This window comes from Passer montanus, unplaced genomic scaffold, assembly GCF_014805655.1.
Source record: "Passer montanus isolate IOZ18808 unplaced genomic scaffold, ASM1480565v1 scaffold5, whole genome shotgun sequence".
Classification (NCBI taxonomy): domain Eukaryota; kingdom Metazoa; phylum Chordata; class Aves; order Passeriformes; family Passeridae; genus Passer; species Passer montanus.
The window spans coordinates 6,488,487-6,542,651 of record NW_024369929.1 but is presented as its reverse complement, the minus strand read 5'-3'; the positions used below and the strand labels follow the sequence as shown (position 1 = coordinate 6,542,651).

Below are 54,165 nucleotides of genomic sequence, written 5' to 3'. Positions count from 1 at the left end.
TTGCTCTGAGGGACGTTTCATGTCAGTTCAACCTCTCTCAACTGCAGTCTATAATGATGCAGCTCTGGCTTCTTAAGCAGAACACTTATTAAATCAAATAATCAATTAGATGTTGGGAAAAAATCCCAACATGTGTTTTTTACATCGTTAGCACAGCAAAAACTTATGAAATTCATAAACAAAATTTATGGTTCGCAGCTTAGAGGTGTTTGTACAGGTTTGATTCACAACTTCACTTTAGCTGAAAGGGAGCAGTAAATAGCTAAGGAATGCCTTTTTTCTAGAAAACTACTATTTTAGTGATCGGTTTGTATTGTTGAAGGTGATAGAAGGCTTTAGTAGATCTTGCAGACCAAGAGAAGGAAAAGAAGCCACTCCAGTCAGAACCTAATAGTTGGACACTACACTGTAGCTCTTCTAGAAGGAGCCCAGCTGGAAGGTGCTGTTTGCAGCTGATGTCCAAGTGGCACTGACGGTACCAGTGCCACACTCATCAGCTGCTCAGCCCTGAGCAATTTTCTGTGTTGGGACTACTGAAGCTGCACACTGGAATATGGGCCCCATGGAAGGGGGAATGAAGCAGAGTGGGTCAGCACAGCAAAAACTTATGAAATTCATAAACAAAATTTATGGTTCGCAGCTTAGAGGTGTTTGTACAGGTTTGATTCACAACTTCACTTTAGCTGAAAGGGAGCAGTAAATAGCTAAGGAATGCCTTTTTTCTAGAAAACTACTATTGTAGTGATCGGTTTGTATTGTTGAAGGTGGTAGAAGGTTTTAGTAGATCTTGCAGACCAAGAGGAGGAAAAGAAGCCACTCCAGTCAGAACCTAATAGTTGGACACTACACTGTAGCTCTTCTAGAAGGAGCCCAGCTGGAAGGTGCTGTTTGCAGCTGATGTCCAAGTGGCACTGACAGTACCAGTGCCACACTCATCAGCTGCTCAGCCCTGAGCAATTTTCTGTGTTGGGACTACTGAAGCTGCACACTGGAATACGGGCTCCACGTAAGTGGGAATGAAGCAGGGTGGGTGATTCCTGCTCCATCTGGAATGGAAGTAGAAGGGCCTGCTGGAAGAATTTACTGGACTCTGCATGTCCTAGGCTGGCGTAAGACTTTCAACGTTTTTCTCAGAAATGAACTTTCTTTCTCCCTAGAAAGTGAGGAGAAAAGCAGCAACACTTTCAATCAGCGGTATATGTATTTCACCTCTGGACTGGCAGGCAGAGCACAACGGAACGATGCTTAGCCCTGAAGCTACTGGAAGAAATTCCTTCTCTTGAAGCCTGTGTGTCAAGCTCAAAATAATGCTTTTTTAAGGGTAAGTTTGATTACCCTGATCTCCGTTTTTAGCCAGCAGTGAGTGTAGCAGTGCACAGCGGTGTGAGTACAGGGTCATGGTGGAGCAGCTGAGCGCTTCCCCAGGCGCCCTGCCCAGCCCGGGCACCAGCGCTGCGTGCTGACCCCTAAATGCTGAAACTAAAACCAACACCGCACCCACACCGTTCCCTGCCCTGTGTGTAGGCAATGCCCTGTGGGGGCATTCTTGCTGTCACTCTGGCCCAGCTGTCCCCGCTGTCGGGGCTGTATTCTCCAGGCTATGGAGGAGATGCTGTGGCTGCCCCATCCCTGCAGGTGTCCAAGGCCAGGCTGGAAGCCCCGCCCGGCGCGGAGAGGCCGCATGCGCGGGGAGCGCCCGCCCCGCGCCGCCGGCGGCCTGGGGAGAGCCGGGCCGGGCCCTCAGGAGCTCCGAGCAGCCCTCAGCAGCTCTGAGCCGCGCTCAGCAGCCCTGAGCTGGGGGCATTCTTGCTGTCACTCTGGCCCAGCTGTCCCCGCTGTCGGGGCTGTATTCTCCAGGCTATGGAGGAGATGCTGTGGCTGCCCCATCCCTGCAGGTGTCCAAGGCCAGGCTGGATGGAGCTCTGAGCAGCCTGGTCTAGTGGCACGGGGTTTGGAACCGGGTGATCTTTACGGTCTCTTCCAGCCCAGGCCACTCTCCGGCTCCAAGCGCCGCTCCCGGCCCCGCCGGCGGTGCTCCCTTACCGTGACGCCGTACTTGAGGGCGATGCCCTGCAGCGTGTCCCCGGCGCTCAGCCGGTGCTCCACGTAGCGCTCGGCCAGCGGCGCGGCCACGCTCGCCGTGCTGCCGTACGAGCGGGCCTTGGTGCGGGCGAGCCGCTGCGACAGCTCGGCCTCCGACTCGGGCCCGCCCGCCGGCTCCTGGCGCAGCGCCTCGGCCATAGCCGTTCTCAGCAGCCCTGAGCAGCCCTCAGAGCCCGGCGCGGAGCGCACGATTGCCCTGTGGCCGCTGCCGAGAGCCGGCGCTCAGTGCCCATGGCTGGTCGGGCTCCAGCGCGTTTGCCAGCGGCAGGCTCGCTGGTGCGGTCCGTCAGAGTGTAAAAAGGAGTGATTCGGGCATAAGTGCACAAATATGAAAGTCTAATTATGCCAGATTTATTGAAACAGTAAGAATGGGAAAACTCATTCGGAGGAAATTAACTTGTGACTTGGAATCATAGAACCCCTAACGTGTTTTGGGTTGGAAGGGACCTTAAAGATCACCTAGTTCAAACCTCTCACTGTCCACTAGACCACGATGATCAAAGCCCCATCCAACCTGGCCTTGAATACCTCCAGGGGTGGAGTGTCCACAACTTACCTGGGAATCTCTTCCAGTGCCTCACTAGCATCACAGTAAAAAAATTCTGCTCATATCTAATATAAACCTACCTTCTTACAGTTTGAACCCATTCCCCATTGTCCTGTCACTACAAGCTCTTGGCAGATAGTCTTGCCCCAGAAGTTCCCTTCAGGTATTGGAGTTCCATGTTACATCTAATTAATTGTAATGTGTTCTTAAGTGAGTACTTCTCACCAAGAAACCTGGCAGTGGGCTTGGAAAGCTGATCCAGTATTGCTGAACTGGAGCTTTCTAACAAAACCTGTATGTCACAAATAGATGGTGCACATGTGCACCCTGTACAGACATAAAACGTACCAAAATACCAACAAGTGTCCAGAGCAGCGTGCCCTGGGTGCCCGTGCTGGAGCAGGGCTGTTGGAAAAGATACCTCTCAAAGGTCACTTCCAACCTCAGCCAGGCTAGGAATCTGGGTAGTGTGTGCATGTAACACCAGCATGGTGTAATTTTTTTTCCTGTGAAAAATAGATCTCTATCTTAAACCTAAGCAAAAAAGTCATGCATGTCATAACCTCAGCATTCCTCAGTCCAGTATGTAGTCACACAAGTATCTTAAAAAAAAAACAAACCTGACATAATACCTAGTTGTAACTTTCAGATTTTGTTCAGTGGTGGTCATGGAGTCTCTTTAAGGAATACGGTGTAAAAATCAAGACAGATCTCAGAAACATTGTTAATCTGGGCTCAAGTTTCCAGATGTAAGTTAGGAAAATACAAAAGTTGTCCTGCAAGCACACAAGTTGCTGGTAAGGACTGACACATCAGCACCTCACCATCACAGGAGGAGCCAGTGTGACAATCCTGAACGGGGACTGTAGGCAATGCACAGACAGACCAGAGCAGTACAAGAGACTCTAAACTGATGGCAAGAAAAGGTTCAGTTTCATTTTTCTGCAGTCTACAATGTATTTGGGAAGTTGAAGGCTCCCCTAGGGATGTCAGTAGAGTTTATCCCAGCTTTAGAAAGTGAGCACCAGATTGTGACATCTCAGTGCTTTCAAGTCCTTGTGAAACAACCTGATCTGCAGAGCTGCATCAGCACTTCAGCCATGACCCACCTAGCAAAGAGCTGAACTGCAGGTCAGCACTTATTGAAAGTGTCTTCTGTGTGTGCAGTGTGGAGCCAGAGATCAGCTTCAGCCTCTTCAGGCTGATTAATGGAAGTTACAAACATCTGGATGCCTGCCTGGAGCTGGAATCACGCAGACCAGTTACTTCAGCTAAAATGGCTCTTAGTAAAGGGGAGCTGCAATTTGAGAAAATGGAAATGTTGTTTTACATTAGTGATACAATCAGCTGAACATGCAATATCAATTAGTTTGGAAATGTGCTCGACAGGTACACTAATATTAGACAGTATTATTCCCTCTAATGTTATCTTAAACTCTGTTTGTATGAAGGAGTGTGCAATACACTTTAAATCAGCTGTCACAATTCTGACAACAGCAGAAGCATCCCTTGTGATAGTATAAAGATACCACAGGTATTTTAATATTGAAAACTTTATTTTAGTAATAAACCTTTGCAAGGGTAGATGAGGGTGTTTTTTTTTCCCTGGAGTTTCTGGATTGTCCTTTGTGTCAGCAATTTGTGTAAATGTTTGTCTCTTATCTCAAAATCCATATTATAGCCAGAGGAACATTTGCATCTGGGATGTTGCCAAGATACTTGATCTGATTAGCTGACTGCTTCTTTTTCTACATGAAGTGAATACCCTCTAAACAAAAATTGAGTTAGAAATTTGAGCAAGATCTTCATTTAGGCAACCCGTTTTTACCTGTATCTTCTAATTTGCATTCCAAGTTACAGAAGAAACTAGAAGTGTCTTGCTAATGACACTTCATTTTAAAAATTGTGTCTGACCTCACACAAGTGGAGATCCTCTAGCAGGGACGTGTTCCGACCTAGATAATATTGGTTTTGCATTCTTACATGAAATCTTTGAACAGGAATTGGTTAAGGCCAGAAAATATATATTTCAATATTTACTCATGCAGTAGTAGTTAATGGTAGTTCTAGTGAATATTAAGTAACTTTCTGCCTCTTCTGTCATTCTGAATTTCTGAGTATGAGGTTTTTCTTTTTAGTAACGCTTCATGATGAATCTTCTAAATAACCAACCGTATTTAAGTCTGTGTTACTTCCAGTGAGTATTGGATATCTAGCTGCCATTTTATCATTGGGAACCATTCATATCTAGATCACTAAGTGCACAGTGATCATGATTTTTAAAAAATATGACATGGATCAGCAGACTACAGTCAGCAATCTTCTAAAACAGAAATCAGTATCAGCTCAGTCTAGTTATGGTGGCCATATAATTTAATGATAAAGTAAGTAGAGAAGAGAAGAGAATGCCTTCTGGCTAATTAATCACTCTGTTAGTGGTCAGCTATTCATCACCTACTTTGCCAGTAAAGAAGCTCAAGCTTGCTTAGTAAAGGATAAATGGAAGCTGAGCATTTCCTAGCTTTGATGTTTATGATGATGCAAGCCAGGAACATTACCATTTATAATAGTTGCACTGATATAGGACAGAGAACAATGAAAAACCCCATCCTTGTGGGCTATTTGTGTGGGCAGATTCGCACTAATTAGGACAGTACAGAGGAAAAGAAGGCTGCCCTCTGGTAATGAGTCGTGTATCAAGCTAAACCGTCCACCTCTGCTCATGTTGTAACCTCTGACAGAAAAAATAGGACAAAGATCAGAGACAAATCCTGCCTTTTAAGAATAATAGCCCTGGGTTCTTCAATTAATTGCAGCGAGGAGAGAGGGTCTTGCATGAATTTCAAAAGGAAAGTAGGATCATCTGAACTGGTGAACATTACTTAAGATGTGCACATCTTCCTCATCAAAATAAGCCCATTATGTAGCTGTAGCAGCTGGGAGCCATTATTAATATTTAATGCTCTTAGCAGGGGTTACTGTGGGTTTCTCTATTAAGGTTACAGGACAAAGTTGCAATATCATATGCTATGCGTTTGCATTCTTTGAGCTTTTTTGGCTTTGTATAAAGTTCTAGTGAAGTTTTATTAATTCCCCTTCCTTACCCTTTGCAGAACCTGAATATTTTTCTAAGCTGGACTGTGGTGCATGATTATTTATTCTTCATTGCCTCCAGCTTTACTAGTCCATCATCTGCCACTTAGCCATGTGAGCATTGCAAGTCCCATTATAGTAGGAGCAATCTTGCACAGGAAAGGATGAAACCAGTTTGGGTCCCATGGCAAGGGATAGCTCCTGCTAGATGTTGTGTTTCCTCCAGTATCATTGCAGGGCGTCCCCGAACTGGTCATAATTAGCAGTGACTCCATGATTCTCAGAAGGCTGATCAATAATCTTTATTATATTATATTATTAAGAAACCAATTGCTTTTTATAGACAGCTGCGATTTGCTGGGGAAATTTGCGACATACCTGGACCCAATTGGTCCTTCAATCTAAACACCATCACCAGTGGCCAATTAAGAAACCACCCTTTGGTAAACAAATCTCCATAACACATTCCACATGTTCACAACAACAGGTGCAGCAAGTGAAGATAAGAATTGTATCTCATTCTTTTTTTTTTATCTTCTCATGGACTTTTCCCCAGGGCAATGCCTGGGAAAGTTGTTTATCTCTGTGGCCAGAGAGCTACTGCCACGCTCCAGCCATGTGGTTTTTGGTGTGACTTCCAGGAAAATGATGATACCGCTCAGCCTCTCCTTCTTAACTACATCCTTTGACTGATATTTGCTTTTTACTTGTGCATGTTGAAAGGACAGACAGTTCTTGGAAATTTCATAGTTGTTTTCACTGAAAACAGGTGGGCTGAATATATAGGATGGAATCCCCATGTTCTGCACATCTCAGTCTAAGAGGACACCATCCATGGCTGCACTAGCCCTGGGACTTGGGGCCAGCAGGCAGTACTCAGTACAGCCTGAGGCACTTGGCAGCCAGGGAGCTCCTGCTCACAGTGCTTTGGAGGAGGGTGGGACAAGCTCTCCACTGGCTCTTCAGGGACCCTCTCTGGCCTTCAGGGGGTTTTTTTGCTCATATTTTGTTTATACCTTTTTTACAGTTTATCAACTTTTTCCTTGAAGTCATAAAATCCTTGAAATCCAATTGTTTACAGCTTTTTCTGGTTTATAAGTTATCAGGCAATGAAGCCAACAGTACAGAAGGGGGGAACATTTGGAGCAGCATCATCATCCTGTATGTCCTTTAACATCATAAACTACATAAATCACTGCTCTACATTAAGAAGCGATTGTTAGGAAGGTGCCCTGGGACAGTATCTGCTGTCCTTCAATGACTACTGGATTAAATGTACTCAATTTAGAACTAAAATGTCAGGCTAGAGCCTTCTTTACATTCATGCCTCGCTGATGACGTGCAGCCTGAGATTATGTGTAGCAGATGGCTCAATGTTGACTAACTTCACAATGCCTCAGTAGCACATTTCCTTTTGCTCTGGGTAGCACATTAGTGACAGGAGACATTGGCAGTGCACCTTTTATCTCCTGAGCTGCCTCAGAGATTTGCTGGGAAAATTGCCTTATGTTACTAATCTGTTGCTGTCCATGTAAACCCTGCTGCAGGATGGCAGGACATCATGCTCATTTTGGAAGGGGAGGAGGGCAAAAATAGTGCTGAAAACATGGAAGTAAGTGTGTGTGAAGAACAGTGAACCTTCTGAATCATTCCATTATCATTGGACCTCATGATGGGATATTTGATTTCAGTTTCTGGAGTGAAATGAATGTCAAATTACCAATTACCATTGAAGAATACTTCTGGGTTCCAACATGTTTTTAATTTAGCTTCTGTGTGTTTCTGTTCACATTGCCTGGGCTGCTTCCCATAAGCGTGCTCTCTTCACATGCACCTACAACACAGGTACAGCTGGGATCCTCACAGGATCCTCACCATGATGCCACCCTGCCATCACTGCTGAGCCTGCTGGTGCCAAGTGAGCAACGGTGTCTTCCTTTTCCTGCTGAATTCAAATTCAGTGCAATTAACCCCCACTTTAGACTCTTTTGATTAAAAAACAACAAACACAGTAAATCTGGATGTAATACAGATATTAATGGCAGCTTCATTGATGTGCTGTGAGTCACTTCTGAAATCACCTGTATTTATTGAGTGCAGAGGATGCCTCAGACTACAGCACCCCAGGCTGAAGGTGGTGGCCCTTGTGACACTCCTCTGAGAGCAGAGTCCTTGTGTGAAGGAAAGCTTCTCTGGAATAAGAAGGCAAAACAATTACATGAGTGCATATGAAGCTGTGTAACAAGTTTCTATTCTAAGAGCTCTCTTTGCCTTCCATACAAAGTTTACCAGTGTTTATTTTCTTTCTGTTGGTATATTTTAATTTTATCTAATTGGTCTTGTAGCCCATGTTTTCATTCAATGTCCAAAACTGGAGTATGTTTTTGGCCTCTGACTATTTTTAGCTGGTGTAAGTAGAGCACTAAACCAGCAGCATTCATGCATTTTTTTTACAGGCTTCTTGCTTCAGCAGTGGGCCCTGGAAGTGCCATGGCATTATTGAAGTGAAAAGGTGGTGATGGTCCAAGTGGGTCATTGTTTTGTATCCTGACTGTTACTGGGTGCTGCTCCTTAGCTTTTAAAGTCACTGTTGTACAAGAACTTCCTCAGATCTGGTCAAAAGAGAGTTGGCTGCTCGGAGTGAAAACTTTTTCTTGGATAAAATGTTTCTGTTGGAGGAGGGAGGGAGACTGGGGTGTCAGTGCATCCGCTTTTCCTTTAGGTAGCTAAGCCATATGTAAACTACCGTGCCTGTACAGTCTCTACTCAGATTTATCTGGTATTGACCTCATATTCCTTCACTGCTTGCACTTCAGGTCTCTGCTCATGTTGCCTCCCTGTTTAAATAGCTACAGAAAGCTTGGAGATCAGTCTGCAAGCAAAATCCTCATTTGAGCTAACACAGTCCGGCAGTTTGGTGTCCTTCATTTTTGTTCCCATGTCTTTTTTATTTTACTGAAATGCTGCCCTCGAGTGGCGACCAGCTGATTGATCCCAACGGGAGACCGAGCTGTTCCTGCTGCCTGGCCGGTGCCCTGCTGCCCTTTGGGAGGTAAATGTTCCTGCTGGCCCGAGCACAGTGGGGCTGCAGGGTCAGCATCCAGCAGGAGCAGCTGCTCAGCCTGCTCTGTGCAGGAACCGGCTGGAGGTTACCCAGCAGTGCTATGGCACAGCAGCTGGAGCTCCCTGACACCAACGGTGTCCTCAGCTTTTACAAGAAGATGGAGAACTGTAATTCTGAAGGAAATGTAATGTTTTGAAGTGTTTATCTGATCACAAGCCCTCTAAATTTAATTTATATGATTATTTCTTGCAACCTGTTGCACTGTTTCTTTACATGAGTTCAATGTTTTAACATAGAAACTGTTTGCAGAAGAGTATTTTTCTGTGTGAGGGTAAAGATCTCTGAGCCTGTCTAAGCAGTACCTCCACTGTGCTCTCTGGGTCTTAGGGGGGAATGTCATGTAGCAAAGGTCCTGAATGAGCTTCAGAGCACCTCAACAGTACATTAAGTTAGAATACAACATCAGGAGTTAATAAAAGGATAAAGGTGGTTTGTGGTAAAGCAACTTGAGGCGTTACTGCTTTGAGCTTTATTCCGTGTCTCTGTGCCACAGGCTGCAGCCTTTGCAGCAGTGTTGCTGAAGCTTAAGGACGCCGGCTCCTCAGCCAGTAGGTCATGGCTTAGTGTACTGGTTTTACTCAGATGGTTGTTTTTCTGGGCCACTGAAAACTGTGTCAGCATGTGACTTGTTTTACCTGCAAGGTAAAAAGCAAAAACAAAAAGGAGGAAGGGTTTTTATGTGAAGGGAGAGGTGTCTTTTGGGAGGACTTTGTTCTTAGCATTCCCAGGGTATTTGAAGAGCACTCCATGTTTCTGTGCTTCACTGAAGACCAGTTGTCCAAAGGGATGTATAATCCTACCTGTATGTAATTAACTCTTCTGGCAGGTACCTAAGTGTGTCCTGTTGGGAATATTCTCATGTTTTTATCTTTCCATAAAGACAGAAGATAATGCTTTTCCTATGTACTGTAAACCTCTGTCATCCTGCACAATATGCAAATACCATCATTTCTTCCTGCATTAACACACTTAATTAGGGATAGGCTTGTTTGTTCAAGTATCACTATGGTTTGTGAACTCAGATAAAGTGAAGACAGAAAGTGAGAGATAATTTCAGATGCAGAGTCTGGGAGTCCCTCTTCTAGGGAGTCTTTCAGGACTGGTTATTTAGGTGCTTGCTGTAATGACCAGCTAATTCTTGCTCACCACCCTTTGGGTGATTGTTCTTGGCAATTGTTCTACCTATATGTGTATTAATATATGGCATGTATGAGTGTATGAATGCCTATGAGAGGCTGTGTGAAATATCTCTGTCAAATACTGCCAGTTAAATAATTTCCATGATGATTTGGCTCAGCTAAAGCCTTCTTGTACTTAAAAGCTCTCTCAGAAATTATTTACATCTCTATTTCGAGTTGCTGAGAGCTCCTTAATTAACATGTTGATGCTAGGCATAAAATGGGTTTTTTTCAAATGGCCCTGTTAGCACCTCATCCTTTTTACCAGCACTTCTGAAATTCCATGAAAACACTATGAAGTATGGGAAGACTGTCTGGGGCATTATTACCAGAGGGAAAAATATAGAAAGGAAATGCCCAGACTATTCCAGTCGAAACCAGGCATACGTATTAGTTAATGCTCTGAAGTTTCAAACATGAGTTCCAGACTTGCAAGGTGATGTTACAGGCAGCTAATTCTGCACTGGAAGTTAGTCACTTGGAGTGCCTGAAGCAGTGGTTATGTCTAACATTAAACCAGAGATAGGTGAGATGCTAATGTCAGTGCCTAGGCTGCAGGTATGTAGAGGTCTGCACAATGGTAGCTCCTGGTAGTCACTTTTCACTGGACTTGTAAATGAAGGAATTAACCAGCCAGAGCTGCAACAGGAGGCAGACTCTCTTTCAGCTGGGCTGTACTGGTTACATTATATCTCATATTTCTTTATAATAAACATGAATACATTTTGATACATTTAATCCCTTCAGGTGAAACCGGAATTGAATAGGGACCCATTGATTTGCTTGCTGCTTACATCAAATCCTCTCTACTTCCCTTGAATTTCAAATTTTGTCTTGTGTCTTTAAAAACATGATTAAATAAATTTAAGTGAGGAAAATTGAGAATATCAGTAAAATAGGAATGTTTGCTCCCTGCAATTTAGTGCAGAAAAGCTTTTTTTTCCCCTTCCTTTTTCTGGCTGAAATACTCCATATACTTTTGGCTTTAGTTTCCAAGCTCAGTCCAACATCCATTTGTTACTGTGCAGTGAATCTCTGTATGATACTAACTAGACATGGCAGCTCTTTTTTAAAATAGACCATTCCAATCTGTCGCTTTATTCTTTGGCACCAGGATTTTCACTTTCCTGAGATGAACTCCACTGCTGGCCATCAGCCTGACGGAGTGGAAGAACTGCAGAACAAACTGCTGCTATCAGCTAATTCACCTGAGCAGAGCTGTGTGTGAGACCTACCTTGTCCTGTGAGAGTCCTGTCAGTTGTAGCAGCTGAACAAATATTTCCAAGGTGGCAAGTGAGCCAATTACCTGACAGAGCCCAAACAGTTTATGCAAATACCTGCGCTGTTCTGAGTCACACAAATTTGCTGGAACTTGCCTCACATCTTCTTTCCTGTTAAGCAGTTCTTTCAAGGTGCTCTGAATAATTTCCTAACCCCATGCATGTGAAAAGCCTGAAAAGGTACCCTCACCTTCTCAGGATCAATCTTCTGCTGCTTCCTGGTGAGAATCCCAAGTAGATTTTTCATTAGGAAGCAATCAGGGAATTAATTAGCACGTAGTTTCAAGATTGACTTTGTTGTAAAATCATATAAAACCCTGCAGCATGTTTGTTTGTTACACTGGGTACAGCTGCCAAGATGCATTTTTCCATCACAAAATGCAGTGTGATCACTGACATTGCACCACTAAGTGATGCCTTTATTACATATTGCTCAGTACCTTGCTTCTAGAGAAGCATGCCACATTAAAAAAAGGCGGGGGGGAAAGGTGAAAGAGACAAAAAAAGGGGTAAAGGAATCCCATCAGAAGAGAAATATATCAAGGGCTGTGTCTTGACCTTGTATGTACAAAACCTGAAGCTCCCTCACCTGCCCAGCTCCATAGCTGGGATCAGAAGCTCAAGGACTTCAAGCATGTCAGGAGTAGAGTCAGAGCAGCCCTCTGGAGCCAGGGTCTCTCTAAAGCTGTGTCTGTGCCTCTCCAATGACTTTGTAAAGAAAAAAATAATTGTTATTATCAAGATTTGGGCCTCATTGTGCATGGGACCCTACAGAGCAGCCCTCTGGAGCCAGGGTCTCTCTAAAGCTGTGTCTGTGCCTCTCCAATGACTTTGTAAATTAAAAAATAATTGTTATTATCAAGATTTGGGCCTCGTGCATAGGTCCCCGGGAATTAGGATGACACTGTGGGATGGGTATTCAGACCCTTTTGTTGCCTCTGTCCCCTTCAGCATAATGTGAGGTAATGTGGAGCTGCAAAAAGAGCTGGCTGGCCTTCTTTCCTCCTCACCCCACTTCCATGTATTTAGTGGTACAGATTAAACTTGGCAAGCAGTATTTAATGCATGAATTGAGGAACAAGAAGTACTGAATGTATTACTCTCTTAAGCAATGTGACATAGTTGCCATCTGCTTTCATTACTTACTGGTTTAATTGTCTGTCAGGGTAAGAGGTTAATTTTCCTTCATTAAAAGTAGCATTTCATAATATCAGTATATTTCTGCTCTCTCAGGCAATGCCTGAATTTGAAATGTAAAGAGCAAAATGCAAGAAAAGAAAGAACTTCCTTGGAGATGAATATTACAGATTGATTGCTCTTTTGCTTGATGGAGATGTCTGTTCATGTCCAAGTTAGTGCTGAGAAATAAATGAAAGCTAAGAAAAAACAAGGGAAGTCTGCTTAAAACCATGTTTCTTACAGAAAGATATAATTGTGGCTATCAAGTGGCTCTGAGGGCATAATTTCTGGGAAGTTGCAGGCTTTTCACATATCAAGTGCAGTCACTCATCACGTTGAGTATTTGTACAAATGGCTGGAGCAGCAGGGAACTCTCATAGTAAACAATTATCTGCCTCCTAGGGCAATAATGAATGCTTGAAATTAACAAGATAATGTTCAGCAGTAGTTTTGAGATGCTGGCTCTGAAGTAGATACTAAAATCGGAATCTTATTTCACAGTTTTGAGTTTGAAAAAGAACTAGGTTTTTTTTGTTTTAATTGGCACCTTGAATGATAAGGTTGTGTGAACTACACTTCAGCTAGCTTGGATATACAAAGATTCCTAAGCTGATTTTACAGCAATAAATTAATGTGTTTAATCATCCTGTGAATTCAGATAATTATTTTAGTGTAGCCATAACTAAAAGGAAAATGTTAATCACTGAGATTGGATTATGCAGTGACCTTTTAAATCTATGGTTGTTTGCAGCTATTAGACTTGTTTCAAAGTAGGAGTCAGAGAGCACTTTTAGTTGTGGACCTTTTGGAAATAGTTGCAATGTTTCTGTCCAAAAAATAACTACTTTTCCCCAAAAAAGCTAATTTCTAGTTACTGATTTCTTAATTCTTTGCATAATCCAGACCATCAACATATATGATGTTCTCCAGTGCCTTGGTGTCCTGAAAAAACAGCAGTTTTCATCTTTTGTTTAAAAACTCATAAACTTCCTTTTCTTTCTTCTTGAAGAAAAGGATCTAGTGCTTTTCTGTGGTATTTACCTGAAACCTGAAAGTGGAAATAAGAAACTCAAATTATTATGGGCAGATCTTTCTCCCCAGTTGTATTTCAGTGGCTGTGCTGGTACTGGTCACCCAGAAGGAATTTCTGAGAGGGGAACCCTGGCAAACAAGGGGAGTTTCTGTGGAGAGCAGAGGGTGGAAGCCCAGGAGATGAGGAGTCCTTGCTCTGCTGCAGAAACTGAGTGGGGTCTCTGGGCACCCAGTCATGCCTGGGCTGGTCCAGTCTGGCTTTCAGAGGCACCTTGGCTTGAGGTCACTGGAGAGACCAGAATAGGTGAAGTTAAATGCAGCTGGGCTTCTAGGTGCAGTGGAGCCAGATGTGTGTTTGTAATTTTGAACTCTAAAATAGAAATAATAATCCTGCTGGTTTAGTTTTTAATCTTTTTGCAATAGTAACTATGCATTTTCTAGATATGTGATCTCTGCATGGCACTGTAATTTCAAACTCTAAAATAGAAATAATAATCCTGCTGGTTTAGTTTCTAATCTTTTTTGCAATAGTAACTATGCATTTGCTAGATATGTGATCTCTGCATGGCACACTGGGGCCTCCCACTCAGCTGAGGCTGCTAAGCTCTGTAAATTACAAATAGCTGTCACAAATGCACATGCATCTTTAGTGCTAGTTTTGTAGCTTTTAATTGACCCAAGTGATTATCTAAGCTACAGAGTGAAAGCACCACATCAGCTGTTCCTGTGCAGGGCTTAGACTCATCTTCTTAAAAGCCTTTTTATGAATCATAACTCTCTCTGTCCTTGAATAACTTAAAATCTAACAACACTGAAAATCTTAACAGTCCAAACCTCTTAATGATGGTTGGTTTTGACGCACATCTGAAGAGGCAGGTACCATTACTCATCCTCACTTGGACTATATCCCAAGGTCCCTTTTGTAACATCCTGTAGTCCTGTGACCAGCTCCTGACCTGGTTCTGTAAACAGGCAGGCTCTGTTGTTGAATGTTAAATCTAGCACACAAGTAACTCAAGTAGAATATGTACTCAGAGATGACATTTCGAAGGTGAAACCTGTGAGGATTAGCTCAGAAGTGAATTTATTTTTCCAAAACTGATTACCCCAATACCTATTTCCAGTGGACAACATCATGTTAATTTAGTATCATCCTGGTAATTTAGTCCCATCCTGGTAATTTAGTCCCTTTCCTAGCTGCAACCACTAATTAGGAATTCTCTTAGCAAATGTTTTTTGCTTGCAAGGATTTCTCCTCATCATCCCTATTGCCAGCATATCATCTGTGTATGAAATCTGCCTTAGCTTCCCTGACAGTCTGTAAAGTTCCATTTTAGGGTGTCAGCTATTACATCAGTATATCCATGTTGATCTTTTGTGTTGTCTGTATTCTCAGGCTCTCTAGTCCTCATAAACCCAGATCTTGGCAAAGTAGCAGCATTTTTGTACAGAGATTTCAGTCTTCCCTGCTTGTGGGTTTCCTTTGGGGGATTACATCTGGTTTGGGGATGAGGCTGCTGTTATTTCAGCTGTGCCATTACACAGAGCAGTGTAGGTGCTCCTGAATGGCAATTTCTGTTCCACACTGAGCTTCAGGAGACTCAGGCCAATCTGTGGCCACAAACAGTACCAATTCATGCTTATTTTACTATTTCATCCCCTAACAAGAGCATGAACCTGATTAGTCTGTGGTGTGACACTTAAATCTTTCAAGTCAGTCTGAAGTGTGTTCAAATTAAAACCATTATTCTCCTCCCAGTTTACATGTGTAAATGGGATTAGGTCAACAAAACAAAAGCTCCACTTTCTTTATTACAACTGCACTGGTCATTTTGAAATGAGGTTTGCTCTTCCCTGTGTCCGCCTGGGAGCAATCCCTGTAAATAGGTTAGTTGTTAGCATCAAACCTCTCTGTGTCTCAGGTAGGAAGCGCAGGGCAAGAAATTGTCTTCTAATTGGAGAACGCATTTTGTAAGTCATGTTTCTTCTCTGTACTTAGGTTTTTGTCTAGAGCTTATTAAAGAGAAAATGATGTTCTAGAGAAAAAAAATGTGTCCTGCTTCTCCCTGAGCCAAAATAAGTCCTCAGCTCTTTAAACCTCTTATCCTCAGGAATTTCTTCTGGTTAGTGCAGTAATTTTTCCCTTATAAGGCAAGTTCATCAGGAACCTGAACCCTGGGTGTCTTCTGAGACAGGGTTAATGGCATCTGAGGAGTGGGGTTGGTGGGGGGAAGCATTTCAGAATATCAGTGCTAAAATTTACCAGCATGCATGTTAGCCTTCCTATTGTCTTTTGCTTTGAACCTTTTTTCCTGGGTGATTACTATTATAGACTTTCACCTAATACTGAAACAGTAGAAAAACCTCAACATTGTGTTCTCAGTTTTGAACTGATTTCTAGCCTATAGTCTTTGGATTCCTAAAGGCCACTGACTTACTGTCCATCTTCCAGAAGACATTTACCTATTTGTTGTAGGTGTCAGTCATCCCTTTGTGAGGAGAGGGGACAAACCTTGGCCTCTTCCTCCCATGACCAGCATGAGGGCATGCTTGGAAGCTTCTAATTCCAAGTGTGTTTTGCTTCCTTGCTCTGATGCTGAAGGGGCTTTCTCAGTGTTAATGCTGACAGGTGCTGGCAGTGAATCTCAGTTCTTCCATGAGGATACAGGCTCCAGGCAGATCCAGCTGGTGTCCCTTGCCTTGGTACTGCCCTTCCTTGAGGCAGCCAGCAGCTGTACCCAGCCCTGATTCATCAAGGAGATCTGGGCTCTCTCCCATGTGCTGGTTGGCCCAGCTGTAGCCTCTGCCCTCTGCTGTGTTTGGAGTGTTCCAGTGACGTGCAGTAAATATTACACGTGGAAGAAAGGAGGGAGCAACAATCAAGCCATTAATTAAAGGCTGCCTGGTCTGACCAAGCCAGTGCTTAAAGCACAGTTGCCATGGCATCACTGCCCCTGGATGATGCTCCAGCCTGAGTCATGCTCCTCATGCTCCCCTCTGCTGTCTGGGATGCCTGGCTGTCCCTGTGCACAGAGGGTGACACCAATGGCTTTGGTGACTCAAGCCCTCTGCAGCCCCAGTGAGCTCCACAGGAAAACAAATGCATGGCCAGCAGATAAACCTCCACTGACAGACCAGTGCATCAGTAGGAACTCCTACAACCAATATCAAGGGCACATCTAGTGTTAATATTTTGTTGGGTGAATGAGAAAAAAAGCATTGAATGTATCTGTACCTCAGTTTCCTCCTCAGTGGTGTGTGAAGGATATATGCAGCAGTCTTTGTTTGAGTACTTTTTAAAACTTACACCAAAAGTGCTTGGCAAAATGCAGTAAACTATGATTTATTAATGATTTGTAGATGGTTCAGAAACTGAAATGTCACCTGTACCAATTACAAGGCAAATGCCATTGACAGCCACCCCTTCTATGTACCCTTGTGGTATCTAAACTTTTTCTTTAATTCAGGGCAGCTTTAGCCAGGGGAAGGAGATTCAAAGGGTCATCCAGAGGGCTGATCAGCTTGGCATGGGTTTAAACATTTTCAAGTAAATTAGCCTGCTGAGATTTCTTTGTCACGTTCCAAGCAGAGCAAATGTTTGGGCTCAATCTGAACATCCGGAAAAGGATGCAGAATTTTGGTGCCAATGCTTTTTTAGTTTTTCTGGCAGATCTTGTGTGCCAAACTACTCATGTGTCCAGAGGTAAACTTAATCACCAACTCTGAGAATTCTCTCCACTCAGCTGATGGAGACATCAGGCTTTTCACTTCCTCTGTAGCAGGTGGCTTTCACCTTCAGCTCATGAAAATGTCTTCATATGTCACACCTAATTCATTCCTGCCATTGCATCACTTACTCTCTGGAGCACAGTTCTTGTGTCAACATTTTTCTTTTATTCTATATGATGCAAGTATTTGGCCTGATTAAATTATAGGCTGGGTGCTGGCACACAATTTAGGGATGTCAGATACACAAGAGGCCAGACTAGGCAGCCCCAATAGTCCCTCTCATGGAAAAATGAGACCAAATGGAATCATTACAAAGCACCACATAATTTCAAAGCAGCAGGCACTGACAGCAACTCACAGGCAGAGCTGTGACCTGTGCCACTAGGTGATTGAGGTACCCACCTGGCCGTTGACTTCTCTGACACTGCTGTGATGGCACAGCTGGGTGCTGCAGTGACTGTGTGCACCAGTGGACAAACAACAAGCAAAACCTTGTGCAAGTCTCCTCCTGAACACCCAGACCTCCTTGGGTGCTCTTGCAGTGATTCATTCTGACTCCAAGCTGTCCAGACAGCCCAGTGAGTCCTCCACAGGAGCAGCCTGAGGTGCCTCAGTCACTGTGTCTGGGGACTGCTGCCCTTGCAGCACTGGCTGTGTGCAGGCTGGAGTCTCTGCTGACTTCTCAGCATGCAAGATCCTGCTGCTTCTCCTTGGAAACAGCACTTTCCGTTGTGCAAATATTAAAATAACTTGTTATGACTTGTTCATTTAATTATGGAGTCAGTTTGAAAGCTTCAGAAGAGTGAAAGGAAATAATATTTCAATTGGATTTTTCTCATTGGTACAGAAATAGAATAGGAAATATCTAGAAAATTAAGTACATTAAGTACAGCTGTCTCATTTTAATGAAAAATGTATATGAAATGAAAGAAAATGCATTTTTATGTAAATGTCATCACATGTCTTTGTTTAAGCCTTCAGTCTTTCTCATCATGGAGATGATCTCTCACACCCCATGAATCTCTAGTGCTGGAAAGGACCCCAGCTCTTGGCAGGTGGCATAACCACTCCTGCTGGCTGGCTTTGTCACAGCTGCTGAGCACTTCTGTCTGCCCATGACAATCAAACTTCCATTCCCCGTCTGTCAGGCACTTCAGACTTTTCCACAAGTGCATATGAGATCAGTGCTCTGCAAAAAAGGAGGGCAACTTAAACAGGAGGTAACCAGGCCCAGGTTCAGTAAAAGTGCTCTTGACTTTATTCCAGGCTCAGAGAGATGCCATAAACTTCCCTGTGGTGCATTTAAGATGTCCCAGTAGTTCACCTGGATGAACCAGCACATTTGGATTGTGAAGGCAGAGAGAGCTTAACTGGAGCTTTCATCAGCAGCCACAGAGCAATTGGTTCTGCAGAACAGTATTTTAAGGAGACTCTTTTGAGGGCTTATTCTTATGTTCAAACGAGTTAACACATTAATGACACTTTTATTTCTTCTTGTTCTTCTTTTTTTTTTATTATTTTTTTTCCCCTCAAGCAGTGTAAAAGCATGCAGGGAAAATGCAGGGAGGCAATAGAGTGACTGTGCTGCCTGGCATTGCCCACCAGCCAAAGGGTGGGGGGAGCCTCCACAGCAGCTCCTGCCAATGTCTCTGTTTTTCCTGCTCCTGAATGCAGCGTCCCGTGAACTGTTATAGCACAAAACCACATCAGATCTCTAAGCAATCTGCTTCATGCGGGTGATGAACAGCAGTGTGTGCAGGGTGCCAGCACTGCTGAGTACAAACTAACCGTGAATGCCAATGCCCTGGTTCACCAGACCCTGGGCACAGTGACCTCCTTCTCACCATCATCATCTGGAAGCTTTTAAAGCTGATTGGATGAATGATGAGTATACAACATTTTCATGGACAAGTGGCAGAATTAATGCAAGATTCTCAGGCCTGGGGAATTCTTTAGTGTTCACCAACAGATTGAGATCTAAGCAGATTTTAGGTGACCTGCATCTGTGGTGACAGCTGAGAAATAAACAATTCTGCAACTAGGAAATATTGCTTCCAGATTCTCTTCAATTTATTATCAATGCAGTCATTATCAGAAAAGATTGACTGTGAAAAAATACATGCAATTGCTTTATCTGACTGCCTTGTTTCCTCCTCTCTTGCTCACTGAATGAGTCTACCTAATGTCAGGCTCAATAAAGTCAGACAGCTGGCTGTAGGAAACAAACAGACCCTCATTAAGGGAGGCCCTTTGTGTTGCTTTTGTTTGTGCTCATCTGCTTTACGGGAATAGCCAGGAAAAACATGAATATTTAAAGCACTTTGCTGTGGCTGGGAACCAGCTGAACACAATTTCTCTGGTGTTTTGCCCCTGTGCCACCTCCTCCAGAAGGAAGCCTCAAAGCCCACTGACCACTCTGCTCCATTCTGACAGAAGTACATTTGCTGTGGCTGAAACAGACTGTTGGGTTTCATGTGCAAATGCTGTCCTCTATTAAAATATCCAAAATTGATTTGAGAACTGCTTGGTTCCGTGATTCCTGCCCAGCAGCCCATCCCCAGCAGAGCACTTGCCCTGTGGTGCCTGTCAGGGCTCTCCTTGCCCTGCATGTGGGTGCCAGCCTGCTGCAGGGCACAGAGGTGCAGAGGGCACAGAGCTCCTGCCTGTGCCTGGGAAACACACCAGCCAACAGAGCAGAGCTCCTGCAGCAGGGCACAGGATTTAGTCAGCTTGCACCCCACCCTTTGATATTGTGTTTAAACTCCCTCGAGTCTCTGTTTCATTCAAAATCGAGATTTTTCTTTTGGGTAGCTGCATTAAAAGAACACAAGCAAGGGACCTTCTGCACGGCAACATTGGGGGATGGATGGGCAGTGGGAAATGCAGCTTCCTGCAGTTCAGGCTGTCACTCCATATCGTATTCATGGGGAAAATGACCTGGCATTCCTTGTAGAATATGAAGCACTGGGGTTTGCACTGTTGTTGCTCAGTCTTGGGAGAGGATTGACTGATTGGAATATGAAAGATATAAAGATACATGCTCAGAGACTAAGAATAGTATCGATCCTCCCTTTGTAAAGTCATTATTTTTCAACAGTATATGAAACTTCTGTTCTGAAAAAGACAAGTGTAAGGGAAGAAGCCGATTCCTAAAATAAAGGTGCAGAGTGATAAGGTGGGATACAGTATCTGTGCTCTTTGGTATATACTGCACTTAAATTCAAAATCCCAAAGGGAATTGAACACAACCCCTGTAATGAAAGGGATCCAGGACCAAAACTGGTCTTTTGGTAAAAGCTATGAATTATGTAGAAATAAAACTCTGAGAGATAGGAAATGGAGTGCATGACCTCATGAGCTTCTCTGCAGCTGTATTCTCTGATTCCCTTATGACTGAGGATCTGGGAATTGTGCTGCATAGTTCCCATGAGCACTCTTCTGATTTAGGCTCTGCAAATCCCAGCAGAACCACATACTGGGACACAGATACCTCCTCTTCCTTCAGTATGAGATTTCCTCATTTTCTTGAAGAGTCTCATCCACTTATTTACATTGAGATGAGAAGAAGAAAGATACTGTGAGATTTCACAGTTAAAGTACTATGAAAGGTGGTCTTAAAATAGGTAGAGAAGATGTTTTGTTTCTCTGTGGGTTAGCTGTGGAGTTCTCTGGGATTGTGGAGAGCAAATTGTCTGTGGGGAAATGACATTTCCTTTCCAATTGTGCTTATGCACTGTGCAGTTATGGGTATTTGGCAGCTCTTTTATCATCAGCACAGGTTCTAAGGGCCACGTTAACCATGCCATTAATTCAGTCCAGGCCTTTAGGCACTCTGCAATGCGCTTGAGCCCCTTGAACCTTAGAACTGGGGATAATGTGGAAGAAATTGGTGCGTCTTGGTGTCAAATTCTAATGAGGTGCCACATGGAAATTTCTGAGACACGGTGGAGAACAGAGGACAGGAAATACCACCAGTCTCTCCACCTGAGAAGGTGCAATCCAGGAGAGTGAAAGCTGCAAGAGCCTCAGAGGAGAAAGCAGTTTAAGCTGATGTCAGAGCACCAACGAGGCTCAATTCAAATCACAAACCCATGAAAAATTGCAAAATCCAAATCCTTTGTGAAGGTTTATTTAGAAAAACCACAACGCTGGGGAGTCACTGTTACATAGCGTGGTAATTCTCTTCCTCTTGAGTAATATGCACCACACCGTGCGCATGCAATTACTTTTGTTCCAGAGCTAACATCGTCATTTATTTATACATGTACACATATGGCCCTCAGTGCACACTACACTTCACATGGATGTTAGGACACGCACAAAGTTGAGCTTTTCCATGAAAAACCTGTATAAAAAATACAAACCAAACTGAAGCAGTCAACACGAGAAGCAATGTGCAAAAATAGTTACTCCTGAATGTTTGCTTAAGAAAAAGGGACTCTTCTGTCCTTGTTCCCCATTCAGCATTGACAATGCCAGATGTTGTCTGAAAGTAGGATATGAATTAACTGGTCACATCCTGCCCCCCTTCATGTTAGTTGCAGAGATTTTTAACCAGCTAAATAATCCTGTATTAGTATGAAAATATGCCTCCAAGCATCACCACTGTGTGCTGTTGTTGCATCCAAGAGATTTTATATTGTTGTGATGTCTGACCTGTGACACTCAGGGCTGGTGACAACCAAGGCCTTGTGTGGAGCACACAGAAGAGGCAGAACAAAGACATCTCTGGTCACTGAGCCCCATGGCAGGGGAGCTGCCTGCAGAAAACAGCCAGGGACTGGAGCTCTCCCCACACATGCTGGAAGGAGCCAGGCTCCCAGGTCCTGGCCATGGGGTGCACAGCTCTGGCCCTGTCTGCTTGCCCGTGGTGGGGCTGGTGCTGGAGATGACCCCTCCAGGCTGGGGCTCCTCCTGCAGAGGAACCGTGGCTGTGCAGAGGGCATGGCAGATGGAGGGATGGAGAGCCCACAGGGCCTTCCCCAGCCAGGTACCTCGGTCCTGGTGCAAACTGGGGCTGCAAAACTCACCTGACTGGGTCAGCACGTGTGTGGCTCTGAGCAAAGCTATACAGGACATGCTGCAGACACCATCAAGCAGTCAGACCAGCCCATCCTTGTGAGACTGCTGCATGCAAATACCAACACTGTCAATGGCAGCTAAGACTAGAAATGGATTGCACTTGTTTCCCTTGAACACAGATACGTACCATTCATTAATAAAGAAAAAACAATCATTAAAAAATCTTCAAACAATTGACGGATAATTGGGATTCCCTTGGCTGGATCAAAGGAAAAAAACCAAGAAATTAGGGGAGAGTGATTTCTGTCACTGGAGGTTATCAGTAACATAATCTTTAGGTGTTGTGGATGAGGATTCTTCCCACCCATGAAACTTCATGGTGTAAAGCCCAGTATTCCCCTGGTAATCCAAATGCTTTTAAGGATTCTATTTAAGCCCATGCAGAGTTATGACTGTATTACAGAACTTGTAATTTTTTTTAAAATGGGAGATCAAAGTTTTTTCACAGCAAATCCTGCACGGATCCAGGGAAAACCTTAGCAAGACTCCCCTGTGTGTTTTGTTTTTTACTTGCAAAGCAAAAGTTTCTGTTTATTGAGGAAGAGAAGAAGTGGAAATTGTAAAGACTGGGAGGAAGATAAATTGTAGAGACTTCTTGGGGAAGTAAACTGTGGCTACTGCACTTCATATCCCAGCTCAGCAGACTGCTTTAGCCAAGTATTTTAAGTGGGATTTCAGTGAGTGTTATTCACTTTGGACCCCATACAAAGACCAGTATCCAACAGGAAGAGCATTGCCTTGGACCTTCTCATTTCCTTACAAAAGGCACAGAGGGAGGGTTCATCCTGTTAGCTCACAGCTCAGCAAGGTGAAAACATCGCTCAGGGAGCCGTGCCAGGCATCCCCAGGTCTCTGCTCCCAGAGCCCCACAGCAGTCCCTGCTGGCTCAGGAGCATCCTGCAGTGGCTGTGGTGTCCGGCACTGCCCGAGCCAGCAGTGCTTCATCCCTGTCTCAGAGGGGCCAGTGTGCCTCGGGTGACAGTGCTGGCTGCAGGAGCATTTCTGCAGCTTCCTGAAAGCTTGGGGTGTGTGACACATCTGACCTGAGCGTCCCTTGACTCTCACAGCACGTGCACGTGGAGCCAAATGAACCTCTGGCTGTCAGTCAGCTGTTGGCAGTGATACAACTCTGGTAGAGAGTAGTTTTAGATGGTGAAATACACAAGATGAAACATCAGACTGAATTCTTACTGAAATTTCAACGCTGTTGAGCATTGGGTTTAGCTGCTGCTTTGTGAGTGCTTGTAAGTTAAGGCCAGGATTTAGCAAAGCATTTGTGCATGTGCTTAAATCTGCCCTTATTCAGATAAACACTGGCACGAATACTCATGTGCCTTGTGATACAGGAACAAACCTCAGCTGCAGCATATAAATGTCAGTCATGTAGCTGTCAAAACTACCCCTTTAATGTCTTTCCCTGGTAGCACAGTGGCTCTCCTGGATAAAGTATTTAATTAATATTCATCTAAAAGATCCTGAGAACATGCTAACAAAGGTACATAAATACAGAACTAAAAAAAGTCAAACTCATGGCTCAAAGCAAAACAAATATTGCTCAGAATACTTGTTTAGGTTAAGATCACTGGCTGTAAACTGTGCATTCTAGTAGCAAACAAAAACTTGTTGGCCTAGGAAAAAAACCCAAAACATTCAACGTCTACAGGATTGGCAACACTAATATTATTTTACAATGTGGAGTAAGAATAAAAAACATCAGTGTAACATTGCAAAATGATCCACCTAACCTAAGCTTATGTAAACAAGTACGCTTTGACAAAGTTTATACGTCTAGGCGTGATCCTGCACAGGGAGCTGGACGGGTGGAGACCCAACAAGGGAGACAGGAGCTGTTCCAAGGTGGTTCCAGCTGCCCAGATCCCTGCAGGAGAGAGGCTCAGGGGTGTGAACCTGCAAACCTGTACTGGCATCACTAGTTCTACTCCTGGGAGCAGCCCATTGCAGGATTCAGTTCAGCAGGACTATACACATAAGTAAGGATTATTCACAAACATAAGGCATTGCAGAACTTGGCCCTAAAGTTTCTATTTTCAGCAGAGAATCCCTTATCCATATACAAGGTCATATTTTTACATATCAAAAAGTGTCTAAAATAAGGGTCAGAGTCACTATATGTTATGCTCAGTAACACAGTTAAGATGCATATTGGCTTCAGATACTGCAAACCATTTTCTTCATTAAAATCAAACCACCTCTGAACCTTTCTCATAAGAATTAAATTAACCGTGAAAATTAAAAATGAGCAGGCTCTGTTTTCAAGGTTAAAAGGAGACATTAACAGAAATCAGCAACTCCCATGGTAACAGTTTTCCAGTGCCATCCCTCCTGAGCAGTGAGCACTCTGGGACTGCAGTGGTGGTGGCTCCAGTGCTGCCTGGTGTCCTGGTGCTGTGGCTACTGCCGCTCCCCTTCCACCCGCTTCTTCCGAACTGTGGAACAAGGAGAGAGTCATTGCTGCCTTCCTGACAGCCCCAACACCCCCTCCCACAGCATGGAACAGCACAGAAGGGAGGAGCTTCTGGGAAATGCTCAGAAGAATTATGCCCGCAAATGCCATAATCAATATACACCATAATGCTCAACAAAATAATTCTACCTAAACTGCATTGTTTGTATCGCAGACTGTAGAATTTCACCAAGTGCTCACATCAGTACATTTTCCACAAAAATCACATTCTGAGCTAAAGGTTTTAGATTATTAAAAATGTCACCACTTCCTGCACTTCCTTCCAGTGATTCCATTTAGATTTTATTACAGTTTTATTGTTCTTTCAAAAGATACAGTGTTCCAGCTAAATTGATACTGGTCTGCTCCAGTCTGCAATGCTCTGGATTACTTAAGCTTTAGGCATCAAAAATTAATAACTTCTGTAATTGCACAGTGTATACTATAGGTAAGAAGTAGTCACTTTTTTTTTTAAATAATTTGAAGTACTATGAAGAACTGATATCCATTACTATTCACAAAAAATATCATACCCTTCTGGGACACTGTCAGGAAAAATAGTATATAGTTGGAATGCTTAGGTATTGCTAAAAATTAAAATTTCAACCCCCTAAAAGCATGTATGAAAGAAAAAGATTTTAGCTCAACTTATATCTTAGTTCCCACAGAGAGAAACCCAAACTGAAACCCACAAAGACATCATGGTTTGATACCCCAGTCTCAAGCAGAACTGATAAAAAATACTAAGTTTAATTTCTTTTTTTCCTCTTCTCATTCCAAATTTCTCCTGCCCAGACATCTCCTTTGTATTCTGTGTACTGAGCACACAGGGCAGAGCGTGTCACACTCAGGTGACACTCGCAGGGTTTTATTGTCTTTGCCTGTACTTGGCCACAAAAGCAGGAGGGTCTGGTTTGCTCCCTTGGCTGGGCAGGCCTGGTCCATCATGGGCTGGACAACAAACTCAGGACTTCTGTGTCCTCTGAGAAAACAGGATGGGTTTGACTCCCCATCTACTGGCCAGAACAGCTGATAGAGCAATGAGAAATCTAGGACACTCCGTAGAAAAGGCTGAAATAACTCCCCTTCCCAGAAGGAGCAGGAGAAAAATAGTGGCTCCTAATCCCAGTAAGATCTTTGCTGTTTTCTGCTCTAGAGCCTGAGGAGCTTTGCATGTCCCATCACACGGAGCAGCGTGAATGCTGTGGTCAAAATTCCATCTGAATGTACAGACAGGGAGAGCTGTGCCTGGGAAGGTCAGGGCTTGGCTCACACAAAGAAACGATGAGTAAATGTAGCGGCATCTTACCCAGATCATTGTTTTTAGTGATAGCTGCTGCTACCCTGGTTCTTGGACCTTGTTTTGTGAACTGGTATCCAAACTTGAGAATCCTGGAGTTCTCCTCCAGCATCTTGGCAATCTCCATCTCTACAGCTGTCCCAAGCTGCTGCCTCTGTTGGGGATGTGGTGAAGTGTCCCCAAAAGAAAAGGAAACATTTGCTTTCATGAGAGAGAAGTAAGTGGTTGCATTTAAGTACTGAGCTGCAAACTACAAAGAGAATCCCATCCCTGCAGATTTTGCCCTGGGTTTTGTATTTGGCTTTGAGTATTTTATTGAAAAGTTTTCCACTCTTTGGTTGCACTGACTGGGGACATGAGCTACAGAATGACTGAGCCAGAGAGGCTGCCTTGACTCTGCCAGAGGCCCCTGGTAGAACCCTCTGGGAATCCATATAAAAGAGAAACAAAAGTGAACTTCCCCAATGGTCTCTCTTTACCTGGTTGTCAATTTTAATCTCTGTTAGGGATTCATTCTTTTTCAGTGCATCAATCAGTGCCAAAATCCCTGTCCCAGTGATGAAGTTGGATTCTACATTCAGACTCTTCAGTGTTTTGTTCACTTTCAACATATCTGCAAATGCCTGAAGGGCCAAAAAGAGGGAACATGAGATAACATCTAGAAAGTTTCAGGGAAGAACAGGGAATCTGCAAAACATAGCTTAGTACCAACAAGAAATAAAACATGAATACGCTTAGAAGAATGGAGAGGTAGATCAGAAGAGATTAAATTTCTACTTTTCATAGCCATAGGGAATTCCTGCAAGGGAAAATAAAGAATGTATCCTAAAGCAGACATGGACCTACTTAAAATTAGTTGCGTTTTTTTTTTTTTTTCCCAGTGATGTTAAAACTTACAATTGCTACGGGGTCATTGCTTCGAGTAGCTGCAAGACTGAATGTCTTCACATGTGTGTTGGATTCCAGAGCTTTTGCAAATTCTTTCAGTGTTGGAATAGGAATATTCTAGGGTAAAAAGACAAATCCAGTAATTAGGAAAGCCAATCACACTGCTGATTTTAATTGATTGATGAACTGATTGATGAACAAGCACAGTGAACACCCCTGCAGCTTTTAGGAGTGTGTCAGGGTGGGCACAGTGGCCCCAGAGGCTGGTGCTGCCCGCGATGCCAGCACTGCCCAGAACTGGGTCACACCAAGGCCAGCACAGGACCCTTGCTGAGCCACTTGCTACTCCTCTGCCAGTTCTTCAGTCTCCAGTGCCAGCTCCTCCTCCTCCTGCCTGTGAGGGCTAATTGAATTTGGCCAGTGATGAGTACATAGTACCCATGGGATATCTTCCTTCACAATCTGCTGAGAAAGGCAGCCAAAGGGAGTCACCCCCTGGGCACTTAATCAGCATTTAATTCAGTATCGGGAATTGATGACCTTGGAGACACTACAACAGTCCTTTCCCCACCCCTTCCCTGAGCGTCCTGCTTTTTCTGAACAGTAAGAGAGACAAAATTTGAGGATAAAAGGCACAGGCTTTAGAAGTAGTTGAATAAATCTTCCTATGATGACATGGACAAAACCACAGCATCTACCTTTATGTTGTTGAGATTAACTTCTGTGAGACCAGGATCATTTGCCTTTATCCTTTGTAAACTTGCTTCCACATTGGTTGGATTAGGTGGCTCCTCAAAGATGGGCTTGACCTTTTCACCTTTCACCACATCTGCAACACAAAATCTCATGAGATGTCAGCCAAGGAACAGGCACCATCACTCTGGCTGTTCCATTCCCACTTAGGTTTGTACAGCAGCAATCCAGGAAGGGTTTATGAGAACCACAAAACCTGCAAGCAGGAGTATTATCCCCCTTATCCCTGCCATGCTCTGTGCACCCAGAGCTGCCACTGGAGGCTGAGGTCAGGGAGGATGGGCAGCATTATCAAGGGCAAACTCCTCCTTTATATACAAAACCCCTGTACAATTAATTGGAGCCAAAGCAGCTTTGAAGAGTATTGTTTGGGATGTGATCTAGTGCAAGGGCTGCTTTGTACTTTGTCTAACATCTGTAAAGAAATGTGTGCTCAGAACTTGCCCACTATATTAGTGAGAAAATGTCCCTGCACCTCTGAATAGACTGTGCTACATAAAGCAGCATGAGCAAGAGGCCCCTCAGTTTCCTCCTCTCAGCTGATACTATCAGCCTTACTATAAATTCAATTAGCTCTTGTAAAATTGCAACATCTGCACTTTTAAAATAATAAAACTATCAAAGCATGAAAAGTAAGTCTATCTGCCAGCACCAAGATTTATGAAATCTTTGAGTAGTCATGTTCCAAAGAACTATGGTATTTAGTGCTGGAAGCTATGAGCTATAAATATTCTCAGAGAGGCATAAAAATCATAGCTTAGAACACAATTAGTACTTCTAATTCCCATGCACAGAGTTATGGAGATTAATTTATTAACCCTGACTGCCCAAGCCACTAGAAGCAAGAAAGGAATATGTGACCACAAGTATGTTTGAATCCTTTTATTTTATGCTGCAGACAGGGAGAGGTCTTGAAGACTTGTGTTCAAATCTCAGTGTACTACACATTTCTGTTCCTTGCAATGGGTAAAAGTTCATGCCATATCATGGGCCAAAAGAAAACCACATCTTATTTAGAACTCATACTCATAGTAGAGATGGTCACAGACAAGTCTTGAGCTGGTTTTCACTCTGCTGCCTTTGATGCCAAGCCTTTTTTTTTATACTAATTCCCTGAGAGACCTCAGATATCCCTGATGACACTTCAGCCTTTCTAGGGAGCTGGGAATTGAAAACTACCTTTAGAGAATCACCTTGGATGCAAGGATAGAAAGTAAATTTAAAAAGCAAATAGTTTTTTGCACTTGTGGCAGCACCCTGCCAGACTGGGAGCAGGGGAGACACAAGCATCCTGTCCTCAGGTTAGACATCACAGTGTACTCAGTCTAGAGCTAGGAGGAATTTTCATTTTCTGCTTCTTGTTGCTTTCCATGAGTTTTTCTTGTTTCTTTAATCATGGTGTTGTTTTGCCACATTGATGAGCAGACTTTTACTGAAGCATTTCACTTGGCTAAGGAAAGGTATTGCTTTTGGACCAAAGAATACAGTGATTTTCTGGTTGTAGGTCTGTGATTGGAGCATAGTTTAGCTGACTCACATAGCTGACTTTTTGACTTCGTACAACAAAAATATTCTGAAATCTATGAGGATTAGTAATGCATGCAGTTGCCTGTTATGAGATAAATGGCAGCTCACACAGGGCCCCACTGGGAAGGCTTGCAGGGCAGCTGTATCCTGAGAAAAATGAAGTGACATGGTGTCCTGTCTACTTCCCACCTCCCCTTTAGCAATGGAAGATGGAAAGGAAAGCCCTTGGTAAAGATAGCTGCTGTTCTCATGGCCTGAGAAGAAGAAACATTTTTTTACTACTGTTTCCCTAGGAAAAGGCATTCCACAGTTTTGTCTTAAAAAGTAAAGTTTAGCCCACTAGATATCCCAGGGCCTGGAGGTGACAAGCTCTGGATCAAGGCTTGGCAGGTCTCAAGAAAAGCTTGGAATTCAGATGCACCCATTTGTCCCATCCAGCCTCCTGTGGGCTGCTGAGCTAAGATCAGATCCACCAAAGGTCTGTTTACTTAGTGCAAACATTTCTGGATTTGTTTTTAGTAACTACAGCTGTTTCTCTTGGGGGATTTCCAGAATGATTCCATTTCCTGTGTCCCTGGGGAGCCACAGAACAGGCACTCTGCACCACTGCCACAGGAGCCAGGTGCAGGTGGGAGATCACAGGGAGTGCCTGGGGCAGGAGCACATCCAGGCAGCCTTTGCCTCCCTGTGAATTCAGGGATTCTGTCACGTTTGAGCCCAGTGGTTGCAAGTAATTTTTCAGGTGTGTAAATGCAGGAACCTGGGACAGGATGGCCTGGCCTGAACTGTGGCCAATTCTTAGCTATAGCTCACTCTGTCTTCTGCCTGATGCCTAAACTGAAATGGAATGGAAATTTATATGTTTTGGCCTCTTAAATACTCCCACTCCTTCAAACACCTCTGCAGAGCCAGATACTGCTCTCTACAAAAACAAATTTCCTTAGGAATGATCTGTTTGTATACTACTGTTGTTATTACAATGAATTTTAAGATCATATTTACTTTTAAAAAGTCACCTTTCATGGTGAATTAGATCAATCAAAGTTAGCTCCAGTTACACGACACTAAATTAGACCAACAGACCCCACCTACAGCTGTAGGAGTCCCCAAAGACAACATGCAGCCCACAAGAGAAATCTGCTGGCTTACTTCTCACAATTCCTTTTCCATCTTTGCCACGGGCTCCTGCTTCATCGAATTTTGGGTTGTTGACCATGTTGTGCACTCCAAGAACAGCTGAAATGTGTAAGCACCAGCAAGAGGATACAATGTTAGTGACAGGAACACAGACTGCAGGAAAGTATCTGCTACAAACTGTAGTTTAGTTCCCCAAACAAAACCCCCTTTATAAAATGTTAACTGTGTGCGTCATGCCTGCTTGTAGGGAGAGTCTTTTGGGCTCCAAATTCTGGAGATACAGACACTTTCAGTATAGATTTTTGAACAATTGAGTCAATGTAGAATGCATATCCCAGCAGTGCCAGCTGGAAGGAACCACTGTGGGTCATCTTGTCCAGCCTCTCCCCCAGGCAGGAGTGCTGCCAGCATTAATGAGGTCAGCCATGGCTTTGTCTGCTGGGATCTGAAACACCCAGGGATGGAAACCCCACAACTCTTTGGGAAAATTGTTCCAGTGCTACACTCCTAATCACTTTTCTTCCCCAATGCACAATCTGAACTTCTTATTACTTATATGTTCTGTTGTTTGGTGTATCTGAGAATTTCACTGCACATGTGATGAGCTGAATGCATTGGCATTCCCACCAGGGTTTCCAGTGGAAGCACATTGATACTAATGGGCTTGGAAAATAACCAGAAGTGGTGAAGATACCCAGGTCTAATCACCTGGCAACCAATTTTCTCATTCAAGGAGTTAGATTCCAAATTTCCTCATGGATTCAGGATCTTTATACACTGCATGCTGTAACAAGTTCATCTGGCTATTGGGATGTCAGAGCTGAGAGGAGGTAGCTGTAGTATGCTACAAACAATGTGGATACAGTGGGATCAGTCACTTCCATTGCAGTGCCAGCTCCCCAGCCTGCAGTCCAGTGCCCACCCTTCCCTTCCCCAAATCACATGAGCTGCTCCCTCCTCCCCCCTGGCCTGACACATCAGCTTTAAGCAGAGAAGTCAGAAATGCAGCAGCTGTCGAGTCACTTCAATCACCCTGGGCAACGTGTGGCCCACGGCATGGCCACCCATCAGAGCAGCACCAGGGGCTTGAGGGGTCATCATGAGACACTCCTGGTGGCAGGTGTGGCCAGAGAAGAGCTGGGCATGTGGGAGATCATATCTGCATGTTTTCTAACCTGCAAGGTCATAGAGCTCGGTGTCGGAAGCACTGGCCAGGGCCTCTTCTAGCTCTGGATCCAGGGTCACCTTCTCTTCTGTGCGGGTCTCTACAGGCTTTTCTTTAGGGATAAATATTTTTCCTAAGATAAGGAAAAAAGCCAGAGTGAGTAATGAATTATTGGAACAACTTCTTTGCCTCCTGGCAGCAGAGGAATAGGTCTGTGACAGTGGAACTGCTTGGAAATATTATCACATGTGTGTTTTTCTCTTTCTCACTTGATGTTATCCTCCATACCAGGATCTTAATAAGTCTAAAAATAAAAGGTGCAGATTACTGCTCTGTGTTGGTGATTGTTATTTTAGGAATTTTCTCTCAGGAGGAGTCCCAGCTGGGATTTTTCTGAAGGTCCTGTGTCCTTAAATAGGCAGAATCAGGCCTACACAAAAAGCTTGCAGAAATTTCATCCTTATATTTAAATGAGGCACTAGGAGCAGTTAAAACCATCCTACTGCAAGAATCCTTCAGTTTATGAACTTCCATACATGATCCTGAAAGCTCAGCAACCCTGTTCTCTTCCAGTAACTCAGTTTAATTCCCAGCCTCTCCAGAGTATTTTCCCTCTGTGTCTCCTGATGATCATTCACATAAATAGCCTTATCCTGATCATTTGTGCCTGAAAGGTCTGAACTGAACCACATGTTGCCCCAGAAAGACTCCTGGCATATTTGTTTCTCTCTGTATCCTACTGATACCTTTGGGTTTGCAGATATGTTTCCATGCAATATTCCCCCAAGACTGAGGTCACTGGCCTGTCTGCTGAAATGAGGAAAATGCAGGATAAATCCAGGAACAACACAAGTTCCAGTACTCCTTCAGGCTGCTATGATGGTTAACCTCAGTTACTGATGATGTAACTGCAAATGCTTGGAGTGGGGCCCTCTAAGTCAGAGCTGGAGCTGCACTCAGTCTCCAGCACTGCTGGGCTTTTCCCACTCAGCTTTCCTGGCCAGCCCCTGCAGTCACTGCAGAACTGGATGATCCCCAGGCAACAGGCACTGCCACTGCTCCAATAATTGAGGGAATTCCCATGATCTACTGTCCACTGTGCCATAGTTCCCCTCACCTTGTCCCTAACAACTACTTCTCAAGCAGGCTTTAATTAATCCTGGTGTAATGATGATCTTTGGCGCAGGCAGCTTTGGCCCACTGTCAGCTTTAAATTTTCATTTTGTGCAGCTTTTTACACTCTAGATATAATGCTTGAAGCATTACATCTAGTCCTGTGGCTTTCTGAAATGTCTCTAAAATAGTTTAATTTTAACTTCATTAGTCATATTGTTACCATTCATAAATGTAATCCTGATATTTAGTATTGAATTACAGATGTTTTGCCTCTGTTTTTTCAACACTGTCATCCTTTTGTGGCTTCATTTTTCTCCATTATGGTCCAAAGTATCATTTTCATGTAGTAACTTCCAATTCATTTATATCTTTTATACAAGTTTGTCTACAGACATTTTTATGCTGTCAGCTTTCATGACTCAAGTCCCTGAGTAAGCTCAGAAAAAAATTTTAATGGAAATTTCTGAAACATTGGCAAGGTTTATTGATACATGATTCAAATTATTTACCTTTGAGATATTTCTACCAAGGCTAAACCACTTCTGAGTACAAAACTAGACAGAAAGTTATGCAGAAAGTCAAAGCAGTACCATGGTATGATTTATTTTTCATGGGATACTTTAAGTAAGTAATCTTTTTAGAAAAGGCTTCAAGAAGATAAAAGCCTTTGGTGGGTGAAAGGTAAGAACCATTTTAACTGTGACTGCATCAGGTCACAGCAATTAAGGACAGCCATCCCAGCAGCATCAAACAAAAGTCAAGTGGAAATCTGGGGTAAGAAACATCTGCAAAGACAGGTCAGTCATGCTGTCCAGATTTAGCAGCAGCACAGGTGGTCAGACTTCAGACCCTCTGTGTGCTACCACCTAACCTGAAGTGTTGGGTGGCAGCTTCCAGACACCACTGACCAAGACTTAACTTGATGCCAGCTTGGCATAAGGGAAAAAATTCATTACTGTGCTGGAGGCTAGAAAACCAAAATCAACCAGAATACCCAAGTAAACAATCAATAGTGAGGAATATTGTCCAGAAAGGGTTTTCCTTTCAGATCACTGGTGATTCCACGTGAGTTTCAAGTACTCAGCAGGTGACACTGAGGGAGTTTTTATCCTAATTGGTCTTTAAGGACTTTGGATATGTGAAGGTTAAGTATGTTGCATAGCAAGAAATCAAGGGGTAATGAAAACCTCTAGAGACTCATACCTTTCCTGTACTATTCACATACAATTTTAAACATTTGTTTCAGGCATATGTAATTCTTGGATACCAGCCTGAATCTGGTTAAGTGTGTATGTGACTCCCAATGATAGTTTCATTTAACGCATTCTCGGCAAATCTTTTAGAAAAATAAAATTCTATTCTTGGTTATATGAAATACTTAAAGGGGCAAGGTCATGTCAAAGACAGTAATATATATATTTAATGTATGTGGGCCTTGCTGGCATCCAGTGGTGTTTAAAACATTCATTTTACTGCTATCTAGATAAGAACATTCCACTGTGAAGAGATGCTGTAGCACAGCAGATGGAGGTTAGAAAAACTCCTGAATTTAGCATGTTATTAGGAATTTATTACCTGTCCACCAGCTGCAAAGCCGTGTGTCTGTTTACAGACAGCTGTCAACCAGTTTTCCTTCATTATTTAAGGACAGAGTTTAAAGATTCAGTAGGTGTCTCCTAGTCCCACATCTGTACATTGTAAATTCATTATCCATTCATCATGGAATTCACTGACAAAATAAAATATGGATTGTGGCTTCCTTGATTCAATGGTCCAACTTAAAATTTATAACTTGGAAGAAGCCTTGGAGGAATAGTGACATTTTATTATTATAAAGTGAGATTTATGAAGAAAGGCTGCTGCTCTTGGTCTTCTTTATATTCACACTGTGTTTTAGAAGGTACTTTATTATTACTTTATTCTATGTGGTGTAATTAATGTTGGCTGCGTTATATTTTGCCTCCAGAACATGCTAATGTTCTGTGCTAAGTCTTAACAGTAATAGCTTAACCTTCTACCAATGAAAAACACAGTGACAAAAGTTCTGTTTATGCATAACTTGAGCTACTTTGTTCTTAACAAGACAAAAATAACCACACTTCTGTATAAGAATATATTTTTTTGTTTAACTGAAGTAAAATATAATTTTATTTTACACAAGCATAGAAACCCAAAGTGTGTGGAATCCCCAGTGCTTTCTTTCAGTGTGAAATTTTAAGTGTGCATCACTGCAATTCTCCCCTTCTTTTGGCCAAACTGGGCCAAAAGTGTCTGGGGTGACCTGGGTGATGGCTGAGGCAGCTGATTAAAAACAGGGACTTGCTGAGTGTGAGTGCAGTGAGTCTTGGCTCAGTTTAACAGCAGACCTACTCCTTTTCACCCACTGCACAAATGAGACTTCTATTGAAACTGAAATAGGATATGGTTTTCCTCAAAAGAGGCTACAGAAACAAAATCCATTGACAGCCAGAGGGAAGAAGGATTCAGAGGAAAGCACTACAGAGAGACACAGAAATGTGGACTAAGGTAAAAGGAAAGCAAATTCTCAATTAAAAAAAAATCACTGGGAACAGTCATAGATCTCATTTTGCCACTTGGTCAGCCAGGTCTCTTTTCCTGCATTGTGCAAATGCCCCCATTAAAGCAATGTCAGAGTAAAGCAAGGAAATGAGATCTCCACCTTCTCATACAGTCATAATTAACTACCATATACACATCTATGGGAGGATTTTTTAAAGATATTTTATAATACAAATGTATTTTCTGCCATAATTGTAAAACAATAATGTACTTTCTTTTCCTATATAGTGTAGCTCAGATTATTGTATTTTCAAGAAAATACCTGGTTACACTTACTACTCCTGACTTCTCAATGAATCACTGAGTACAGTGAGTGCCTGTTTGCCCTCAATTACAGAATGCTGCACAGACCTTGGGAGTGAAATTCAGTAATCCTGGAAACCTGCCTTCCATAAATCACAGGCACCTGATTCACTTTTTTCATTTTACACTATTCTTTTCTGTTGACACTTTCTTAAAAACCTCCCTACAAATATTCTATAAAAATGGAGCTAAATTAGTTCTTACCAAGGATAAATTTATATTATGAAGAAGGAAACACAGAAGCCAAGTTCAAGTAAGCATGAAGCTGAACACCAGTATAAAATAAAAATGCAGAATCATAATTGTTGTTGTTCTGTTGCTCTTGGATTAGTGTCAGCATATCCTATGCCTTAAAAATTATGACAATGGAAGAGGAAGGCTGCAAAGATAAGCATTCCAAAGTTGTTAAATCTACTGTGCATAAAGACAAAAAGTGAACTTAAGTTGCACCAGTGCCCTTGACTTTGATCAGCATGCTGGGATTCTGCCACTGCAGCAATACCCTCCAAAGAACTCTCCTGGAAAGTATGCTTGCTCAAACAAAAATAAACAAAAGCCAACCTGTACTTTTTTAAAACAGAAGGAAGCCCAGAATTTCTTCAGACCCTCACATGGATTATCACAAGTCAGGATGCAGCCCTAGGGCAGTCCTCTGCATCACCTCCTGCATTACATCACTCATAAGAGCAGAAAGCTCTTATGTCTGATGTGGAATGGTGCTAGAGGAGGAAGAAACTCAAACTGTGCCACTGCACTTCAGGTCCTCCTGGACATCAAAGACCTCTGAAACATGGGCAGAGCTGAATACCACACTAGTTATGCTCCTTTCTGGCCTCTTTTCTCCCATCCAACACATTCTTCTGCTCTTTTCCTCCCCTCATTGCCCCTTGTGCCTTTCCCATCCCCTTTGAGTCCTGACCCTTCCCACCACCTCTTCTTCTGCCCTCCCTTCCTTACCACTGCTCTTCTCTACAGCTCCTCTCCCCAGAGCTGCCACATCTAATCCTTCATCCTGGAATATTCATACAGCTCCTCAAACCCCCCACTCCACCTCTCTGCCCCAGCCTCTCTGCTGGCTCTTTACTCTTTTTTCTCCTTTACAGTGCCCTTACAAAGGGGGGGGAGCTCTGTCAGAGCAGGAGGGAGTCTCCCTGCCCTTGGTCCCATGTGCCAGGGGCCTCTCAGATGAGGAATTTCAAGAGCATCCTGAGAGCCCGGCCATGCCAGGTCCCTCTGGGCACCCTGCACAGGCAGGCAGGAGCTCTGAGCAACACTCACTGCAGGGGGAATGCTTGGAGAATGCTACAACAAACTGGATGTACAAGAAAGCACAATATTTTGAGGATGCCAGACTTGAGTATATTTCCCTGGGGATTTCATTTCAAGTCTTCTCTTCAAAGCACAGAGGCACTGCAGGTCATTAAAAAAAACAGCTGGAAAAATTTACTCTAGATGGATAAAACAATGTGTTTTCTCCTAATCTTGTTCTTGGAAGCAGCTAAGTCCTTTTTGCTGACACTTTCCAAAAATTCAACTCGAGGCAGCCTCTCAGCATGGGAAATTTCACTGTGAACTGTGCAACTTTGGCAAAGTCATGAGCGACTAAAAGAGAGTCTTAGAAAAGCAAGCAGTGAAAGGCACTGGCCACAGGCATTACTGTCAGCAACTGCAACGCTTTCAATGCCTTCAGAGACAAACATCAGCTCTAAATTTAAGCCCTAAAGAATAGGAAAAAGGTGGCAAAAATTTAAACAAACCATTTAGGCATTGGGGGTGAAATGACTGCCATGTCAATCCAAGGAAGATACTGAGTCTCTATATTAAACCCTGACTTTTGAAAGCAGTCTGTTAGAACTGGAACTCATTAGCATCTACTCTAATACTCTGACCTTCTGAAAATGACTGTCCTTATTACTGGTGCTGTGTATTGATACTCTGCTTGGCACAGCACCACATGCTGACCAACACAGATGGTCTCTGCCAGGGAAACTGAAAACACTGTTTTGGCCAAAAGTTCTCTGGTACTTTCTTCCCTTTCCCTTTTATCTATCAGCTGAAAATGTTAGTATTTAATCACATACAAGCATGTTTCTCTTCCCTTTCCAGTCACAAATAATAATAGCCCAATCCACTGGAGTTTTTCCATGACTTTGATGAGAACTGGATCGGATCCAAAATGAAATGGTTTGGCAAGGAGCAGAAGACTGTGTAGAAAACAGGGACAGTGGTGAAGGGTTGAAACAGCAATCCTTAAAGCAACCTTTCATAGCTAATGACATTTCACAACAGAAGAACTTTTTAAAATTGTGTTTCATTAGTACCACACAGTTCAGAGAAGCCCTCAACAAAGCAGAAATGCTGTTACCAGTTGATGTCTGCGCCACAGCAGGACTCAGCTCCTAACTGAGGTCAGACTGAAGCACAGACTGCAGAGAAAACAGCACTGACAGAGCTCTGCAATACTTTGTGTATGCACTGCCCCTCATGTTCCCCACCATTTCTTTTTATTCCTGGGTCATTCATGAACTTGAAAATGATACTTCACATGGAAGTGATGGAAGTCTGATAACCACCAGACCCAGCTACATGTGTTAAGAACAGTGGGTCAACTGTACTTAAGTACAACCCTAAGGAACTTCCACAGACCATCAGGTTCTATATAAGGATTTCTAGAACATCTATCCTAAGTAGGAACAAATCCAAAATACACAAAATAAACACAAACTGCCCATCACCATGGCCCCAGTTATCAGCCCTTACTCTTCACCTACACTGCCCATTAATAACAGACATCTGTGTGGCACAAGAGCTCCTGAAAGCCACCAGATCATTTCAAACCACACAATCAGTGCCCAGCCCTGACGTGCATTAGGGAGGATGTGGGTAAAACAGTCTGAAAACATTTCTCAGTGGCCAGCTTTGGGCGTGAGCCTGTGATCATTTCAGCCCTGGTTCCAGCAAACCTTGGGTCTCCACTGAAATCTGAGATCTGTCCCATACAGGCTTAAATCCTTTCTGTACAGCAATTAATGCAGTACATTACCAAGCTGCAATATGGCAGAGGTCCAAAACCCTAATGCATTCCATACGTTTGATTGGTTTTGCCAAACATCTCCAACCTCCTGAAACCACAATTACAATCAAAAACAAGGCAATTCCCTGCATAATCAGCTCCCCCCTGTCTTGGGCTCATATTTAACACTTCCTGTGTTTTAGCCATTCTGCATATCCCTGTCAGCTCTGGAATTTGGTTTAGCTTGTTTTCTAGGACAATCAAAACCTTATGGTTGCTCAGCATACAGAGACCAACACAGGCAACTGAGTTTTTGTCCTTCAGCAGCTGCTTGGTACTGCTTCTGGGTCAAGAACTCTCTAATAAAATATTAACAACAAAAAAAAGAGAGGCAGTCACAGTAAATAAAAATCATCGTGTGCCACAGACACAGGTCTGGAAGGAGGATATTTTAAATGCCACCTTCTTTTCAGCTCATCAGTGAATTTCCAAGTTTTAGCTTTGTATGATAACTGTAAGAACTGGTAGAAATGTCACTTTACATTCAGTAGAAGTATCCCACTTCCTAAATTTGAAAAGCTAAATGCTTTGCCAGTGGAAGACAAATATCATAGTACAAAACACTGACAAAAGTTCAAACAACACTTGACATACTCTAATCCTACTCACACACAAATATTCTTAGGTCATAAATAACAAAATTGGCATCAATTACTCCCAAATATACACAACTGGATTTTAGAGTTGCTTGAGAATTTAATTTTTAACTAGCAGAAGTAGCATCAAATTAATTTGGAATTATTTACAGCATGGCTACATTACAATGCATTTAGAGTATAAACAAATAATTTAACAGAAACCTATATAATATAATCATATAAATATTTACCAATCTGTAAACTCATCTTAGAGACCATCAACATGCAAAAGATGAGAAATAAGATTTTCCTCAAGAGATATCCTTCTTTAGAATTCTTCTGAAGGATGCATTTTAGAAATTTAAATTATTTTTCCTGAACTAATTACTGAGCTTTGGAAGAATACTAATTATTCTCCAATTAAAGCATCTAGCACGTAGTATCAGATTTGAAAATGTCTTTCAGGATTGCTTTGTTTCCTTGCATGGGAAATATCTTCTTATAAGTGTAAACCAAGTAATTTATGTTTTAACACAGCCATCCTGTTGTTATTTTTTTTTTCAATTGAGAGTGTCAAAATGAGTGACACTGCAGTTACAAGCATAGATTCTAAGATCCAGAAATAGCCACACATGGACTTTGTAGAACATTCATCACATTTTACCAATTAGCAGGTTTCTCATACACCCCATGGGAGGATTCCAGAGCATGTGGCAGATGGAGATTTCAGTTATATTTTATAAGGCTCAGCTTCTGCCCTGCTGGAAGTCTGGTGGTGTTTCTGTAGGACACCTCCAGCCAAGCCACAGAGGGGCAGCAGGACTCACACTCCAGTACCAATTCTGGATATGCCAAGCTCAAAATAAACAACTTTGTTCTCAAAATCAGTTCCCCTAAAGCAGCACAAGAATGACACTGTGCAGCCCATCAGTTCTGAATTGTCAAGGTACTGGACCTCATCAGATCTCAGATTAATTCAGTTATTTCTAACCAACAAAGAAACAAAGGGTATTTTCATAGCCTTTGGCCTCTGACTTCAAAGAAAATGTAGTATAATTCTGTGTGTTTAGATTATAATTGTAAAATGACTGCAGGAATCACAGAACACATGGTTGTTTTCATTTGACTTAATCTGCTAAAGCTGATACTGAGGATTTTGTCATGAATTTGTATTGTACTAAGAGGAAATTAAGGGAATAATTCCTGTAGCCTTAAACACTGTCATTACCTCATAATTTTAATAATTCTTGAAATTGTAATTTTGAAGCAAATGAACACAGTGAATCAAAAGCCAAATTAAGAACAGCTTTAAATGCTAGGAGGGCTGCATTCACTCTGTGCTCAGGGGGAAGTGAAATGTGTGGCTGGTTGTGTTTGCAAAGCAGTGGTATTTCCACACCAGAGACACCAGGAACTAATAAGCAGAACTAATAAGCACTTTAAGGGCATCTGGAAGCAAATGCAGGAATAACATTGCTTCAGCTTCATCAAAAGAAAACTGAAATGGAATAAACAGCCCAGGCCATACAGCACCACTGCCAGGGACAATACAGGGACTCACTGTGCACAGATCAAGGGCCAGTCCTGTGGGAATACACCCTTCCATACACTGCTGGGGTTTGTGCACTGGTGTTTCAGACTCATTTGGAGATCTCAGATATAACTACATGAAAACTGCAAAATCTTAATCTTAACTCTGTAAATATCAGTAAGGTGAGACATGACTGAAGGTGTTGGTATAAATACCTAGGGGCCTGCAGGCAGTGACTTGTCCTGCTCTGACCCAGCAGTGTGTAGGAGACTGAAAACAATTGGTAATTAATCCATACTACAGTAAAGTGCTTTCCTTCCTGCACAGAGTGTGCTTGACCTCTCCTGCTACTGGCAGGATCTCTGCCCTGTCACTGCATGGCAGTGGGCTCACCATCAGCCCTGTGAAGAGCACGATGTGGGCATTTTGATGGGGAAAAAAGTAGGTTAAAGAATATGCTGCATGGTAAAATGACACATTGATCTGATCTAGCTGAAAAATGTCTCATTTGTCTGAAATCATTGTTTCAATGACTGAGAACACTGTGTAGTGATAGTAACAACTCCTGACCTATGAAATGTTATATAAATAACATTTTACATCTTTGGTAATGGTACATAATGTAAAATATGCTGCCTTTGACTCTCTTGAAGTATCTGCTTTCCCCTAAGCAGATTCCACTGAAATAATGGCAAATCCATTACACAGCCAGAAATGGACCCAGACATAGGAAGTTCCTTCTTGAATGAAGGGGTTGCCTGAGGCCAGCATTTTTGTCCACTTTTTATATACAGGGAAAAGGAGCTAGTGGCACCAAAGGAATATTGTTTGTTTAAATTATGACTGTTCCTGCCCTGAGGTTATCCTACCAGTGCTTAAATTATTAGAATTAGGTTTTCCTGTTTTTCCCCTTTTTATTCCTGTAGCTGTACGACAAGGGTAGCAGGGAAAGTGTCTGCATGAATAGCATTGCCAGATGTGATGGTAAATGAGTGGAAAAATACTCATTTTTTGTAACTGTATTCCCTGAGCTGTTACATGCAGCATTTGTGGGCAAGATTCACTCAGAAAGGCATTCATGTGTTTCCTCCTGAACGCCTCCCCCACTGCAATACCCCTAATGCTGAACAGGGAGCAGTCCCTGTGGGGCTGCTGAGGGCACCTTTGTGCTCGAGTGCACCCAGAGGCACTGGCTGAGCAAGAGCTGCTGCCTGAGCCCTGTGCTGGGCTGGGGCTCCTGTACCCCCACAGGCCAATAACCCACCACAGACCATGGAGCTGCCACGGGACAGGCCACAGAGCTGCCGTGGGACTCCAGAGCAGTGGGACAGGCACTAAGCAGCTAAACCCCCCTCCACCTCCTGCTGCAGCAGCTCCAGCTCTGACTGAGCCTCGCCCTGCGCTGTCAGAGCCCTGAGCTCTGGAGTCCCAGCACGCTGCACAGAGCAGGCAGGCACCAGGCACTCTGCCAGTCCGTCTGCTCCCCAGAGCCAACACCAGCATGGCAGTACCTTTCTTTTCCCCTGTGAAGGGTACGAAGTCTTCTCTGTCCTTGTGCTCCAGAGCTTGCTTCTCCAGGTAGGAGAGCAGGCGCTCTCTGTCGAAGGGGCCCGTGGCAGCTTTCGTGGTCTGGTCCTTCTGCCGAAATCCCGCTGGAAGCAGGGCATTCTGTGAGAGAGAGGGGCAGGGGAAGGACAGCAGGCAGCTGCACACAGTGCTCCACACCTCATCTCAGTGGGTTTCAAGTGAAATCATTCTTTGCACAATGCTCTTGGGTGACAGCAGTAACACACATTACCCAAACGTAATCACGAAACCCAGCACATCGTTCAGTGTTCTCCACTTACTGCCCACTAATGTTTGTATTAACCATATTCACAGGCAGAGCACCAAAGAACTATCGTAATCACGAAACCCAGCACATCGTTCAGTGTTCTCCACCTACTGCCCACTAATGTTTGTTAACCTTATTCACAGGCAGAGCACCAAAGAACTAAGCAAGGTCATTATAACCACAGTTTGCAGTCCAGGTAGATAAACCAGGATATGTTTTCTGTAGATTTCCTTTACTTTTTCCTCACCATTTTTCTCTCACTGAAAAAACAAATTCCTTTCGTTCTAAAGCAGATGTCTCTCAGACTTCAGAAATGAATGGCATGCACTAAAGAGACTGGTGAACGAGGTACACTTCAGCTATTCAGAGTATGAGGAAGCAAGCAGATAACTCCCACTTTCAACACGTAGCTGTGGGATCCTGTGATTTCACCTGCATCCTCTAACACAGGAATATGCATAAGGCCCCCACGTTAGTCCAGGAAACCCCAGGAAGAAATGCAGGTAGGTGGAACTTGCAGTGCACATGCAATAATGCCAAGGTGTTGAAGGTGCCCCAGAGTACTTCAGAAACATCTCCTCACTGGCCAGAACATGCACAGTAAATGTGATCCATGGCAAATACAGAAGGAATTCTGTGCACTCTGAGCACATCCAGTGAACCCAAGGCATGCACAAATGTGCCCAGAGTGCTCCAAATTCATTTCACATATGTAGCATAAATACAAATGCACCATGGCCTGAATTATTGGGTTGGTTGGTGTTGCTTTTTAATGGTTTTCTGTGTCTCCATTTGAGACGCCAGATACTTGATAATACCAAAAAATGTAGAAGTGGTAGCAGTGTGGGAAGTGGCAACACGGTGGGAGAGAACACTGAAGATGTCTCTTAAATTCTGTGTCTCCATTTGAGACGCCAGATACTTGATAATACCAAAAAATGTAGGAGTGGTAGCAGTGTGGGAATGGCAACAGGGTGGGAGAGAACACTGAAGTGCTCCTTAAATTGAAGACAAACTGGTGCTGTAGAATTAGAAGCTAAAAATCTATTGTGTTTCTCCAAATTCATTTTGCCTCCAGACAGAATATTTTATCTGCCATTTTACCTGCCAGTTTTCAAATTCCTACATCAGTTTGAATATTTTTGGGTAGATACAGTCACAATTCCCTGCACACTTGTGACTGTAACCTCATTATTGTAGGATCAAGTGGTACTCAGACTCTTCAAATTCTTTGCAAGAATTTCTCAACTATTATATATATTTTATATACATATATACACACATATAAACTATATATATAGTTATTATATTTGAGATATAATAATTATATATATAGTTATTATATCTCAGTTATTCCTACTCTCTGGAAAATGACAGTTGTGTAGCTGAATCCTGTTTTTCTTGATCATTCCAAATATGTTCTCTTCAAGTAAAAACATATGTGCTGAACGACACGGTCAACAGATTTCATAAGTTCAAAAGACCTGATCTCCATAAACACAGGTTATGTTTGTTTACTGCTGTGCTCAGAAATAGGAGCCATAGAAAGCTTCTCATTGTGCTGCAGTGTGCCAACATGATTAAATATTTAGATTGCAGACAAGCTCATGTCTAAATAGACATGGGATAGACCAAGAGCACAGTGACTTTTAGAAAAGTAGCACATCCCAGCAGGAATACAACCAAAATGTAGCTGAGCTGCTCATACTTTAAGGTTCACTGTCCCTACTGCAACAAAACACAAATAAAAACACTGCAGTGTGTGGCATTTCTAACAGGCAGTGCTGCAATTATCATCACTCACCTCAGGATCAAGGTCATCGAGAACGTGTTCTAGCTGCTTCAGTTCATCCTCTGAGAGCTTGCTGAGTATTTCATCTTCGTTGATATTCTTGTACTTCTCCAGCTCCTTTCGGAAGGGCAGAGACATGGCTCCTGCTGCTGTGCTCTGCTGCTGCTGCTGCTGCTCAGGGTTCCAACCATGCAGGGGTGCCCAGCTCCTGCAGCCACGCTCCCTGCTAACAATAAAGCATTGTGAGCATCTCCATTGCGCTGAGAGTCCTGGAAAGCTGAGGGTCACAGTGACACTTAGCAATGAAAACAAAGCAGCAGGATGTCCTGGCACAGCACAGGGGGTGTGGGACGTCCTGGGCAGAGCAGCCATGGAATAGTAAGGACAGGTTCAGTAAAGCTGGGGCACAGCAAAGAGCAGCTTCCAGACAGAGATAAGGAAAATATTAGCAACTTTTGTTTTTCCTAGAAATATTGCTGGTTTATTTCATTTGCTTGGAAGCAGTTTTTCTTCTTCTTTCCTTCTGCTTGCCAGAAGCAAAGGAAAGTAGTAAAGCCACAGGCAACAATCCAACACTGACAAACAAAAACCAAAATGTTATGCTTTGAGGGATTCTGTCTTATCCCAGCTTTGCTGTTGGCTGAAAGCTAACCCATATCATCTTGGCTGACTTTTTGGCACATTCTGGTCACCTAAGCATCTCTCAGGTACACTGGTATTTAGTCTTATTTCAGCATGTTTGGATATAAATGATAGCACATCTCATCAAAATTCTTGGAGTGAGGGGATGCTAATTAGAGCTCAAAATATTATCTGTAATTCAGCCTGTTACATGGGAGACCTGCAGAACTTCAAAACTTGAAAAAACATGAAAAAAAAAATGAACTTAGTATTTCACAAACTCTTTTAGTTTTAGAATTTGAATACGATTCCTTGTTAGATGATCCCCACTGACTGGGAACAAGAAGTTCTCATTTGCATGACCACAACAGTCATTGTCATATTATCTGTCATATGACAACATGACAAAGGACTCTCTGTCTTTACTTGCTCATTTTTTTCTTATCCAGAACAAATTCTAGAACCAGAATCAGCCTGTAAAGGGACAGAGTGAAAGAGAATTAACTTTTGATGAGAAACAGCATTAGCTGGGGACTCTCAGGGTGCTGCAGGCCCTCCCAAGGTGCCCAGCTCCCACAGCAGCACCAGCACTCTTCAAATGGCACAGTTAGCTGAGCAGTGGCACTGCTGAGTTTCTGCATTCACAAATTTCAGAGTGATGGTTGATATGGAAACCAGCCAACTGACAGCTACCACTGATTTATGCATCAACCCCAACCCTAACTTCCTTTGGCCAGGTTTTTAGTTGTCATAAGCTGATAAAATCCATGTGGGTTCTGTTGCTTGTCATACGAGCTGGAAGCCTGATTTTTGTTTTTCTTTTATTCCAAATCCAGATGAAAATATTTAATTTGCTTAGGAGTTTTACTATTTAAGTACTAAATACTAAAACATATTTCATTTTTATATTTATCAAAAAGACTAGAAATCAGCAATCTATTGAAAGGGAAGGGAATAATCACTGGATTCACAAATTTGAAATATCCGGAATTCTGTGACTACTGCAACGCACATTAAGCCTTGACTGGAAACTTAAATATACTATTCCAAGAAGAATCATTATTTTGCCTACATACTTTCTTTTTCTCCTTATTCCTGCTCTGTTTGTGGCTGCTGTTTTCTTAGCACAACATCATCATCAAGCCATTCCAAATGTCAGGACAAAATTCATTCTAAACCATTCTTTAAATTGAGTTTGTTTTAGGGAGGTAGTCAGCATCTGATGTTTAACAAAGTTACAAGTGTTGTGAAATTTTCTTACCAAAATTTCATCATATGCAATGAGTCTGGGGGAAATTTTCACCAAAACCAGTACAATAGAGCTAAAGTTTTTGTGTACTTTGTGATTAAGAAGAACACTAGTTCAATATGTATTTAATCCAAGCAAATTTTTATCAAAATTACTTGTTAAATAATGAAAGCATTTTATTTTAAAATCGTAATTTGTTTAAACTGTAAAACCAAATTGAGCTGCAGTACAACACTCTGCCCTAGGGCATCAGGTGCCTTCTCTAAGTTCCTTTGGATAAACTCATTATAAACATAACATTTCAGCTAGCAGTCATTAACTGAGCTAAAAAATTTCTTTGAGGGGATTATAGCTTTTTAAAACTATTTAAATAAAGTTAAATGGTTATTTTATTAGAGTTTAATCACATCCCTGGAAAAGACAGGAATGTAATCCCAAGGTTAGGGTAATTAAATATTGTAGGAAAAGCAACTTGTAAGAGTCCAAGGCATTTCCCTGGCTGAGGGTCAGCAGTCCAGCTGGTACCAGGACCTCTCCCTCGGGTGTACAGCACTGCAGGGTCACAGCCAGGAATTGTGGCACTGGGATCAGCAAGGCCATGGATCTGAGAGCTCCTGTGAGGTCTGCACAGCTGACCCCAGGTGAATCAGAGTATGACTGTGTGCACCACACACCCCAAATTCTTTGTGAGCTGCCCAAGCGCTCAGCCATAAAGGGAAGATGTGCCAGGAGACACTTTGAACAGGTGACAACTCTCACTATTTTAAGTAAGAAGAGAAGGTGCTTGACCATGTTCAGCAGGAATGTCCCAAAGAGAAATTCAAATCCAGATATTACAGATGTGCCAGCCTAACCTCTCTCGTGGCATGAAGTACTGTGTTGAATAACCCTCAGTAGATTGAAGAGCCTAAAATAGTGCTTTTCTTGTCTGCACACATTTGCAACAGAAATTCCCTTAATATTTTCCTTTTCAGAACAGAATCCTACTCTTTTGTGACTGAACAAAAGCAGAAGACACTGCTAAGGGAATTTCTTTGTCCACAATGCCTGAAAGCAGTAAAGCTTTTCTGGAGCTTTCACTGTGCTGCAGGCTGGGCTGGAACACCCATTGCTCACGTCCTGGGTTTGTGCTCTCCATTGACCTTTCACCAGAGTCACAGTAGCACAAATCAAGGGAAGAGATAAATCCAACAATTCAGCATCAGTCAGACTGGGAAGGAAATGCTGAACTCTTGATTCACACACTCTGGAAACTGCTGTCTAATGTGATGATAACGATCTCCACCTCCCTAATTGGATTTGATACTGTTAATATTGTGTATGTAAACAGAGCCATATGCTGTCTGTGCAGCTCCTTACTGTGGCCTGGGTGTGCACACCTATTTACTTCTTGCACACTTCATCCACTGGACTTGCTTTGTTGTGATTACTGGATGAAAACTTCCATTAGTTACAAAGGCAGCTCTAACCCAGAGCTCCCTGCTGCTGTTATTCTGAGCAAATAAAAGCAGATCAGGTGTCACAGCACAAGGGAGATGTCCAGCCTAGCCACAGAGACAACACACCTGAATGTCACACTGCATTAGGGACACTGAGGGAAGCAGGATGAGGGACCATGGATAACACTGTGCAGTTTCCCTTCAAACTTACTGGGAAGAGTGAAAGAGGTTAAGGAATGGGGGAGCACATATCCCATCTGTTTTTCTCCACTGAGTTTCAGTATGGAGCATCTCAGTCTCTCCTGGGCCTAAGCCCCACTGTTAAACAGCAAAGCCCAAGAGGTGAGATCTGTGCTGGGTCTGGGTGGGCAGCACTGGAAGAGGCATTTCTGCTACCCACGGGCTACTTTTAAACCCTTGTGGAGCACAGAGTTTCCACTGTGAGCTTCAAAGAACCTCTTGCTATAGCTGTATTTCTGATTCCTTCTAAAGAAAGAAATACATATGGTGTTACTTGGGGCAGCTTTTCACCTATTCCTGTCAACATCAGCATTTTAAACATGTTTGCAAGGAAAAAAAGGTGTCATTAGTCAGCCTACATAAAATCGTTATTGCTCAGTGTAGTTAGCACCTGCTGTGATACAGCCCCTCTGCACCTCGCCATGTTCAAAAGTACTTTTTTGTTATGCTTATACACTTCTGAAAGGGCTGTCTAGAGGAGCCAGGCTGTGGTTTCTGCTGATGCCATAACACTGTTGTAATCTTCTACTGCTGATACAGATGTTTCTTTCTGAGAGTGAATCACTCTTCTGCTGAATTGATGTTGAATGTCACAGGGATCCCCCTTGCATGTGTTTGGATCCCTTAGGAAGTGCTGGAACAACCTGAACTGTAGAATCTCCTATGGACCAGCAGCCACAAATGCACTTCAGGTCACTCCTGCCATCTAAAACACAGACTACACACTTAGAGAAACATCTGTCTCTGGGGTCCTGCAGAGAGGAGGAGACTGTGATACAGAGGATGTGAATTTCCAGGTTTGATAGTGTGAATAAGCTAGGAATGAAGCTGCATGACAATGTGCATTATGAAGTATAGAGACATGTGATGAATGGGAAATAATCTAATACAGTTCTTTGCATTTTTATGGGGAAAAAGTATTTTTTAATAATCAGGTTTGAGAAATTGTTCTCATTTTTGCAAATCACAGCAACTCATCTTTACAAAGGAAATCCTGATGCATGGCATATTTTAAACTATCTCTGTATCCACAGTGGTGGATATTTGTGTTTTGAAAAACAGTTGTAAAACTGACCTATAAATGTGGGGAAAAAAAATCTTCCCTTTCTTTAGACTCATGTAGCTAAACATGAAAATAAAAACCAGGTGGAATTAATCCCAAGTTAAATTGATACTGGACCAAATAAATAGGATTGGGGCCATTATGATTAAGAGCCGTATTTGTGCAACACAAGCAGATGCTCAGTAGAAGGAGGATGATTGTCCCACGCTGTCCAGGCAAGGGAGTGCCCCCACCAGCACACTGAATCCAGTGCCAGACTGGGAACATTAGAAATACCCCATTGTCTGACATATAAATAAGGTTCCTTTTTAATTTTTACACTTAAAAGGCAAGACAAATGTACCAGTGTACTTTCTAACCATGAACATGTGGGGGATGAGTTCTAGGAAATCATGTTTTGCAGTAGGAGGTTCATGAATCTCAGAAAAGTTAGAAGGAATGCATTAGGGCCAGCACAGAACACAAGTGTGGCAGGAACACAGCATTACAAAACTGGGGTTTGTGTGTGCATGATGTGAGTAGTGTTAGCTACAGGTCCTGATGCAGATACAGCAGACACATCAAAGAAATTCACAGAGGCAGAAAATGGAAGAGAGATCTTCAGAAAAGTATTTCCTCTTCTAGAGTATTTCTCTCTGTTTCCAAAAAAACCCCTTCAGAACATAAGGAGTACTGAACTGCTCCAGTCTAGTCACCTTTTCTAAGCCTTTTATATTCATGACAGAGCATGATCACTTTGTGGATCAGAGCAAATCACCTGTTTGAGGACTTGTAGAATTGGGTTCTTCAGAGTGTGTCTGTGGGGCTGGCAGGGGGGAGAGCTCAGCTTGGCACTGCCTCAGGGCTGGCTCTGGGACAGTCAGAGTGGCCAAACCTCTTCTGTGCCTGACCCAGCTGCCATCCTTGTCACACTGCAGCAAAGAATCCCTCAAAATCCCTGCATATTTAAAATGCTGCTTTTCTCCACAGCTAATGTAGGGTTACTTCATGCTCCATTCCCAGCAGCTGGTTTAGTTCTACATAGAGAGCAGTAAATAATTAACAATTATGTTGTCCTAATATTAGACTAGTCCTGAAAGTTTAGGATAATCATTCAGTGATGAAAAACTCCACCTGATATTTGGATGTGGCATTCTGAACCTTGGTAATGTTTATGCTACTCTATAGTTTACATCACAGTTGGCTGCTTAAATGGGGATTGATAACTTCCATGCAAATAAAATGTGAGACATTAATTCATTGTAATGGGACTTCAGTCATGCCCTTTGAAAAAAATAACCACCACATAAATTGCAAAATTATCCATATGAAAGCACTGTTATTTATAGAAGACATAAAGGGATGTACTCCCTCTGATTGAGGTAACATGAAAGGTTTTTCCCTGGTGATTAAAGAAAGATGAAACATTGATGCTTCTCTCACTGAGGCAGAATGTTATATAATTACCAATTTCTGATTGTTTCTAAAATAACATTAGTGGTATTACTCATAACCATTCAAAACATGAAATTGAGTCCTGGAAAGGAAGCATTTCTTTACAATGCCTGATGAATTTATAGCTTGTTTCTGGGTATCATGACATTTTTAGATCATAACCATTAGAATTGTTTCCAGACAAACATATGATGACTAATTATACAGTGACCACATGATGATTTAAGTCTTACTTAGAAAATTCAACCTTTAAATCACTCAATTCCTGCCTCCAAGAAGAGGATGATGAACAAACCTAAGCCTTGCAGACATTGGTGGGATGGTGGTCTGCCATTTCAGTGATGCATCAAGTACAGGAAAACACCAGAGACCTGTTTGTCTGTCCTGTCTCTTGCAGATGAACACACCCCATTGTTTCTAGAGGGGTAAAGTTTAGTTACAACTAATGAAACAATCATTGCAGGTGGTAACTTGGTAGAACTGGAAGGTTCTTCCATTTATGGGACTTAAGTGATGGTTTGTAAATCTGTGCAAGGTTAATTAGCTCTTCTAAGATAAAAACATACCAGTCACTGTCTGAGACTGAGGGCGGTGTGAAGTGCACAGCTGAGAGCTGTGGAGGACAGAGTCTTTTTATACAGGCAAAAGAGAGGGTGAAGTGGCAGCTCCACCCACAATTTGTCATCTGTGTGCCTCACTGACGTGAGCAGAAACACCCTGCTGCTGGGCTGCACCAGGGCTGGCTGACTGATGGTCCCTTGGGTAAGTGCCCATTTGACTGCAAGTAGAAGAAAATGGCCTCATTATATTCTGGGGGGCACCAATGATATTTAACCTCCTTCAATAAGTGCCAGACTCTGCAGGTTTGCAGCAGACAGGTGCTGATTTACTTGGAACAGGTAAAGATCTGTGCCCTGGCCAGCACTGGCCCAGAGCTGACATCCCCCAGTCTGTGACACAGCAGCCCATGGCTCTGTGGTCCCCAGGGGAACGGGGATCACACACATTACAGGAGCAGCTGTGATCTTTACCAGGATGTGTCTTCATCCTGTTCAGATCCCAGCTTTTGTGTTGTGTGAAGAAGTGCAGTCCTTGTAATCAGCACATCCAGCATGAGTGCAAAGCAAAGCACACACTGGGGTAGGAAGACCTGCAGCTTTGCACAGAGGCAAACCTGGAAAGCCAAAGGCCAGGTTCTGGTACCCTCCTTGGCTGATCACATCTACGTGGAACCAGCTGCTGTGGAGCCCTAAACACCATCAGCCACACGAGAGCCTCTCCACTGCCCTGCCAGGAGACAGAAATGCCTTGCACAAGGTCAAATGGGAAGTCTGTGGCAAGATAAGGAATGGAGCCATCTTCCAAGTGTCAAGCACTGGACAGCTTTTCCTTTGGCTATGGATCCCTCCTTCCATGGACACCTTGTACATTTAAGTGGATCTTTTAAATGAACAGCATAGGCCAAGTGAAAACAGCAGAGAGACCCAAAGGCTGGGTAAGAGCATGTACTAATGACTGCAGAACTGAGATCCTGAATAATGACCACTGCTAGGTACCCTCTAAATAAACCTCTTTTTGCATCTTTCCTAAGCTGCTTTTTCTCCTTGCAATGTACAGAGACATCATAACTACCAACATTTTCTGCATTTCATCTGTAAACCAAAGCCAGAAACCATGCAGGACGTGCACATCCTGACAGCTGAAACAACAAACAGGAGAAGGAATTACCTGGAAATTGACTTTTTATTTTTACAGTGAAATACATCAGACCAGCCCTGGAAACAACAACAGCAGTGTTTGTTTCCCACATGTTGGAAACATCAATAGGAAAAAAGGACAGTGGGTAACATAAACTCCAGCATTGTTCCACCTGTGGTGCCAACAGATAACAAACCAAGTGCTACCTTTTTGTCACCACTGTTCTCAGATTTCCCTGTTTTAGCATAGCAGCTGGACACTCAGTCCCAGCTCCTCTTTGAAAGAAGGATTTAAAAACTAAGTTTACAGATTTCTGGGGCACCAAATAATGATGACCAAACCCCTTTTTTCAACAGAAGCCACCACTGCACTTCTGCTGTGGTCAGTAAACAGAACATAGGCATTCACCCCATTATTAACCCACCATGTACAAATTCCTGTGGCTACAGGAGCTACCAGGGCAAAACCCTGCACAGCCACCTCAGTCCCAGCCAAAAGGACACTCAATCACAGGAAGCCATCAAACTAGGAGGTTCAATAATATAGGAATGCTACAAAAAAAAACCCTAAAACAGATTGCTAACAGCAGAAATGCATGAGTATTGCTTGCCAGAAGTTGTAAAATACTGAAAATAATTTGAGGAAGGAAGAAAAGGTACACAAACAGGGAGCAAAGCACACCACTTTGAACAAAATTATTTAGATTATCATGATAAGAGAGGCTAGTGGCTAAGGTCAGACATATAACCAAGATGGACAAATGGAAAAAAAGACACATTAGAAATTTAAATTGGTGAAGTCACTAAAATGAGTCACATAAGTCTTTATTTTTCTTACCCAGTGGTAAAAATTTAAATATATCCATAGTGGAACCAGTGGAAACCAATTAAAATATGCACTGTGTAGAGCACCAGCACAAAGGCAGGCTTAGACAGCAAATGAGTGCAGAACACCATGGAAAGGACTGTGATATTGTCAGTATAATTCAGTGAGACATCACTGTGCACCCCTGAGGTTGAGCTCAGTTCTAATAACTGCATCCCTCACAAAGAACTGGAGGATGGGATGCCTACAGTACCAGGCCAGCTGATCCCAGGTGTTTCTTGGCCATTACATGTTCCTCTCTCCAAGAGTGAAGGGCAGAACAGAGAATGTTCAAAGACAATTTCTGAGAATAATCAATTAAAGCTTTCATACTATAAGAAATTGAAAAAACTGAATCTATTTACTACAAACAAGCCACTCAATAACTTGATGAAGATTTCCTCTATTAAACACTTTCAAAATCATGGATCTACACAGGGTATCATTCATGATATAAAAATATAATTACTTCTTCCAAATTTATATTTGATATTGATAAATTTCTGAATTTGTCTCATTAGTTGTAGCAATTAGTAATAATGCTAGAATTTTTTTCAGGAGTTTATGTCACTGCTAAGCTCAGGATGCTTATGCTAATCTAACCAGTCGTCATTTACTTTTTGGTGTTTATACTCCTCAGTTATCTTTACATGCTTCTCATTGATTATCTGTGGATTTTTACTCTGGCAGAAGAATTTCCCCTAAAGTTTCCATCAAAGCAAATCCCCTTGAACTAGGGCACCCTGATTATTTTAATTAGAAGATGACAGAACAGACAGTATGCGATATCTAACGCAAGGTGCAGGTTTTGAGGGTACGTTTAGCTTTTCAGGACCTTGGAAACGTTCCTAAATATTCCAAATCAGCGATCTTTTCCTGAACCTGGCACTGGTTCGTTTGCTCTGACCGCTGCGGAGCAGAACCACCCTCCGCCTCTGCCGTATCCGCGACATACAAAAGGCAGGAGATCTCCAAGGAGGGGCAGCTCACCATCATCCACACAAACACCTTCTCTGGGTGTTTTATGGAACTGCCCCATCTAATTTCTGTCCTCCCACGCGTGACCCGGAGGATGCGAGCGCTCCGCAATAACCAGCCGCGCACCCGCTCCTCGGAGCTGCGGAGGCGCCGGGGCGGGCGCTGCGCTCCCCGCCGAGCCCGGGCGTGG

General features: G+C 42.9%; 2 protein-coding genes across 2 annotated transcripts in view; both read right to left on the bottom strand.

Moving 5' to 3' along the window:
- Positions 1 to 2,321, bottom strand: part of LYSMD2 (LysM domain containing 2) — an 11,742-nt gene extending 9,421 nt beyond the window's left edge. The window contains exon 1 of the mRNA XM_039723157.1: positions 2,044 to 2,321. Coding sequence (XP_039579091.1) covers positions 2,044 to 2,241 — 198 coding nt within the window. The 5' untranslated portion in view covers positions 2,242 to 2,321. The remainder of the gene's footprint in view (positions 1 to 2,043) is intronic.
- A 19,052-nt stretch (positions 2,322 to 21,373) lies between these two features.
- Positions 21,374 to 44,633, bottom strand: LOC120508992 (tropomodulin-2). The gene is made up of 9 exons (XM_039723155.1): positions 44,402 to 44,633; positions 42,275 to 42,431; positions 31,593 to 31,715; positions 30,430 to 30,516; positions 27,699 to 27,829; positions 27,010 to 27,117; positions 26,592 to 26,735; positions 26,122 to 26,266; positions 21,374 to 24,795 (listed from the first exon to the last, which is right to left on the bottom strand). Exons 1-9 carry the CDS (start codon positions 44,525 to 44,527, stop codon positions 24,761 to 24,763), a joined length of 1,056 nt encoding a protein of 351 aa, XP_039579089.1. The 5' UTR covers positions 44,528 to 44,633; the 3' UTR covers positions 21,374 to 24,760.
- Between the last annotated feature and the right edge of the window lie 9,532 nt (positions 44,634 to 54,165).

Excerpts from the sequence above, each read along its gene's own strand:
- LOC120508992 (XM_039723155.1), bottom strand. The coding sequence starts at position 44,527 with ATGTCTCTGCCCTTCCGAAAGGAGCTGGAGAAGTACAAGAATATCAAC. Across the intron at positions 26,736-27,009 it reads GCAATGACCCCGTAGCAATT|GCATTTGCAGATATGTTGAA; the intron begins GTAAGTTTTAAC and ends TTGGCCCTTCAG. Across the intron at positions 24,796-26,121 it reads CACTAAAAACAATGATCTGG|TTCGGAAGAAGCGGGTGGAA; the intron begins GTAAGATGCCGC and ends CTTGTTCCACAG.